Source organism: Chionomys nivalis, chromosome 7, assembly GCF_950005125.1.
Source record: "Chionomys nivalis chromosome 7, mChiNiv1.1, whole genome shotgun sequence".
Taxonomy (NCBI): Eukaryota; Metazoa; Chordata; class Mammalia; order Rodentia; family Cricetidae; genus Chionomys; species Chionomys nivalis.
Genome location: NC_080092.1, coordinates 63180386 through 63251219, shown reverse-complemented (window position 1 = coordinate 63251219; position 70834 = coordinate 63180386). Strand labels below are relative to the sequence as shown.

At 52.2% G+C, this 70834-nt stretch overlaps 1 protein-coding gene across 1 annotated transcript; it reads right to left on the bottom strand.

Annotated features, from left to right (window-relative positions):
• Positions 1-13885: 13885 nt before the first annotated feature.
• On the bottom strand, positions 13886-67990 carry Tmem132e (transmembrane protein 132E). Its single transcript, XM_057775473.1, has 9 exons — positions 66582-67990; positions 24908-25835; positions 23035-23181; positions 22627-22819; positions 21769-21912; positions 19649-19854; positions 17412-17700; positions 16538-16729; positions 13886-15874 (listed from the first exon to the last, which is right to left on the bottom strand). The coding sequence occupies exons 1-9, from the start codon at positions 66646-66648 to the stop codon at positions 14822-14824; spliced, it is 3219 nt and encodes a 1072-aa protein (XP_057631456.1). The 5' UTR covers positions 66649-67990; the 3' UTR covers positions 13886-14821.
• Positions 67991-70834: the final 2844 nt, after the last annotated feature.

Genomic DNA, 70834 nt, shown 5'->3' with positions numbered 1-70834 from the left:
AGCCTGGCCTCTGTGGAACTTGAAGGACAGTCCACCTGGGAGGGCTCAGTGAACCTGGGCAAGGACCAACGAAAGCTGTTTCCTGGGGTTTCTTGCCAACCTGTAGGCAGCTCCATGGCAGAATCTCCTCCACCCCAAGCAAATGTTCACTGCTTATGTGTCTTTGGAGAGAGGCCTTGGGAATCCTATGGGTGTCATTAGCTTCCTGGTTCCTGCGAACCCTGCTTCTTCCTCCAGAAGGGAGTGTTTTAATTGTGGAGTTGGCCTTCCTGTTCCCCAGAGCCTGCAGAGTTAGTTATGTTTGAAGAAGCAGGCTGAGAGCAGTGCGGAGATCCTGCCCCTAAGCTGGCCAATGTCTGATCTCTGCTCAGTCGCCTCAGGAATGACAGGATCAGATCAGAGGCAGGCTAGAGAGGGGCTGAAGTGGAGAAAGCCAGGCAGGGAGGCCAGGTAGGAGGTGTGGTTGTCCTGGTGATAAAGGAAACAGCAGGGGCCTCACGCTGGTGCTGGGGTTTCAAGGGGGCTGGGGAGGCGACATAGCTCAAGCATGAGGACTTGGATTGGGATTTCCTAAAACCTGTGTAAAGCCAGGTGAAGTCACGTGCTGGTAATCCTGGTGCACTTATGTGAGATGAGGTGGAGAATCTCCAAAGGTAACCAGGCGGGCCAGGCTGCTCTGTGTAGAAAAGGAGAACCTGCCTGAAGCAAGGTGGAAAGTGAAAACTAACCCCAGAGGTCGACCTCTGACCTCCACGCTAAAACTGTGGCACATGCTTGCCTATAGTCACACACATGTGCTCTCTCTCTCTCTCCCTCCTTCTCTCTCTCATACATACATACATACATACATACACACACACACACACACACACACACACACACACACACAGCTAAAATATTATGGGAAAGATTGCTTCTGAGATTTCGGAATGAGGGCAATCCTAGCCCCTGCTTTGAATTCTTGTTGGTCAGGGCCAGGATCATCTCTACATCAGATTCCCTCTGTGTTCAATGAGAAGAAACAGATGACAAATCTTATTAGTAAGCAAGGCCTAAGGATAAGACGGTGGGCACAAAAGCACACTGATAACTTGTAGACAACAAAGGGAAGAGCTAGTGGCAAGGATCTGAGAAAGGTTCTAGGGAGAAGAGACGGTGGTGGGGAGTAAAGCCAAAAGAGGGAGAAGTTAGCAAATGCAATTTGTAGGAGGCCATTGATTTGAACCAAACACCTATACTGGCCCAATAGACCAAACCAAAATGGAGCTGTTCAGGCTAAGCCAAGCTAATGAACTTAAAAATACAGTCATGTAACAACAGCCAGGTCTTGGTCAATTGTAGCAGCTGAGCAGCAGTTACTACTGGAAGGCCAGCCGGGAGGCCAGCCAATTCAACACCAAGTAAGCTTTGTATCTCACTCCTATTTCCATGCTCACTTCTGCTTTCCATCCCCAAATTCTTCCTGACCACTTGCAGTGTGGTGTTTTTTAAACTTGCTCTGGTTTTGAGGGCTACTCAATTCCAGAATCATGACTAGGAGATAAGAAACATCTTTGTGCTAAACTTGTTGACTTCAGATGAATCAAACCTCATAGGCTCTCGATAGATAGCCCACTACTTCTGGTGGTTTTGACTTCTTGATGGTGTAGATGAGGTACAGGTCTATTGGAAAGGCACTTTCCTTCCCTGCTCCCCTTCTCTCTCTGTCTCTGTCCCTTTCTGAAACAGGATCTCATGTATCCCAGGCTAGCCTTGAGCTTACTCTATAGCTGAGGCTGGCCCTAGGTTCTTGATCCTCCTACCCCACTGTAGAGGGAAGTTTATGCCCTGCTTGGCCCCACAGTCATACAATCCCAAAGAAACACACAGAGGTTTATATTAATTATAATCTCTTTGACCTATTAGTTCAGGCTTATTATTAACTAGCTCTTACAACTTAAATTACCCATAATTTTTATCTATGTTTAGCCATGTGACTTGACACCTTTTCTCAGACATTCTCATCTTGCTTCTTCTGTGTCTGACTGGTGACTGCTCTCTGCCTTTTCCCTTCCCAGAATTCTCTTAGTCTGGTCATCCTGCTTATACTTTCTGCCTGACTACTGGCCAGTCAGCATTTTATTAATCCAATATGAGTGACAAATCTTGACAGTGTACAAGAGCATTATCCTACAGCATCTCACCCTCGAGTGCTTAGACTATAGGCATGTGCTGTACCCTGACTTACGGGGGTCTGGGGAATCAATCTAGACCTTGTACATGCTAGGCAAGTATCAACTGAGCTACGACCCCAACCTGAAACTGTACTTCGAATTTTAATTTTAATCTTTGCCCAGTCCAGAGACACGAAGTGGGACATACTGTTAAGATGCAGGATAGAAGCAGTGAGCTGATGCTCACAGTTAGTCATGAGCTCATCAGGGGACACAAGGTGTTCTCCCCCGTGTGATACGCTGAAGTATGGCATTTGGTGGATTAAATGCATTTTCATTTGATGATGTTTTTAGGCTTAACAGGACATAACGCCTCTCTAAATGGAGGAACACCTGTGACTTAGTCACTTTCCTGGAAACACAATGCATTTGACACATGTATTTGACAGTAACTGCTGGGAGATAGTAAACTTTGATGAGGGAGCAAAATAGGAAGCTTTGTGTTTAGATATGTCCCAGTCCAGCCCTGATTGCTCTGGGTGCCTCATAGCTGTGCTACTGAGGGGATGGGGGTTCAGTGTGGCTAGGGACTGAGGAAATAGCTCAGTGGTTAAGTGTGCTTGCTGCTCTTTCACAGGGTCTGAGTTTGGTCTCTAGCATCCATGTCAGGCAGCTCACAACCACCCAGAACTCTAGAGAACCCTTTTCTGGCCTCCAAGGCCTATACACATGTGGCACACTGATGTACAAGCATGCGCTTAATTAGAAATAAATCTGAGAGAATACACAAGGAAATGATGGGTCTGGAGTAGACCAGTGGAATAAGCTGGTCTACATCCCAAAGCAGAATTCAGTTGTAAAGTAGATGCTGGAAAGTAGGACTGGAAGAGTCTAGAAGACTCACAGCTGAAGTGCTTCTGTAACTGGCTCCGGTGGGATTCCAGGCATGCTATAAAGGGGGAGAGCTGAGGTTCCTTCTGCGGGAGGGGCAGAATGGCAAGGCTCTGAGAACACTGGGGAAAACAGGTGTTTCTCTCCAGGATCTTCTCAGAGGTAAGAAAGATTATATTAGAAACCATGGACTGTGACTTTCTAACATTTAGTTCCTAAAGGCACAAGCAGCTGCACTGAAGGTCCTACATGCCAGTGCGCCCCCCCCCCCAGTCCTGTCCATCCTGGGCAGCCAGGGGAATGAGTCCTGGGCCGCCTCCCACCTCCCTGTTCTGAGACTGCTGAGCTGGGCTGGCTGGACTGTTCTCTGCAAGGCTGCTCTCCGGTTTGCCACTTTCCCACTGAGCAGATGGATGGCTCACAGGTCCCATTTTTCTCCCACAGCAGCGGGGAAAATGAATCTCGCCAAGTGTTGCCGACACCATCTTACCAGGTTGCACATCCATCGCAGACTGGGGCCACTGACAGAGCACAAGCCCATCCTTCAGCCCCATACTGAGGCCCAGGGGACAGACTGGTGAACATTTAGCATCTCTCCCTGCTGCCCTGGCCCTCCCCCATCCTTGCTGACTGCCTCTGTAGGCTGGGATGGCCATGATAATTTTGCAAAGAGCTCTTGCAACACAGGACAGGCGAAGCTAGATCTGGCAGAGATGGAGGGAAGCCAATGGCCCAGGCCTGCTCACCTCTGTAGACAGCATGGTGAAGGGTGACATCCACTGGCTTCTTGAAAGCCAGGTCTACAGAGGGTACTGGTCAGGAGCCCTATCTTTGAATCCTTGTGTCTTTATACTACACATTTAAGTACTAAGGGCTAGTCACTCCAGGCTCAGGGTCTTGCTTTCTTCCAGTACTGGAATGGTATCTTTCTATTGCTTATTCCAGACTAACAGTACATGAAGTATTTAAAGGCAGGACACAGATGGTCTTATTAAGGAAGGATTTATTGTGTCTGAGCTTGTCTGGAACTGACCACTGGCCTCCATAACCACAAGGGAAAAAAAGCAAAAATCAGTCCTGTTGTATAGTTTGTGTGACTTTAATACAGATCCAAAGTAATGTACAACAAATGGCAGTACCAGGTCTCAAAGTCCTTTCCTCCCGCATGGTGACACAGTCCTAGCCCTTGGGGAACCTTCCAAAGAGTAAAACACTGAAATGGGGGACTGGAGACTCTTGAGAGAACCCCTTAGCCTTCTGTTCCGGATTCAGTTAATACTAGTGTGGTCTGGTTTCTAATCCACCCCAATCCTCCATCTTCCCTCCCCACCAAGGCCAACATCCTGAAAAACAGTGGGATCCTCTGCTCAGGCATGTTTAACAGCCACTGCTGGTACACACTAGGTCAGCTTAACAACTATAGCCTTGATCCTTGCTGGTCTGGCCCGTATCCAGCTGTGTGGCTCTGGTTTTCTCACTGTTTAGTAGCAGAATCTTTGTCCCTGTCTGCAATTCCCAAGTTTCTTTTGCCTGTTTAATTTCCCCTCTGGGGTGTGAGTCTTCCTTCCCCTGCCTGCACGTTATCCACAGAAAGTCTGAGTCTTACAAATGCCTTTCCGACACATGCAGCCATTAGCTTTACTCCTTCCTGACCCGTATCCCTGAGAAGGGCTGCTGGAGAAAAGGGTTAGCCATAGACCAGGTGTGGTGACTTGTGCCTGCAACGCCAGCACTCTGGAAATGAGGCTGGAGGATGGAGTTTAAAGAGCCGGAATATACAATGAGTTCAAGATCAGCTTCAGATACATAGAAAGATCCTGACTCAAGAAAACACAGCAGGTTAATCTTTTCACAGGAGACAGATGTACAGGGTGTGAGTGGCTGTGAGCCAGCCAGGGCAGGATTGTGTGTGTGTGTGTGTGTGTGTGTGTGTTCACGTGTATGCAGGTGCTTGAGTGTAGGTAGGACAACCTAAGCTGTCATTCCTCAAATGCTACTTTGTTTTGCTTATTGTTTACTTTTGAGATAGAGTCTCTCATTTGCCTGGAACTTGCCAGGTAGTCTAGTTTGGCTGGTCATTGAGCCCCAGGGATCAGTCTTTCCTTCCCAGTGTGGGGATTACAAGTATGCACCACCATTCATGCCATTATACCTGACCTTATTTTTATTCACTTGTTTTCACGGGGCTAGAACTCAGTCCCTCACAGGGCGAGCACATCTCTCAGCCTAGGGCTCTTTTACTACCTCTACTGCCATGATGGCCACCTAGTGACGGGGCTCTAGGGTGCCAGGAGATCCAGTTCTCGTGTCAGAGAGGTGCCAGTCTGCACAGGCGCCCAGAGGAGGGGAACTAAAAGTGGGTGCTTTTCTAGCAGAAGGGTGGCATTAGGGCAGAGTCTCCCATAGACTCTCAGCACTGCACCCCACATTTCATTTTATTGGGAGTGCATTGTGGGCTAGTTAGGGTTTGATTTCATTTGGGTTGTAACTTCTACTCCAATCTGAGATGAGAAAGTGGCCTTATTTACTCTTAAAAGGATTTGTCATCTGCAGTGACTTGGGAGAGGAGGGGCCAAAAAGGGCCTGGGATGGGATTTAAATGCTGTCACCTCCTACCTCAAGTTGATCTTCATGCAGTTTGGGCCACTTTGAGAATGGGATGAAGTCCACATGCAAACACTGTACTCCCTTTACACACCATTTTGGGAAGTGGCGGACTTCTCAAAGATCATCCCCTGGGCTTGCCTCCCTTCTAGATGCTCCGACAGTGTGGGAGTCCCTGCATGTGAACCCTCATTCCTGTATCACCTTCTCCTGTTTTCCCTAGAGCTGACCATCATTGGGATTCTGGACTCCTATGGGCAGTGGGTGATGGGCTGTCCTTGGCCTGAGCAAGTCTCCAAGCTACCTCACAGACTCAGGGCTATGGGGGAGATGGTGGAGTGCTGGTGGAGGAGCATAGGACCCAAGATTTGCTGTGTTGTGTTCCCATTTAACACAGAGAGGGAGAATGCTCCTGATGCACACCCCGGCTGGAGGTAGAGCTGATCCCATGATCCCTGGGTGTGCATGTGAGAAGCAGGGCCTCGTCCCTGAGCCCCAGCCCCAGCCAATCCAATGTGGCCTTCTCCATAGCACACATATGAACCACCTCCTGTGTGCCAGGTCCCAAGCCAGGTGTGGGATGCATTACTGCATAAATAAAGTCAGTGTCTTCAGAGACCTGCACTCCAGTGTTGGGATGGGAGGATAGAGCATTAACTAAATAGAAGGCTGGGTGAGTGCAGGTGTGTTGAGGGACCCTAGGCGGCTGGAGGGTGAGTCATACGGAGGTCTTGGCGAAGGAGCCAAGAGAGGCCTCCGAGGTGCAACAGTGGGCAGAGGTCAAGTTACCCCTTTTCCTAGCGTTTTCCCAGGGCCCTAGAGCCGTTCAGCAGAAACTGGGTTCATGGCCTCATCTAGGTCTGGCGGAGACAAACAAGATAACTTCCTGACCTGTCTCAGGGACCTGAGAGGCTGTGTACAGCCTGTGCACATCAATAGCTAGGAACCACATCCCTCCAGAAGGTTCATCCTCAGGAGGAAGGGTCAGTGGGTAACACACATATCCTGGTCATGCCCTGTTTGAGGAAAAGAGCACACACACACACCCCCACACACACGCACATATCTGCCAGCTCCAGAGTTTTGGTTCCTGATGTCACTCCTCTCTTCTTTTGCCATAGCTCCTTCCCTCTGGAAAGGCCTCTTTAGGAGGACTAGGATGTAGGCTTTGGGAAAGGAGGACAGAGGGATAGAGTTGGAAGAGGTGGCAGCCAGCCAGCAAGCTGTATCCTCACCAGCCTGTGAATACAGTTGAGAAAAGCCAGAGAGAGAAGTTCCCTGGCTTGGGTTTGGCCTTATCTGCCCCTCACCCTGCAGATAGGCACTAGTGCCCTTAGCCCTGTGCTAGGCTGGGGAGGGGAAGGGCGCTGAGTGTGGTCCTGCATTGTAAACAGCAGCTGGCCTATTGTATCAGGGGACCCGGCTCTAAGCATCCCAGGCCTGTCCTCTCTAAACACTCTGTTCCCTGTGATAGAGCCTGACACACTGCCCCTGTTCTGAGTTTGGTCCCCTCATTTTAGAGTAATCCCAGGGATTGGGGAGCTCAGGTTAAGTATGTCTTAAGAAATGCTTTGAAAGTAGGCAATGTTACACCATCTCACAGCTACCCTCTTTTGAGTTGCCTACTATATTCATCACACACACACACACACACACACACACACACATGCACACACACAGCACCTCCTCACTTCAGTGTAGTAAATTAAAATATCAGTGTCTCTCTTTTAGAGACGTCCAAACTCTTCTCGGAACTGTTCAAGTTCCCCAAGAGATGACTCAGGTCAAGAAAGAAGACATGTCTTGAAATACCAAGAAAAAAAAAATCAGTGGCATTAGATGATCGCTGTGACCAGACCTGCACCTCACCTCACTTGAGAAATGTATCTTTCTTTGAATGATCATAAAATAGCTAAGGTGATCTAGAGGCTTAGCCAATGCCTGTTATTGCAGCAACAGTGGAGGACCCCTTTAACTCCCACGAGAACCCTCTGGAACGGGCATTTTATCCCGGCATCAAAGACAGGAAAACCAAAGCTCAGGGAAGAATCAGCCACGCTCCTTCCATGGCCCAGTGAATTGAACCATACCACACGGCTGCCTTTCCTTCTGCCAGCCTCACCCAGGGCTCCTCCCAGAATCCTTCCTGACTGTTGTACAAAGGACCAGGCACCCTAAATGAGGGCTTCTGTCCCCAGGTTCCACCTCACCAGGCACCAGCCCTGAGTGAATCATTTCATTAGAGTTAATAACACAGTCCCTTTAACTGCAGTGTTTCCAAATACAGGGCCCTCTAGTCACTTTAATGAACAGATAAGAATCTTTGTAATTAACTCAGTGATGGCTTGCATGTGAATGGCAGTCTTCTGAAACACGAGCAGAGCTTTTATTTACTGCTGTAAGTATGGGCTGCTTCCACAAGCTCAGCACACACTGGGGTCCCTGAAGGTTATTTATGAAGATGGGCTGCAGCCCCTGTCCACAGAGGAACCTCATGGGCACTGGAGCTTCAAATGCTGCCTCCTCCAATGGGCCCAGGCTTGGACTTACAACCCTTGTGGCCATCCTTGTAATCCGTATCTTCTCAACCTTAGCTCAGACCTGATAAAGTGGGAGATTAGCTGCTGTCTCTTAGTACTGCATGGGTGTGGTGAGGCTCCAGTTGCCTCTATGCACATGTGCAGTTAACAAGTGTGTGTAGCAATAGAGCCAATCCTGTTGGTGGAGGTGTGGGTGAACCAGCCCTACAGTTGTGAACATGGGATGGCTGTCCCCATTACCCATCTGTCATGTGGTGGCATGGGCAGGGAAAAGATGTCCTCCCTTTCCCATCAATGCCTGAAGCAGGTGGGAGAGCTGGCCCCAGGCTTCCAGTTGCCTCTATGCACATGTGCAGTTAACAAGTGTGTGTAGCAACTGACCAGGTGTGCAACACTTGGGAGAACAGGCCCTGCACCTTGCCTGGTCAGCAAATAGAGCCAACCCCATTGGCAGAGGTGTGGGTGAGCTAGTCCTGATATTGTAAGCATGGAAGAGCTGTTCCCATTACTCATCTGCCACGTGGTGGCATGGGCAGGAGAGAGATGCCCTGCCGCCCATCAATGCCTAAGGCAGGTGGGAGAGTTTCAATAGTGTCCAATGTGTGTTTGTGTGGGCAGAGGGCAAAGGGGGGAGAGTGGCATTCCAGAATCCCATCAGCTCTGATAAATGGCATCTCCTTCCCATCTCCATCTTCTGGAGAGTGTGCCCAGCAGGGGGTGGGGGCCGTAAATATACAGGAGGATCAGAGACAAAGAGGAAAGATGGAACCTTTGTCCTGCCCCTTCATCTTTACCTTCTAGGCTTCTCTGATTGTGGGATGTGTCACATGGAGTCAAACAACTTTCAAGGTAGGCGAGGAGCTGTCTGGCTCCTCTTACTGAGGAGTGTTAAGCTCCCAGAACTTGCATGCTCTCCTTTCTCTGTCCTGTCTCAAGTCTCTCCAGCTGGCAAGCCCTTCCTATAGAAACAGTCCTAGAGCCCCACCCAGCCAACCACCCCCAGGAAGCTCACTAAGAATATCTTTTAAAGCAGGAGAGTGGCAGTGCCTACCAGGAGGCCTTTCAGGGGCATCCTATCTTTCAGAGGTGGGCCAGAGACTGAGATACACAGGACAGTTAAGCCAGGTCCCTGGCCCACTTCAAGTCTCCTCCTAATGGGTCTTCCTCCAGCACCTTCTTCCTCCATTGGTTCCTCCTCTAGGCAAGAAGGGTTGGGGCCACAACCTCAAGTCTCTAAAGTGACATTTTAGCCATCTGTAGACCCCCAATGCTGTCTCCCACTCTGCTTCAGGCTGCCCTTCTGTATTAACTGCCTTGATGTGGGAGTGATTTCTTTCTAATCTGTTGCTTTCATTGGTTAATTAATAAAGAAACTGCCTAGGCCCATTTGATAGGCCAACCCTTAGGTGGATGGAGTAAACAGAACAGAATGCTGGGAGAAAGAAAGCTGAGTCAGGCAGTCGCCGTGATGCTCCCACTCCAGACAGACGCAGGTTAAGATCTTTCCTGGTAAGCTAGCTCGTGGTGCTACACAGAATATTAGAAATGGGTTAGATCAAAGATGTGAGAATTAGCCAATAAGAGGCTAGAACTAATGGGCCAGGCAATGTTTAAAAGAATACAGTTTCCGTGTAATTATTTCGGGTATAAAGCTAGCCGTGCGGGCAGCCAGGTGCCAGGAACTTAGCCTGCTGCCGCTCCTCACAACACTGCCTGCCTTCTGTATTTTTCCTCTTCCTTTGCCCTGGGTGTGGAGTATGCACAACCATCCCCATGCACCTTTGGATTCTCTGAAGGCAGGAGGCCATCTCCTTGGGATGGAGACAAGGGAACAGGGATGGGTGGGACCTGGGCTTCAAACCTTGGGACCTAAGGACCAACAAAGGCACCAGAGGTACATCTTACCCCCGGACTTTAGTGAAGGGTCTTGTCTCTTTGCACATGTGAGCAGCAACAGTCTCATAAGCACAAAGACATCAGTGAAGTAAGGATTCTCATCACACCTGAAGACTCCAGTCTGGTACTCTGGCCTCTGCCAAAACTACTGAGCTCACCATCTCTATCCAGGAGACCAACCATGTAAGCTCTCCAGGCCTCAGTTTGGTCATCCCTACGATGGATACAATAGCACTTACCTGACCTGGCAGCTTGAAGTCAGTGAGACGGCAGCTCTAATGCCATGAGCAGGGAGTGAACCCTCAGAAGTGTGATTTCTTACCTCCATTTCCTCCGTGCTTGCCTTGTATGAGAGATGTGGCAAGGTGTAATAGACACTCTGCAGCATCTGCACCATTGTGGCAGGGATGAAGGGCCTCAGAGATGCCTTCAACTTCAACCCGCCACCCAGGTTTTCTTGCCTTGCCCCAGCGCCCCAGCGCCCCAGCGAAAAGGCAAGTGCAAGATCGTTCTCAGTTACTTGACTCTGGCATCTGTGCTGTGCCATCAGCTCCCCAAATGGGGCACCTACTCAGGAAAGCCCCTGGGGTACTCTGCTCTGAGGGTTGCATGGCTGCTGGATGAGACAGTCAGCTGAGACTGGAGATCCCAGGGGAGAGGGAGTGTGGCCCTCACACAGTGGTTCCAACACTTAGGCTTCAAGTGAGGCGTTGCAGCCTCATCCCACGAATGGGTGCTTGGAGCCCTTATCCATCCCCCCCCACCTCCTCCACTGCAATCCTCTCCGATTTTAACCACTATACCTGTCACAGCTGCCTTCCAGGGAAGGGTTTCACAGCTCGCACAAGAGCACATCTAAGCTGGAGACCTTGCCCTTTCTGAGCCTGTGTCCTCACCTATGATGCAGGAGCAGGGGAGCTCTACTCCCCCAATAGTCTCGGTAGAAAGTCTGAGGATTAGAGTCATGGACCACTTCAGAAAGGCCAGCAGCTATTGTCTGCTTTCACAAACGGGGAAATGAGGGACCGGAGCTAGAGATACATTCGCTTAAGTTCACAGCGCAGCACAGCTGAGCTGCAGGTGCCAGACAGCTTGTTTTGGGAAGTTTGTCCCCTTTAAGAGTTTTGACTTCTCCATTTGGCTCCCAGACCAATCTCCTTGCTTCCAGAACAGTGTCTAAAAGGAGGCAGGGCGCCTGACACATCCTAATCCCATTTTGCTAGTAAACTGACTCCTGAGCCCAGGTCCCCAATATCCGAGGATCCCTCTGCCAATAACTATTCTGTACATGATGTTTCTATTCATTTGGGGGGTAGAAGACAGCTTTTTACAAAAAGAGAAGTTCAGAGCCTAGTTATTCCAGAGCTGCTGTTAACTTAAGGTCCTTGCCTCATTCCTGTCAAGCCTGCTCCAGTTTGAAGTCCTCCAGGGTCATGCGTAGTGATTTTCAGTGATTGCTTCTGAGTTCTCCAATGCGGACAGTGTGGGGGATGAGGAGAGAGGGTCACAAATTACAGGACAGAATGGCAGGCACAGCTTGGGACCCAGTTCTAAAGCCTGCTGTGTGGTTTCTGCCTACTTTGCTTCCACCATGGGTCCCAGTGTCTTGGCTGGAAATAGTGTGAGCTTGCGTGCAGCATCATCAGCTCTGGGGAGGTGGGGGAATGAGGTCTCTACAATTAAGCAGTTGCTCATTTTCCCCCCCAACATCTCTACCTGGGATGAAGCAGTTGGCAAATCCTGCTTCTGCACATTGCTGTATGCCTTGGCTCTATTCTTGCCTGACTCCGGGCTGTATCCTGTCTGCTGCACCTACTGCCTCATGGTCTGGTCACCTTGCTACTCAGGCAGAGGAAAACATCTAAACGTCAGGTGGGATCATGATGCCCAAGCCCTACAGCACTCCTTCCGCAACCCCCATCCTTTTCAAGAAGCTCTTCTTGTTTCCTTATTGGTGATGACTTAGGGCCAACAGGGGGAGGGACAAGGGCGCAATGCTGAGCAGCAGCCTGGGATTCCATCGACACTGGGAACTCTTGTCTTCCTTCACTTCCTCCTTTCACCCAAGGCAAAACTCGATGGCTATCCCAGGTGGCAATGGGACCCTTGAGGACTGCTCCATATTGCGGCCCAGACGTCTGGCAGAGACCAACACACAGTAGGAAATTAATATGCTTAACAGTGGTGACTTTTCACCCACAACTCTGGAATACTTCTGCAGATGCATCTGTGTTCCCCCATCTCTCTCCCTGGGAGCTCCAAGGGGATGCCTTGGACACCTGTGACTTCCTGTACTAAAAAAAGGTTTCATAGGAGATCCCAGACTGTTACAGCAATGCTGGATCTAACACCAGATACTCAGGAGGCTAACGGAGGAGGCTTGCAAGTTCAAGGCCTGATCAGGCTACAGAGTAAGTTGAAGATCATTCTGGGCCACTTAGTACTTAGTGAGGACCCTGCCTCAAACAATTAAACAAAAGTAAAAGGAGGATGAGTGAGTGGCTCAGTGGTAAAGGACTTGCCTAACTCGCGCAAAGACCTCGGTCCAGTCCCCAGTATGAAAATAAAATCAGGCCCAGGATGAAGAACCGTCACTGAACTGGCAATTGAACTTTTAGTCAGCAAGCACTGGCTGAGCACTTACCAACTCCAGGCACGTTAGGCACAAAGGGTTAAGAGAATGATTCCTCTCAGGGCACCCCACCAGCTAGGCAAGGTAGACCGGCCCAGCAAGTGTCTGTGTTCTGGGTTCTGAAGAACCCCTGACCTGAGATGGAGCCCTACCCTCTGCTCAGCTTTTGGGGTAGCTCTCTCTTGCCACTGCACATTGTTGTCAAACACATGGTGAGCAAGTAGAATGTCAGATTCCAGTCTCCCCATTCAGACTCAGCTTCCTCAGAAGTTAGACTCTAGTCCTGACAGAAATCCACTCACTGAGACTCTCAGCTTGTGATCTCTGCTAGGTGCAGTGACTTCCCCGGGCACTAGACAGAGCCCTGCCCAGGTTGTGGGACAGGTGGCCCCGGAAGCCAGCTGACTTGCTATGCTGCGCTGAAAAATGTTCTGGCTGTTAGTGCAACTTCAGCCTGCTGGCACAGGTCTTTGCCCTCCCCAAGATGATTTTACTATAGCCCTGTGCGTGAGGGGACCAGCTACCCCGCCCTGTGCATGAGCTGACCGGCTACCCCAGCAGGATCTTCTGAGTTGCAGTGTCTCTGCCTGACTTGTTTTCCTATGTTCTGATGTGGCCTTTCAGGGCCTGGAAAGACCCTGCAAATGTTCCCAAGCCCAGAAAGGCTCTGCCTATTCAATGTGAGAGCCACATTCAACAGGACTTTCCCATCTGACCTTCTATACTCCGGTCATAGTGGGTGCAAGGAGAGATTCTGCCACATAGACAAAGGAAACTGAAAATTTCTGGCAGGCATACCAAGTCACACACCTCTCCCTTTTGTCCCCTTCCACCCACAAGACCTTTCTCCTGAGCCAGTCTTGAGGCCAGCTTCCTCCAGAATCGATCACTGAGAACTCCTGGAGAAAACCCACTTTTTAAAGATCACCTTTTCAGGGCAGTGTTACACAATGTGGGTGTCTCCATGGTACTCAAGTGTCTTAAGAGACACAACACGTAGGGAAGGAAGAGCAGGTCACCAGCCTTGGGTAGCCAGTGTTGCCCCATGTCCTGTGGCGAACATGCAAGGATGAGACAGAGCCAGCCTCTGTGTACTGTCTGTTTGCAGGGAGCTGTTGTCCCCAAGCCAGACTGATGCCTTCCATTTATTTATGAAAAACAGACACAGTGGTGGGTAGAACCCAAGAGGTGAGGCTGGGGGACTGGGGAAGGCACAGAGCAATAGCCCCCTTCTGCCTTCACCCACCCAATGGACCCTTGCGATACTCCCGGTGGCCTCCTCCATCTCAGGGACGCTGGCTATGGCTGCCCGCCCTTTGGTGTGGAGGGAAGCAGGAGTGAGCAGAGCCCAGGCTAAGGCGCAGTAGTGTTGACCTTGCTGTGGGGACAGGCTGTCCATCACCCACTGCGCTTGTTGTGTGGGTATGGTTTGGCCAGAGAGATAAGAAAAGCCCTCTGACTTGGGCCTTTCCGCAGTCTAAAGAGCAGAGGGAGCCATGGGAAAGTGCCCACTTTGCACTGCCCCCCACCCCCGTAGTCAGCTCCAGGCTTGGGAGACACCCAGAAACCAGCAGACATCACAACTATCCCCCCAAATACCCCATGTTCTGTCTGCAGCAAGATCCTTGGCAAGGCAGGCAGCCGCCACTTCCCACCCTGCAGGACAGAAATCCCTGAATATTGGTTTAAGAAAAGTCTTTGTGCAGCCTGTGACACAAGACCCCACTCGGGTCCCCTGCACAGGGGGCACCACTGGGGACGTGAGAGGCATGGCAGGGCACAGTGTGGGTCCACCTGGCCCCAAGTTTGGCCTTGGAGCCTCAATCTTGGGGCAGTGGGGGATGTGTAAGATGGAATGAGGTTTGGAAAGGGCGAACAGGGCCGAACTGTCTCCCTGTTTCACGCTGGGTTTGGAAGGAGTCTTCCACCTGTAGGGGGCAGAAGATCATGGTGGATCTGGCCACATCCGGTCAGACCAAAGCTGCAATGGCAGGAACTATAAAATCCATTCAGCTGCCCCAAGTCCCTGTGAGCTGGGGGTCCTGGCTGACTCCCAGCCAGAGGCTACCGCGTGTGTGGGGATATCCTGCCAACTCAGGCCACCATTATGCAATGTCTTTGATTCTGCGCATGTAATTGTGCAAGTCCGGGGGTGGAGTGGGCCGCGTGGTTCCGGTCACATCTGGACAACCCCAACCCAGGTCCTCTTCGTCCTCCTCATCCTCTTCGCCAGCAGGCACCGAGTCATAGGCCAGCTCCTCTGAGGGAAGAGTGGTGAAGGTCGTGAACTTGACCCTCTTGCGCTTGGAGGTGGGCGAGCTAGCAGGGTCCTCTGTCTGGTCCCTGGCCGAGCCCCCAGAGGAGCCGTCCCCACGGCCATGCACTTGGCTCTGGACGCTGGTCTGCGAGCTGCCACTGCTGTGGTGATCACCGTGGCAGCAGGCAGGCACGGTTTCCAGGGCACTCCCTGCGGGCGGCGACAGCTCACCTTGCACCCGCAGTGGCTGCCCATTGCCCAGGAACACCCAGTGGTGCGAGTGGTCCATGCTGGTCTGGCCCTCGGGAGGAATGCGCTTGTGCCGGTATCGCAGCACGAACACGATGCAGTTGATGAGGAAGACAAGGATGGCGAGGCAGAAGACCCCCAGAAGTGCGTACATACCAATCTCTAGGTCCGTCAGCCCCCGGGGCATCTGCAGGAAGCCCGTGGGCAGCGGTAAGTAGTCCTCTGTGAGTGGCACCGGGCCAGAAGTGCCCAATCCAGGGATCTCACCAGCGGGGATGGCAGTGCCTGGTGGACCAGCTCCTCGGGTCTCATCCTCGCCCCCACCAGGCCCGGGCTGGCTGGGCCCCGGGTAGTCGTATGTGGGATCCTCCTCATCCCGCCCAAAGTGTACTCGCAGGCCCACGGGAGTAATAGCCAGCACACTCTTACGCTTGGTTTTCTGGCAGCTCTCTGAGATGGTGAGCTCTGCACGAAGCAGATCTCCTGAGCCCTCTGCCTCAGCCACCACCAGTGGGAAAGCCTTGTCTTGGGTCACAGTGGCCACCCGCTCATCCAGGCTGCTCACCAAAAGCCCGTAGTCCCGGGGGCTGTATAAAGAGAGTGGGGCTGTGGTTCCATCACTGTAGGAGAGCCACAGACTCAGCAGGGCTTCCTGAAAGTGGAGAGGGGACAAAAGCCAGTCTTAGCATCTTCTCTGATAGGTACCAGCTCTGCCTGGCTCAGCACCTGAAATGCTTTGTGCTAGGTAGGACTCAAGACCACTTCTGAGGTACAATGTGAGGCCCCTTGCACTGTGGGGACCGGGAACACAGGGTAGGATTTTCAGGTCTCATCGACCACCCTGAACATTCCCCCTTTTCTTGATCTGAAGGTAAGCTCCTGGCTGGGTTCCCTCATCAGCCTCCGAGGTAACCCCAGTTCTCTATGTCTGACCCTTGGCTACTGAAGCCCAGAGAAAAGAGAGGAATCTGGATCAAAGATTAGGGGACAAGGGACCCCTATGGCTTAACACCATCCATCATCTTTCCATCTTTATCCTATAGCCGATACCTATATTCCATAAGTCTTGGCTACAGACTCAACCAGAGAGGAGCTTGGAGGAGGAGAGGAGAGCGACTTCTGAGAATCCAGTAGAGGACCCTCGACAGGGACACTGGAGCCCTGCCCATCCCATAAAGGGCTGGATGATAAGGTGCAGAGCTCCCTATATATCTAAAGGCCTCGTCTGAAGATGGATGGATGGCCAGGGTGGTCCAGGTCCCATTCCACACCTCACATGGGTGGGGGGTGGGGGTGGTTTCAGAGAGTCAGTTACCTGCTTGGCGAAGCTGAGGGTGGGCTGCGCAGCTGTGGTTGCCAAGATGGTGTGGCTGCTCCCAGGGCTGGGTCGCAGGGACAAAGCGAGACTGGCCACCACCTGGGCCTGCAGCTGTGTGATACTGACCTTCTCCTCTGTCACTGTCAGTAGCGTCTCCCCCAACACAGCCTCGGTCAGGGGGGACACAACCTATGACAGAACAAACGGTGGTGGGGGATACCTGGGAAGCAGCTGCCTTGTTCAGGGTCCCCACCCCCGGGGAACTCCCAGCACTGCTGGGGAGAAGGGTCAGAGAGCACAGGACTCCTGCTCTCCTCTAGGTCTGTAAGGAGGAACACAGAGAGCCAGGGGCTCCCAAGGGCCAAGCAGAAATGCAGACGCAGGTGAGAGAGGCACGCAGTGGTAACAGGAACCGGTGGTTGAGCTGTAGGATCAGTTGTTTTATAAACAAAATACTTCTGTAAGCTGTGGTCATTTACAAGCTCCCGGACAGCTGATTTCTACTTGGCCACCCCACTGTCAGAGAGGAAGGCAAGAGCTGAATTCTTAGACCACCCGTAGTTTCCTTCTAGTGACTCAGCAGCGCGGTTTTCTTTCCATGCCTACAGTCCCCGATCCTGTTCTAATGTCGCCCCCCGCCCCCCAGAGGCTCTGAAGGCTGCTGAGGCTTGACTGAGAACTTCACCAACAGGTGAAGAAAGAGCTAGGTCTTAAAAGGTGCAACCGCAGGGAGAGGAAAGAAAAGAGTTTCTTGGGGGTCACTGCAGTGGCTTTCGGAAGTGAAGGTCCTGAGTTCACCTGAGTTCTCTACCTGTGGGTAACCCAGGTTCCCAGGTCTACCACTTTGTGCCTGGACAGAGCCCTTTCCTACCTTAAAGGGGGTGGTGCCTGGCTCCAGTCCTGCCAGTGTGCTGCTGTCCACCAAGTGGGCCACTCGGGGGTCACCCACCCGCATGAAGTCACTGACCAGGTCAGTGACCTCCACCAGCCAGTCAGGGCCCAGCATGGTGACCACCTGGTCGGTGCCCTCGGATGATGTCGTGTGAAACTGGGTGAAGACCTGCAGGGTGGCATGCTGGTATTGCAGAGTGCAGCCTCGGCTGGCACTCTGTCTCCGTTCTTCTTCTTCCTCCTCCTCATCTTCGCTCTCCCGAGCTGACCTGGGGAATGCCAACATCAGGACTGGGGGAAGCACTCTCTGGCTCAGACACATCTCTCCCCTTGTAATTGTGCTGCACCTCCTTCTCTCTGCCAGTCTTTGCATGTCCCATCTGTGACTGTGTATGGAGCCAGCTATCCCAGCCTCTCTCACCTGGAGAGGTTCCTTCTTTCGCTTTCCCAACCCATGGCTGCCAACAGCTGGTATCCCATCCATACAGTGACAAAGGCCTCTTCCTTAGCACTGAGCATGCACATGATACTGTGCTGAGCCTGAGACTCTAGCAAGGAGGGTTCCTTGTCACAAGCTCGGCTGACATGTCATATGGTCATGTGTGGAACATGAATGATAAGGGATGACATTTGACGTTTAACCGAGGAGACTTCAGAGCAGAGAGTAGAGGTGAAGCCAGTTTCTTCTTGGTGCTTTTATTTATTTGCTTTTTTGAAAGGTGAGGCCTCACAGCTCAGGCTAGCTCTCCCTTGAACTTCCTGATACTTCTGCCTCAACTCCCCCACCTGCTAGGATTGTGCAGGCATTCACTACCACACCTGGTTTTGTGTGGAGGGTTGAACCCAGGGCTTCACGTATGCTAAGCAAGCATTCTATTGCATGAATTACACACTCACTCTCACTGCTTAGACCAAGAGAATGAAAGAGAGAGAGAGAGACAGAGACAGACAGAGAGAGAGAGAGACAGAGAGAAAGTAGGGCATTAAGCAAAAGGAACCCGGACTTAGTGGCTTAAGGAAATCCTCAGCCTACACCATTGGAAAAGGATGCTAAAACCAGGAGATTCCCTGGCAGGGGGTATGCAGTAGAGAATAAGCTTGCTAATGTTTTGTTAGAAGTAACCAACTAAGACAACCATTCACATGGAAGTCTCTTTTTACCCGTGTTAATGAATTTAATCCTCACTGTTATCCAATCAATACTGCCCATTTCACGGAGGAGAAAAAATGAGTCAGAGACGTTGAATGAGTAGTGTAAGACGCACTGCTAGTAAATGACAAAACCAGGGTTTAAACCAAAGAGCTTCCTACAACCCGGCACTCAAAGAAAGCAGCATAGATAGTGCTCTGGTTGGCAACACAGAGTCCCAGGCTGTGTCCCAGCCCTGAAGCAGAGGCTGCATGCTAGCCAAAGCCCCTGCAATGGAAGGGCGCATTCTGGCTGGAGGAGCTCTGCTACTGTCCCTGCTGTTGGAGCCACCACAGCTCTAAACGTGGACCATAAACATGGACCAGCTCTCCCTTCCCTCCCTATTCCTCTCCATAGCCCTGGCTGCCCACAGAGGCCTGTTGGGCTCCATCCACTTGGGAAGCTCCGAATGGGTGGGTGAAGCATGGTAAATAAACACGTATGTTGCCCACAGGTGGGCACTGAGGTACTGTATCTTGGCCAGGGAGCTTGTCTAGACCTATGCATTGTGGTGAATCTGTCCCTATGGACCCAGGAGTCTGCCCTTGGTGCCCAGATGAGGTAGTGGATCTAGTGTGTGTGCTGCTATTTGTGTGGGTATCCCTGGCTGGGGGACACAGGTGCAGTTACGAGCCACTGTGTTCAAGGGTATATCCAGTCCCCTGGATCCTATGGATCCCCAGCTGACCCCTGTCCACTTGTCCTTTAAGACTTAGCTCAAGAATCAGCTTTTCCAGGAAGCCTGGCTTTATTTTTGGATAAAGAGGGACTCCCTCATTCACGCCCTTTCATTTCCTGCCCACAGTTTCCCACCATGCTCTGGGATGTCTTCACACCCCTATGGACCAAGAGCCTGGCTAATCACACTCTTTTCACATTTCAAATACCTGTCAGTGCCCAGTATACAGTGGCTGCTCAATACAAGCATGCTGTTTGTATCGCAGCCCGCAGACTGTGTCCACCAAAGGCCTTTTATGCGTGCAGATCGGACTACTGTCCCATGTTTACACTATGTGCTGGGGCTGTACCTTCGGCCGGAAAGGATAGGTACCCTCCATCCCTTCACTTGGCTGAGGCGAGCATCCGAGAGCTCGATGTGCAGAGGTAGCTTAGGAACCCAGACTGTCATTTCCAGGGGGGCACTGAGGACATCGTAGCGGAAGGTGACTCTGGCGTTCATGGACCCTCGAGACTCCTTCCCACTCACGAACACATAGTCACAGCTGCTGGACACCTGGGGAAGGGCAGGAACAAGCATGGGTATGGCTTGCCTTCCAGGTCCTGCTGGGCAGTTCGGGGTACTTGGGTCTGACTACAGGGCCAGCAAGGCTGCTGGAGAGAAGTAGAGAGGACTGCTAGGGGAGAGGCTTCCCAGGGGTGCTCTCTACCTCAGAATACCTAGGGCTCTGGGACTAGGTGTCTACCAGATGGTCTTCTGCACCCCGCAGTGGGTGTTTGACTAGGTAGAACGGAGAGCTGGAGTAAGGAACAGGTCCCTGCCTCCTCCATGCCACAGTAGCATGGCTTGCTAGGCGAGTGGGCAGCTCATTAATTTCAAATGAAGGGCTGTTCCTGGCAGGTATGTAGGAGCGGGATCAGAAACAGAGAGGAAAATTTGGGATGAGAGAAGCCTGAGTGCAGATGGGTGGATGGTGGCCACTGAATATGTATGTAGTGTTTATGCAAATTTCTGCCCACCAGGCTAGCTACACTATGCCCAGAGGCTCCCTCGTGGAACCCACATGCCTACTGAGGATATGTTGCTGGAAGCAGTGCTCAATCCATCCCAGGGGGCCACTGCCAGCTTCAGGGTAGGTGCAGGTATCCATGCAGACACCTGACACACCTTGAGTGGATCCCATGTACACATTCTCACACACACTCACACACACACACACACACACACACGGACATTCCTGCTGGAATATACTTTGGGGCACCTCCGTGAGTCTTGGAGAAGTTAGCATGTGACCGGTGAGCTGGCCACATCCCAAAGCCTCTGCAGTGATGGGGGTGCTGGAGTACACCTTATGGTGGTTTGAATGAGAGTGGCCCCTACAGGCTCATAGTCCCCAGTGGCACTGCTTGGGAAGGATTAGGAGGTTTGGTCTTGCTGGAGGAGGTGTGTCACTGCCACAGCATCATGACTGACTGCTTGTTTCCATACTTACAACTGTGGTGGCCACGGACTAACCTTCTGCAACTTTAACCCCTAATTAAATGCTTTCTTTTATAAGTTTTCTTGATTATTGTGTTTTGTCATGGCAATTAAAAACTAAGACATCTTCCAATAAACTTGTCTATAAGTTGCCTTGGTCATGGTTATGTTAGCACAACAATAGAACAGTAGCTAGAAAATGCCTCATCCATATATATGGATCTCTGGACCATGCCAAACCCTTGGCTGTTTGCTCCTTGTATCTTCTTAGAGATGGGGTGGAGGGAAGCAGGAAATCTCTCCCATCCTGGAAGGCAAGGGATTCCAACCATTGGTTGGCTCAGCCTCCATTAAAAAAAAAAAAAGCCACATTGTACAGAGACATATAGCAGTTCATTTAGAATCCTCTGAGTCCTGCTGGTGTCTCAGCCCTCACAGGATGGGGAAATGTGACTGAGAAAGCACTACATGTAGATTCTTGGGAGCAGGTGAATCTGGTGTCTGGAGAGCATCTGGGGGTAGGAGGGAACCACAGTTGGGAGGGTCATGGGAAGTTGTAGGTACTGGGGCATGTCGGATTCTCTATTCCCGAAGCTGCCCTCCCTAGCCCGAGTTTCTCCACCTTGTTCCCCTCCTGCCTAGGATGCAGGGCAAATCTTTCCACCTTTCTGCCTTATTTTAGTCTTATACAGAGCTCAATAGTGACTTGCAGGGTTGGAGTTATATTGTCAACACTAGTTGTCCCCTTTTGGGTACTGTCTTACTCTATTACTCTGCTAGGACAGTCACTAGGTCTGGACAGAGTGGTCCTTTGGACTAGGAGAGGGAATCTGAGTCTACGTGGGGATACCCACACATATGGCACTGAACTGGGGTGCTGCTTAGGATGGCAGAGAGAAGGGGCAGCAGCTGGTCCACAGCAGGGCAGAGGCATGCCATCTTCAAGGATGACCTGGAAGGGCTTGGGGGCTCTTCTCTCCAAAGACCCACCTTGATGATGTCCTCATTGTCAGACTGGCACTCCACCAGGGCAGAAACATCAAGGACAAGGCCAGACACCTCAATGGCGATGACCTTGACGGGAATGGCCACAGTCCGGCCTGTCAGTATGGCAGTGTTGATGATCTCTGTGTCCTGTAGGGAGGCAGGGGTGGGAGGAGCTCTGCTGAGTGCATTTCCCCAGAGACACGCCTGTCACCCAGTGCTGCCACGCCTCAGATATCCACTTCCTCTGGGGAAGTGGTACGTGAGGGCAAGGGTCTGCCTCTGTCCAGCCCCAGGCTCTCCTCAGATGATCAGCCCAGACAGACGGCTGCAGAAGCCGTCCCTGCTTTCTGGGAACATCCATACCGTCCCCTGAGCCAAAGCTCTCAGAGTGACATCAACACACCCTCCTGGCTGGTCACAGCACTCTGGGTAAGCCACTAGCCCTCCATCCCACTATGCTGGCTACCTCCACTGCCTCTCTAAACAAACCACCCATATTCCTCTCCATGTGCTTTATCCTACAGGAGCTGGGTCCTTCTGGAGCACGCTCCTCTCTTCATCTTAGGTGGGATGAGAGCTTCCTTTCTGATGACTTCCAAAACCTTACTGGGACAACCACTTTCTAGAAGAGCTCCCGTAAGCAGCCCCTTTTCAGAGAGTTCTTCTATGGTGATTTCACCAGGAACAGAGCTGTGCCTGCCTCCTGTGGATGGGCACATGCCCAGTTCCACAGGCATCGTCTCAGAAGTGAAGTGGTCCTTCTTCCCTCCATCCACATGTACACGTGCTCAGCCCTGCCTAGTCCCACTACACACATGGAACTCATGGGCCGGGCTAGGTGCTTGGTCGAGGCCTGCTTACCATGGCCAGGGGCAGGATGGCTTGCACATCCCTCTGGATAACCGTGAGCTCAGTGACAACCCGCTCCAGGTCGGGCAGGGCACTGTGGCCTCGATAATCAATGTGCCACATGATCCTCCGCTTCACAGACTGGCTGGTGAAGTTCTCCATCTCGAAATCCAGCTGCAAGATCTCCAGGGGTCCCTGACCCTCCCTGCAAGGCAGACAGGAGTGGGGGAGACAGAGGATGAACAGCAGGGCTCTGCAGCCCTTAGCTACTCCCCTCAGCCCACCGGAGTACCCCAACCCCAAAATCCCATTTCTGATTCTTGGAAATTGACTCCCACCAGCACTCTGCGACTCCATCTTTCTCCATGGAGATTAGTTACCCCAGTCCCCAGGTACCTGCTCTGCAGAAGTGAAACTCACCAGGGGGGAAGGGGTGTGCCCTGGGCCCAGGCCACATCCACAGTGGCTGTTGAATGCTTCGCCCCAGTCAGCAGCTCTGAGGTCACACGCCACTGGCCACTTCGAGACTTGGTGCCTAGGAGGGTTACACCCTTCTTGGCCTTCACCCTGGAACAAAAGTGAGGAAGAAGAGGCAGCGTGTCAGACTCGGATGCAAAGCTTGCTCACTTGGTTACCAGCCCTAGGCTGGAGCTGGGGACCGGGGAAGCAAGTAATCTGAATTACTATGGGATCTACATTTAACATTTGGGTGGTGATTGGTTCTGAAGTTGCAACTTTGGACACTGTCATCCCTTCTGTCTTGGCCCTGGCCTATCCCTTACTCGGTCTCTTCATACATTAATAACCCAACAACCTCTGTACACCCTATCCCTTACTCGGTCTCTCCATACATTAGTAACACAACAACCTCTGTACACTCTCAGGTTTTCTCAGGAAGCCAGTTAGAACCCAAAGCAGCTCAGAGAACACACCTCCCTGTCTTTTATAAAGACAGGACCTTATGTAGCCCAAGCTAATCCTCAACTTTCTACTTAGTTATGAGTGACTCTGAACTACTGAAAATTCTCCTTCCTCCACCTCTAGAACCCTAGGGTTAGGGTGTGCAATGTGTCACCCAGTTTATGGGTGCTGGGGATGAAACCCAGACTTCATGCATACTAGCCGAGCACTGAGCTACTTCCCCAGCCCTAGAACCACATTTTTATTGACATGAGACACAGCAGCCCTGAGTTCTGCTGGGGCAAGAAAGAACAACATCCCTCCATCTTCACCGTGACAACGCTTCAGAAAGCAAAGAGGTGGGGGTCTCCTCCGAGTCTACAGTTCCATTGCTTTTTACCATGGTTTTGGAGGGGCACGCAGCCTCATCACCCCCCCCCGGATGTGCGTGAGATGCATCCCGCAGTAAACAATTACTGCTCCTAAAAGCAGGCTGATGAACACCTCCCTACATGGACGTGCTCTACCACTGTTGACGCAGCCCAGGGTGGCTGGGAAAACTCATTCACACGCAAGTCTCTGCCACCGAATCAGGTAGACACTCCCTGGGAATCTGTGAGCTTTGTGGGTGTGTGCTCAGAGGAGGGAATCTGCAGTTGCAAGGCTGATGGGGAAATTCAGTTTCTGGACATGTGTGTTTGTGAAGAAGCATCTTGGTGGGACCTATCTAATGTTCTCATAATCCCCGCCCTGATTCAAACTGTGATTTCCTACTAAAAAAATAGATGTCAAGTTAGGGTGGGATATGATCAAGGCATCTGGAAGTGGGTATGCTCTGTGCAGAAAGGACCAAGCATCCTTACTTCTTCATGTCCTGGAGTCATCTGTGAAATTCGCGTGAGCTGCACCAGCTTGTGTCCGAACACCTTCCCAGCCCTGATCCTGCCAGTCTACATCTATGCTTGTAAAAAGGCTCACAGTCACACCCGTTGCAATTTTTCTTTTTTAACGAGACACAGAGAAAGAGAAAGAAGTTGTTGGAAACTGGGGATATGGCTCAGCAGGTAGAGGCCTTGATCACCAAGCCTGACTTGAGTTGGATCCCTGGAATCCACATGATGGACAGAGAAAACCAATTCCTGAGATTGCCCTCTAACCCCCACAAGAGGGCAATACCAGGCAGGCTTCACTCATACAAACGAAACAAAAAAATATATAACTTAAAAAAAAAAGAAATTGTGGTTGCATTGGACATAAGGACAAACAGGCTCAGAGAGGTAGCTGCTCTAGTGAGGTGAATCTGGAGCAGACAGGATGAAGATGTTGAGGTTCTGAAGGGTCAGAGATTACTTCACCTGAGCTAGGAAGCCCCTCTCATTCCCAGGTGCCTTACCTGAGTGTGAAGTGTTCCACACTGGGGCTGGCAGCAGAGGAGTTGGGTGCCAGGTAGAGGAGGATGCTGAGTACCTCGCCAGGCCTGAGTGGCCTGTCGGGCAGGCGGATCATCAAGTTGCTGTCCAGCCTATGCTCCTGAACGGCCCTACGCGGCGGTGGCCGGAACAAGCTGATGCTGCCAATGCGTAGCAACGGGTGCTGCGTGGGGGTTTCGGCACGCGCGGCTGCTCCCGGCCCGGGGCCGCGCCGCGCGCTCCCGCAGCCGCCCGCTGCATCGGGGGCGTGCAGCGTATAGTAGAGTTCTACCTGCTGGCTCTCGGCCGTGGCCTCGGGCTCCAGTCCGTCGGGGGATTTGCGGCGGGCACTGGGTGGCGCGGCCGGAGCTGGGGGTCCGAACCAGGCCAAGGGCAGTTCGGCGCGCACCAAGCAGGTGGCTAAGGCCCCGCCCAGGCGACACGAGCTCCGCACCTCACGTGCGTCCCGGAAGGCGTGCAGGCGGACACAGGGCAGCCGCTCGGTGACCCCGAAGTCGTCCCAGTCGCGACCGGCCACATAGAAAAGCACCTGTGCCACGGGCTGTGAGACGGGCACGCGGGCACGCACGATGAAAGCGCGTACTTTCCAATTGACCGTCAGGCGCTCGGGGATGTCCAGGGTGCTGGACGGCTGCAGAAGTTCTCGCACCACCACTTGGCTGGTGCTGAAGGGTCCCAGGGACACGTTGAGAACGGGCAGCTCCTTGGTCTGGAACACCACGAAGGGCTCTGAGCGCTGCAGGGAGCCGTTGATTGTGGCTGGCGGCGGGGGCCGCGCCTCCTTCAGGAAGAAGGCTAGTCGTGTGTGCGACAGGCGGTAGCTAACCGGTAGCACAGGGCTGGCTTGCGATCCTGGGGGACTGGGGCTGGCTGGGTGGGAGCGGCTGGCGGCTATGGACAGAAAGCACAGAGGTCCGGAATGATCAGAAGAGGCCTCTAGGGGGCTTCATGGCACTATTCCTCCCAGAACCTCCCACTAATTCACCCATCCCATCTCCCCAGAGAGCCTTCAGTGGGGTTGTATCCACTGGTGTCCTGAAAACCTACAAAATAATGGATTTCCATGTTGGCTCAGTGGGTAAAGGCACTTTCTGTCCAGTCTGACAACCTGCATTGCATCTTCTGAATCCATATGGTGGGAGGAGAGAACTGACTTCGACAAGTTGTCCTCTAACCCACCTCAAGATGTGGCATAAGCCCCTTTCCCACAACACTGCAAAATGAGTATATGGTTGCTGCCTCACCTGCCAAAATTCTGTGCACAGAGGATCACTGCTCATTCCCTGCTCCGGCACCAGAGGGTTGACTTAGGTGATCTTTGTCACTGTACACTGGGCTGGCATTTGGCACTTGGCACCTTTTAAAGTATTTGATCTCCACATCAATTTTAGGAGTGGCACCGTGATCTCTATATACTCAGTCACTTACATCTTACAGATGAAGGATTGAAGGTGAAGGGCACCTTTCACCGTCAATCTCTGGAGAAGATTCAAACCTGCCCTCCCAAATGGTGTAGGATCCCAGGAGCCCCTGTTATCTCAAGTCCCTTCGCCACACACTATGTAACTGGGGGACTTTGTCCTCAGTCTTCTAATCCTAAATGTGGCTCCTCCCTCGAGCCATAAGAAAGCTAACAGGTTCTGACAATTTTGTCTTGATCACTGCTGTGTCCTGAGCTGCACTCGCCTCACCCCTTCTGACTTTCCCCCTTTCTCCTGGGCACAGATGGGACTTCCCTGCTCAAGTCCTGGGACAAGGAAAGGCCTGTAGATAAGGGCCTGTGGTTGGAAGTCCATTTTGTGTTTTACTGTAAGCTTTCTGAACTTAACCCTTCAACCCGAATCAAAGTGGTGCTGATGCCCAGCCAGGTGCTGTATGCCATTTGTGTTTGCGAATTACATTTTTTAAATGGAATTTATGCAACACGATGCAAATCTTTTCAGGTATTGAAGATTCTCTTGCCTGCTCTCACAGTAAAACCCCAACCCATCGGATACCTTACTGTGAAATTCAAGGTCTTTGACGTGTGGCATCTGGGGCCCCTTGGTTCTAGTGCTCTTTCCTAGCCCCAGCTTGTAATGGGGCACCTCACTGTCACCCCTCTCCCTTACTGCCTCTCCTTGTTCATGTTCTGCTCTTCCCTCCAATTCTCTCCGTATACAAGCGGGCTGTAGCCTCAGTGCCACCTTCTCCAGGAATCCCTCCAGGATGCAGCCTCCACCCTGTGAAACTTCCTTCTCAGAGGGGTGCTCTCATCTCTGGCCTTATGGGGCCTAGCCTCCAGGGAGCCTTTAGCCAGTCCAAGCACTCTGCCATGAATGGCCGCAGACCCTCCATCCGTGTCAGGCAGTGGAGACCCCAGTCAGTACGTGACATTCCATACAGTTCACCGATACCCATGGTTTCATCAATGTCATTTAGACCTTGCCAGATTCAAAAACATACGTACTGATTCCTCACAAAAGCTGTGAAGTCCAAGTGCCCTGCTCTTGAGGCTCCAGTGTCTTTAACCTTCTTAAAACCTGCAGTTTAATTTCCCAATTCAAAGCTAAGGTAAGGCTAGGGAGGTGGCTCGGTGGCTAAAGTGCTTCCTATGCAACAATGAAGGCCAGAGTTCAAATCCTTAGAACCCATGCGAATGCTCAGTGGGCATACCAACCCACCTTGGAATTCCAACTTTAGCTTTGGAAGGTGAGGATGGGACCCTCAAAGCAAGCTTGCTAGTGAGACTAACCTTACAGGGGGAGTTGTGGGTTTGACTAAGAGACCCCACCTCAGTGAATAGGTGGATGAGTGATCAAGGTTGATTTCTAACATCAACCTTTGGCCTCTGCACATACGTGTACACGTGTGCAGGAGCATCTCTTACACATGTGCCTGTACAATGCAAGCATACATATATACACACATGGGTATCACATACAGACACACACACACATGAAAACGGAAAAAGTTAAGGTAACTAAATCTGATGTACTGGCTATAATCCCAGCACACAGGAAGTTGAAGCAGGAGGATGGCAAGTTTGAGGTTAGCTTGGATTACATAGGGACAACAACTCAAAACAAACTGGAAAACAAAACCCGAAAGCAATGGGCCCTTGCTAGGTCCCAGAATCCATTGTGGTATGAGGGGCACTTGATCTCACCTTACTGCCTTCTCTCCAGCAGCCCACAGGCTCACTCGGGGGTTCCACTGGTCCCTGGAAGCCAAGGATATCTCCACCAGGCTGCCCTCCTCTGCTCCCAGGGCTCCAACAGGCCTTAGCTATTCATCCCTGCTGCTCCCTACAAGTCCTGCCAAGCACTGGAATGGAGGAGAGCAAGCGGCTGAGATGGGCTCTGGGAGGTGTTTGTGGCGATGCAGAGAGCCCTTCTGCCTGGCCTGGTCCCCTCGAGCAGAGCGGCTTCAGGACTGGCCTCTAAGCCATGTGGAAACAAGGTGTCAGGGCACCAGCCAGCCAGCTCTGAGAGCAACAGGAGGCCAGTGAGCTGATACTGGCTCAGATTCTCGGCCAAGGCTTCTCCCTGCACAAATGGCTTCCTACTTCTAGCCTCTGTTGGCACCTAAAATCGCAGAGGTGACATCAGCCATAGTCCTCACAGGGATCCTGAGAGCGAGAAGAGTGGCCTCAGGAGAATGGGGGCTGTGAAGACTGTGGCTGAGGTGGAGTTGCACCATGTTTGCCCTCTGGCTTGGAGCAGCAGCAACAGTCAGTGGGCTGTGTTCTAAATGCAGACAGGGAGAGCCAGACAGGGTGGGAGGTCAAAACCCTGACCTGGCCCTGCCCTCGCCAACAGTCCCGTGAGCCTCCTGGAGGCTGCTAAGTGGCTCTTCGCCGCATTTGCCCCCTTTTCTCTCTTCATGGCTGACCATTCGGAGCCTTTGGAGGCAGCCTGGGAGTGGAGGCCACCCAAAAGGCACTGGACTCTAATGGAAGTGAAGGAAGAGATGGGGACAGTCCCTCTGTCTCCTGGGGTAAGGCCAGCCTGGCAGAGTCAAACTATCAAATCTTCCAAGTCACCTTCTGTGTCCCATGAATCTGAGGCACCCTTTGGGGCCTGCCTGGGGAGGGGGGTTGCAGGGCAAGAGCTGCCAGGGACCCTGGGCTTACATGGGCTGTTCTCTGGAGCCCTCTCCCCTGATAGCACACTTTCTGCCTCTTACAGACATTTGTGTAACAATTTGTCCTGAGATCAAAACATTCCATCCTGCAGGGGAGCTACTTAAGCAGGGAGGTAAACAACTTTAAAACAACCAGCTCCAAGAACTCCCTGAAACTGACCAGATTCTCTAGGTCCATCCTGGACAGAGTAAACAGTAAAAGTTGATAGTCCCTCTTGGGGGGGGGGGGGAAGCTGTGCTGTTAAGACTCAGACAAGCTGATCTGTCAAAGAAGATTCAAAAGAGCTACATAGTCTTAGACCAGAGCAGCTGCCTGGGAGAAGTTGGGACCAGCCAGCTGCCACAGAGCTGCCCTGAAGAGGTGTAGACCAGTCACCCAGGAAGGCCACTCTCCAACCTGCAGAGCTGCTTGCAGGCTGTGCACAGGCTCCAGGTTCCCAACCAGGTGAGCCGCCACCCATGCTGGGGTGAGTTCTGATAATGCAGCTGCCTTTGAGACATTCCTCTGCTCCTGTAAGTAACCCCTCACCCATATTCCTGCAGGTAACTCCAATAAAAGTCACTGGTTCACCAACTTGGACTCGGATGTTATCTATACGTTGGCCTGTCATGGGATCCCTGTATGGGGTCGAGGGAAAGTTTGTCACACAGCACCCATCCTGAGTGACCATCGAATCAGCTCCACCTCTGCAGACATCCTAGGCTCTTCCCTCCCTTCCTTTCTCTCCTCCCCTTCTTTGAAGGTGGGGTCTCAAGTAGCCCTGGATAGCCTCAAACTTGCCATGTAGCAGAAGATGACCTGAACTCTTGACCTTCCTGCCTCTACTTCCGGAGTGATGGGATTGCAGCAGACGTTTTTTTTTTTTTTTTTTTTTTTTTTTTTTGAGGTAGTGAGCATTGAATCCAAGGCTTCCTGCATGCTAAGCAGATGCTCACCAAGGAGTTACATCCTAAGCACAGAAAACTAGAGATCCTTTTTCGATTTAGTTCCCTCATAGGACTGCCACTCAACTAACTTGGTGGACTGTGCAGGAAGAAGCTGTGGTTGCTTCTGTCCACAAGAACTTTGCTCCCCCAGGACAATGACAGCAACAAGTGTCCTGTATTAGTTAAGCACTTAAGACATGGCTGACACACAGTAGACCCTCAGCCAATGTTCACTGAGAGGACGAATTTTCTCCTTGGTGAGGCCTCCAGAGGAGCCTGGATGTGTCCTGGATAGGGAAGGCTTCTGACTGGCTCTTAGTGGCTCTTAGCCTCTTTCCCTGACCTTATAGATAAGGACACTAAGCTTCTCAAAGGGAGTGCCTGCCATAAGCAAACAGCCAGCATTCGAGCTGATCAGAGCACTAACCCTTTTCCTGTTTGTGGCATGGTGACCCACAGCAGCCCCTGTCACCCGCATCCCCCACCCCTCAAGAGAGACTCTGAGTCACTGTATCCTGCTGACTGTCCTCTGCGGTGGAAGAGGGTTGGTTTCTGCCTTGGATCCTGTGTCTTCAGTCAAAAGTAAGCTGCCTGGCCTCTAGAGGCTCTGGCTTCCTTTGGGAAATAGGGGTGGCTTGGGTGGCTGCAAAGTACAGGAAGTAGGGCTGATGGAGTCAGTAGAGGTCACTCAGAGGCCATGGTTTCAGAGCTAGTGAACATGTGCCTCCTGAGTGTAAGTACACACACACACACACACAAACACACACACACACACACACGGTGTCCTGAGACTTAGCAGAGAATTGTAAACATTGGACTTCGTGGAGCAAGACCTTCTAGAGAGAAGAAACACCTGGAAGTCTCAGTTTCTCTCTTTGTCTCCCTTGCCTCTCTCTGGTCTATTTAAGACAGGGTCTCACCATGTAACCCAGTCTGACTTTGAACTTGTGATCATTCTGTCTCAGATTCCCAAGTTCTGGGATTACATACATTTGCACCCCTGAATCTGCTTTGGAAGGTTGCTAAAGACAGACAGATGTGGGGTAGTGTCTGGAGATCCACACAAAGATGGAGGTAGGTCAGGACATGTCAGTGGCAGGAGAGTGAGAGGCGCCTGACGGGTAAGACGGTGGTAAGGACAGCTGGGATCAGCTTTGGCAGACTCACACACAGCAGCTGCCGATGACCTGCAGGACAACCTGCAGACTGGCCTGGAAGCCTACATGCATGCACATGATAATCTCACCCGTGCCTGCTCAGTTCCCCCTACCCCCTCAAGCAAGCTGCCCACTGCACTTCACTGGCATGACCCTAGGCTCCAAGGTCACCTGGCTCTTCTGTTTCAGCTACAGTGCCTGCTCTGCCTTTGTGCCTCTGGGCCACATTTTGGTGCCTGGGTCTCTTTTTCTTGTTAGCATCTCCTGCACAAGAGAATTCTGTCTCTTTTGTCTTCTGATGTGTGTCAGGAACTGGACTATGTCCTCCTAGTTCAGACAACCAAGATCTCAGCATGCAGTTGTTTGCAGATAAGGTCTCTAAAGAGGCCCGGCAGGTATTGGGAAGCTGTGGGCCCAGTGTGACAAGATGTCTTCATAAGGGGACAGCAAACAGGTATACCCAGAGGCAAGATGACACGAGACACAAGGGACCAGTAGGAAGAGGCTCTCGCTGCAATAGATTCCACCCACACCACCTCTGTTGTCTGCTCTTAGAACTGCAAGATGACATGTCTCAGGTGCCCAAGCCACCCACCTGCTACACCTTATCCTGGTTTTCCTGGAAAATCATTACTTGAGAACAGGCTGCTCCTGCCCCTTCACAGCCTCTGTTTCCTCCAGTACGTGATTGCGTAAGTGTGATAGAGGAAGAAAACTTGCTGGTACTGTCCATCTTTTGCACATGGGATAGTGATGGACATTCAGGGGACCATCCCAATGCCTTCCAGGTTATGCCTAGCCAGGGACCCTTCCTGGTGAGGGCGGGACCAGGTCAATCCTTCCAACCATTGGAAAGACAAAGGAATGAGCAGTGTCCTGCAGGAAGGGCATCCAATCTACCAGGACACACGGGATGGCTTGCCCATGGGATGGGCAGCGGGGGATGCGGGATTTCTCTCAGGTGTTGGCAATCCCCAGCCCCTGAAGCTCTTCTGCCTCTGGTCTCTCTGTGTACCTCCAGTATCTGGAGCCAGTATCAAGCAGAGCATCAAAGAGCTCCCACATTAGTTACTCAGTGATTATTGTCCTGGGACCAGAGGATGCTGGATCACCTCAGTTGGTCTGTATGGAGGCCCCTCAAAACCACTTCTGCCATTAGACCTGCAAACCTGCGTTTTGTTGTATCTGCCTTTGCATCTGAGCTGGGATATGACAGCCAGGGGCCAGACTGGCTTTATGCAGTACAGTGAGGCTCCCAGTAGATGCTGGACAAATGGCAGTCATATGCCTTTATGATGCTGGGGACACATGCAAGGAGGAGGCGGGTGGACAGAGTTCCGGCCCTCGGCATTTCAGACGGGCCTTAGGCATATGGTCGATGACTGGGTGCAGGGGCTAGTCCTCTCCTCTTTCTTTATTGAATGCAGAAATAAATCTCCCTGGAGGCTCAGGGCTGGGGGTACTGGCCACCTCCCTGCATCTAATCACAATCAGATGCCTCCTGCCTCTACCTCTAATTGTCCCTAAATTAAAACTAATCACTTTCAAATTAAAAAAAAAAAAGTGTCATTAGCTTTGGTGAGTTTGAGGCAATGGAGCCCAGCTGTGCTCATGGGTGTTGGTCTGTGTGCTAGGAGATGGCTTTGACGTGTGTGTGTGTGTGTGTGTGTGTGTGTGTGTGTATACAGGCATGTGGGTCACAGAGAAGGTTGGTGTCTGGGGACCCTTCAGTTCCTGCTTTGAAGCTGGAATGAAGAAGAGCCAATAGGCCTTGAGACCCAGGCAGGCTGACACAGTTGGTATCCCACAGGAGTTAGTTCCAGATTTCTGTGTCCACCTGAGCCCTGGATACATGTAGAAGTTTAATTGGAAGAGGGTGAGGGCACCAAAGGGGCAGATTCTCATGGCCGAAGGGCAGCAATGATGACATTTTATGATGACAAACACCCAGAGCCCATGGCAGTGCCTGGGCTACCAGTGCCAGAGGAAGCCTGTTCATCGGACCTGTGGGTGGGTACAGGCATGGGTGGATGAACAAACGAGGGGAAAGGCAGGTGATGGGGTTCCTAGGGGCCATGTCATCCACGTTCAGGGGGTATCCTGCCACCAACTATCCAACCCTACGCGGTGGAGGAAGTTAAAGCTGGCATGGAAGAGGGCTCTGCCCCAGGAAGGAGTGAGCCCAGGCCTGCTCTCCTTGAGCTGAGCAGTGGGTCTGGCTTAGAACGCTGTTTTCTGCCCTCCGTGACCTATATCCCAGCAGGCAAAAGGAAATTGAATAATATGGCAACCAGTGTCCCTGTGGGGCAGACTGCCATGGGGGAAACCTTGCTTCGGAGAAAGCTCATTTAGATAATAAACAAACGACATCCACTGTTAGCGAGTATTAAAGACGCAGGGTGTTCCCTGGCCCCACAGCAGCAGCGCCAACCACACAAACTGTCTAGGAAGCAAGTTCACACTGTGTGCACTGTCCCTGCTGCCACCAGGGCTCAGGATCAAACAAAGGGCCTGGGCCTGGTGAGTGTCAGACAACTGCCTACTGCCGAGCAAACACTCCAGCCTCCAAGGTGTCATCAAGGGACTGGGGATGCCACTCACAGTGCAGCTTGGCACACGCAAGGCCCTGGGTTCAATCCTCCATATCACACACACACAGACACACACACACACACACAATTTTAAAGGATTTGAAACCCTTCACAACTTTTCCTCAGCAAACCCTCCCTTGGGAGACTCATAAGCAGGAACACGATGGAGGATTAGTACAGAAATTGGCTTTGCAGTCATGAGCCGAGTAAACAAGAGACAACTTAAAATGTCTGAAAGGAGAACTGGGTTAAACATGCAAATATATGCAAATGAAGACCTGATCGGGTGCTGATGACGTGTGCAAAGGGGAGGGACTCGGAGAAGGTGCGCTGGCTGAGAAGGGCTGCCAAGCACCAGGGAACAATGTGTGCAGATCCAGACCAGCCGGGGAGAGGATGCATCAGGATGCTAATGGTGTTATCTTGGGCTGGGGAGAGTTTGGGTGACTGTCAATTTTTTATTTCATCCTTTTATGTATTTCTCAGTTGTCTACAATGAACATGTACGGCTTATAAAACTGAAAACAATAAATGCCTTTTTAAAGGAAGAAAAGTGGTAGAAGCTGTTCTGAGAATAAAAATAAAGGACTGTTGAAAAGGAAGAAAACCTGCGGGGCTTTGCTGTTGCACAAACTCATATTTAAGTGACAGCTCTGACATCTCTAGCTGGGTGACCTTTCGCAGGTTGCTTAACTTCTCTGAGCCTCCATTTCTTACACCTGTAAAATCAGTGTCATGGTCTAGTTCACAAAGTCATTGTAGGTAAATTGGTGTCCTCAGGGATGGAGTTGGTGTCACACGTTCATATCTTCCTGTGTTTCTTTACCAACACTCATCCGTCATGTAGCTCAAGGGAAGGGAAACACTGACATGGTTTCCTCAGTACTTAGAGCACAGTTCGGCCAATGGGAAGTGTCCTGTCAATTTCTCTTAGGTTAAATGGGAGAAGTTAAGAGGTGACAGGTGCATAATGCAGGGTCCCAAGAAGCACAGAGACTGGGAGGAGTATGAGTTCTTGGAGCCCGAGAAGCCAGCCGGGAGGTCCTACCGGTGGCCTGCTGTGTGACCCATGTCAGGGCCCCTGTGCTCTCTGGGGCTCAACCTCCTAGCACGGGCGAAGCCAATCCCTGCCCTATGCCACATGGGTGAGCCAGGGAGGTCTGTTCTGGACAAAATGCATCTCAAAGGGACAAATCATTGGTAGCTGGGCCTCCTCCTCTTCCTCGCAGGCAGGGTCTCCCTGTGTCTTGGGAGCTCCAAGTAGCTCCAGCTTTGCTGACCCACCCAGTGACTAGCATGGGGTTGCTTCTGGATGTTTCTAAGTGCTCAAGGATGCTTCTAATCAGCTACAGGCTGGTTCCCACAGAAGAGTGGAGAAGCTTCCAGCAGCCCGGAGTTCCCAGATGCTTCAGTAGCCTTCCTGTACCCCTAGATCCTGAAGCAGCCCCGAAGACTGGCACCCCCTGTTCCCCTACCCTATGCTGGACAGAAGCCAAGGCTTCAGTGAATGCCCTGTGGGTGGGACACAGGCCCGATTCCCGTCTCTGTTGTTCTAACCTTTTCAGGGGCTCCACATCCGCATCTGTCTGGGCGCTTCCATCTCTTCACTGAAAGGGCATCAAGGGCCATGGAGGCTGTGGTCAGCAGGCTCAGCCATTATCCGCTGTGTGGCCCTGAGTAGGGGGCTCTGCACTCCACCTCGGGTCCCCTCCCACCAGTAAAATGGAATGAGAACAGCACCTTCTTCCAGGGAATGCCTCTAAGAGTCTAATGAAGGAACTGCCCACAGGATGTCCCCAGCCCGGCTGAAGTCTAAATGTGATTATCAGCACCGTTAACTGCATCCCCACATGGCCTCAAGGGTCAGTGCCCCGGGGTCCTCCAAGACCCAGCTACTCAATGTCCTCCCTCCTATGTGGAACCCCAATATTAGTTCTCCTTTGCTGACAGTGGGGTTTGTTTCCTGCTTTGGGTAGGCCCAGCTGTTCTCTTGATTCCTGGCACCCAGCACACAGTCTGGTGCCAGTTTCCTGCTGAATGGAGAAACCTGTATGAATGAGTGAATGAATGAATGAGTGAGGTGGTCTTAGGAGGCTGTGTCTGCTAACATGTATGTGCACAGTCTCAGGACCTCTGCCAGGCTCCCTGCATCCCCTCTTGGCTCACCCATCCTGAACTAGCTACTCCTTTTGCTTGCTATCCACAACCCTCCACCAGCGAGACAGCTGCAGCTCCTTAGAGAGAAGGCCACTGGAGCAGCCCAGACAGAGCAGGGGGACTGCATCTGAGAGTCAGGAAGAGCAGAAGGTACCCCAGGGCAGGTGACCAGGGGCCCACAAAGCTTCTGCAGCGACATCAGCTAGCTGATGCTGATTCAGGGAATCTGAGGCCCTGTGAGTACAGCCTGCTCACAATACACAGCAACCACAGTATCAGAACCAGAGCTCCCTGGGTCTCTGCCTGCCAGCCCAGAACCTCACTACCAGGCTGGTCCTGGGAGTTGGCTAGTCCCTGCCGGTCTCCGCTATAGTGGGATTCTGGGAGAAACTTTCATGAAGGGGTGGAGACACGGAAGGCCAAGAAGACAAAGCTGCGGTGGGGTGTGAGTACCCGTGACTTAGAGGAGGTACAACCCAGGCTGCTGTCCCTGGGCTACAGGCAGCCCAGGGGTTCAGGCCCAGGGGAGAGAAGTCTGAGCAGGGGTCGAGATGAGTTGCAGGGAGACAGCCTTCCCTTGCCAGTTCAGCGACTCTCTCTCCCTATGCCTGTCTGTGTCGAGAGCCTCTGTCTGCTGGTCCATCTGCATCTGTGACCCCAGGGTTGCCTCCAGAGACCTGTGAAGACCAAGAGGCTTTGTGCTTCCAGCTCAGCAACTCATGCCCTGGAGCTGTTAATGTGGAAGGCCCTGTAGTCATGACCTCCCATGTGAGGACTCTTCTGTGATGGGGGTGGGTGGGCAGGGATGGAGGAAGTGGGATCAAGAGCCTGGGGTCAGTTAGTGGGTATACACTGAGAGATGAAAGGGATCCTTGAGACTCTGGTGCTAGCCCTTTGTCCCTAACTGCAGCCCCTGTCCAGGCCAGCACCCACGGCATGGAAAGCTCCCTGTTCAACTATCATTATGTGAGACCCCATCATGACCTCCATAGATAGAGCCTCTTGCAGGGCAAGGTTTCTAGGGTTTGAAGTGAGCATAAGTGACTGGGGAAGATGGTGAATGTCTTAGCTTGGGTGCCTATGGCTCTAATAAAATATCATGACCAAAAGCAGCTTGGGGAGGAAAAGGTTCATTTTGCCTCCATCATCAGAGGAAACCAAGGCAGAAACCTGGAGGCAGGGACTGAAGCAGAGGCCATGGGAAAACACTACTTACTGGCTTGCTCAGCCAGCTACAGGACCCACCCATCCAGGGACATCACTGGACCCCCTACATCAATCATTAGTCAAGAAAATGCCCCCCCCAAATGTGCCTACAGGCCAATCTGATGGAGATAATTCCTCAACCCCTTCTTCCTAGATAGGTCTAGGCTTGTGCCAAGCGGACAAAAGGCAAGGAGCACAGGGATGAAAACAACCACAGGGACAGAGCACTAAAGGGCCCTGGAGACAAAGACCTGCCTTCGCCAGCCAGGAAGGGGCTGCATACAGCAGCGAGGAGGGCAGTGTGGGAGGGACAGGCCCAGGGAGGGCTTGAGACTATCCCCTGCAGAATTCTGACTTGCTCTGGAATCCACCTACCTAACCCAGCGGGCGAGGCAGGGTCTGGGGAGGGAAAGAGAGCTGAACTAAGACAGACTGAGAGGAGGCTCGAGGGAAGGCCTGGGGGAGGGAGGGAGGGTGAGCACAGTTGCTGCTGTGAGGAGAGGGAGGAGGGAGCCAGGGCAGGAGGAGGGCTGGGGAGGACTGAGAAGGAGGCCAGTACCTGTGCAAAGTTGCAGGCCTAGGCTGGAACGGAGTCTGCGGGGGAGGGCGGGGGAGGGCGCAGCGCCGAGTTACACTAAATGACTAATGTGCATTATCCTAATTATAGCGGAGCAAGCTGAGCCCCCCCACCAGCGTGGGCCGCCTGCATGCATCCTCTAATAAACAATTAGCCCCAAACAACAGCAAAGGAAAGGAAAGGAGTGTGTGTGTGTGTGTGTGTGTGTGTGTAGAGACACAGAGAGAGACAGAGAGAGAGACAGAGAGATGGCATGTTAGCATACCTGCTGGGTATGGGGCAGGGCTTGGTAGAGAAGCTCTAGGGAGAGATGGGGAGACAAGTCATCCCCCAGTCTGTTAGTGAGGGTTGAGCAGAGACGAGGACTACAGCAAGCAGCAGGGCCCTACCTGTTTAGGGGTAGGGTGCATGAGGATCTAACTATCCTTCAAGAGCTGCATCTGAAGTGCAAGGCATTGGGCCATGTCACTGGGACACACCATAACCCCTGGGGAGAACAATGGTGTCCTTAGTTTTGTCAATGAAGGAAATTAACCAACCCTAGGCAAAGATGGGTCCGGAGAAGAAAAAAATCCCTCACGGCAGCTCTGTCCTCTCAGCCAAGGTGCTTTCTGTGCCCTGATAACACTCCCAAACGCCCCCTTAGTCTCTCAGCACCATGAGTATCGGTCCCTACCCTCTCCTGTCCGCTCTTTCTGTAACCTTGCCTTTCCCAACCCACACCCCAGAGCAACCCCAGCCATCTTTCCCAGATCTGTGCCTCACACTTGCTAGCTCGTCCGTCTGCTAAGCTGTGTTCCACACATTCCGCCTCCCGGGCTTCACTGGTGCTCGGCTTCCTACAGACGGGCCTTTCCTTTCTTCCTCTCTACTCTGCCAAGGCTGGTTTGCTGTCTCTAATTTCTCATAGACAGTGGCCTTGCTACGGACAGGGAGTGGCTGAGATTCCATGGAGCAGCTGGCCTCGAGTGCCTTGTGAAATAGTAGGGTTTGGAGCCAACTCTCACAGACATTCACCAAATAAATATTTATCCAGCTCAGCTCTTCAGAGACCCTGCTGGGAACCGCTGGGAGAGAGGGCTGCAGAAGGTAGAGTCCGCCCGTAAGGAATTTGCTGGCTAACAGGGAGGCCAGACAAGTACATAAATAACGTGCTAAAGGGTGGGAAGTGTTGTGAGCCTTCACGGGAGTGCCTGGCTCTGGCACCAGCAACCCACACAGAGAACCAGAAACATGACATAGCAGAGACATTGGGTTGGGGACTTCTGTGTGCTGAGGAACTGGGTGAGGTCAGAGACATTGCAGGAAGGGAGAACAAGAGTCAGGACTAAAAGGCAGTTTCGAAGGCGGAGCATGTGGTAGAGTGCTGTGAATGGACTAGGCGGCCTGACACCAAGAGGGCCAAGCCCTTGAATGTCAGGCTGAGGAGCTGAGACGGATTCTGAAGGTTCTCCAACATTCCCTGGAGCCCTGGGGCTCTACAGAGCAGCCTCACTCCCAGCGGCAGCTTCATTGTAGATTTTCATGCAGGTTCTACCTGTCTTATAGGTTCTAGCCCCTTAATAATGTTTATCCGTTGAGCAGAGGAATGGTACTTTGTTCTCGAGCACGCTCCTGCCCATAGATGCCAACAGCAACCAGAAGAAGCGAAAGAACAGAGGCTACTGATCCCAGGGGCCACCGGGAACTAGAAGCAACAGATATCCAAAGCTCATCACCCATGAGGTTAGCTGGGCAAGGAGGGCAAGGCTCCCTAACTAGGGCTCTGTTGGCATGGGGTACAGGGTGCCTCTCACTGTCCTCTGGGTAGAGATGTACTCCATCTGTCTCACTCCCACATTCCTGCCCCTACCTACTTCTACTATAGGGTCCTGGAAGCCCAGCATGGAGGCGCAGGTGGGAACAGGCAGTCTTGCATGGAACTGAACCCAGAACCTTCCCAGACATCCCCCAAACTCCTAGAATATACTTCCTCATTACTGCTTCTTACAATTCACACCATTTGGATAGATTTAGAGGTACGTTTGCCTCCAGGAAGCCTGTCATGACTACACAGCTGGGCTGGTTCACTGCATATCCAGGCTGGTTCACAGGTTGTTTTTTTTCTCTTCATTCCAAGAAGCCTGAGATGACGGCAATTCAGGTCCGATCCCACCCTGGGGTCTTGCTGTGCGGGCCATGTGGGAATGAGGCCAGATCAGTCATACCTTTTACTGCCCTCACCCTCCAGACTCCAAATGTTGGATGGAACATTCAACTAGGCATTTTTGAGGTCATCTGAAGTCCACAGCTTCTGCAAAGGCCACGTAAAGCACCTACATCCTCTTCATCGCTAAGGCCACCTGCTCCCCAGGCCTAACAAGATAACCCCTGTGTTCTGTGTGTTTGAAGTGCCTGCAGTTGGTGCGGGTTGCCAAGCACCAGGTCCTCCATTGTGGGAAGAAACAGAGGGCAGAGAAGTTGGTAGTCAACACTTTCAGCATAGGGGCAAGAGAAAGGTCCTACTCAGAAGGTTACAGTTGGGCTGGGATGTATCTGGGTGGCAGATTGCTTGCTTAGCCTGCACATGGCTCTTACAGCAAGGTTAAAAAATAGAAGGTCAAAGTTGACCCTCAGGAGTACAACTGTGCCGAGAAAGCTCCACCCTGGGACCTTGTTAACAGTGATAAGACAGCAGCATCAAGCCAAGAAGGCCCTCATGACCTCTGCCCTACATCCCTTCTGATCACAGCCATGATCTCAACCTTGGGACAGAGGTCACAGCAGCTCAGCTGCATCCTGATCTGGGCTCCAGATCTGGGACTCCGGTCCAGCTCTTCTGTCCTGGGGGAAGGGTGATTCTGTGATTTAAGATCTGTGTACTTAGTCTTGTCCTCTGTTCCCTCAGGGACCGCCCAGACTCTGGAATTCCCCTAGAAAGTGTGAGAGGAGCAGGCTTTGACAACCACAGGAAGCCCCCCGCAAACACACTTGAGCAAATTATGCCAATGTTCTGATATGGGGGGGCACCTTGATTGGCAGAAGAACCAACCACAGGGCTGGAAAACTAAAACTTTTAGTCCCACCCATTGGTCCTAGGCACTTGGGACTAGGAGTCCAGGCTGAACACCTACACCTCAGGGATTTTACCCGCTGTGTCTACTTAGGGAATCCTCTTTAGAAGCCTACAGTGAGGGGCATGGGAAGCTGCTGGCTTGGCAAACACACGTGACAGGACAGTGGTGTGCCCCAGACTCAAAGGGGCGGATCTCTTTCTGCACACCTCTCCATGGGGCCTTGGCAGTGCTCTTTATCAATTTTCACAGGAGTTGGGACAGTGAGTAGCTGCCCTGAGTTCTTTGAGTGGCTATGTCAGGAAGCCGCTAAAGCTGAGGATGGGTCGTGGCACCCTGGCGGCCCACAAGTGCGGGAAACTTGGGCACACTTGCAATTAGAATACAGAATTGGGAGTGATTTTGTGGCACAAAGTCCTTAACCTGCATGCCTCAAGAAGACAGTGATGACCTAACTGTGTTGGAGGACATCTTTTTGGTGTCTTCAGAAAACTGTAGTATTACTCACTTGAGCGCTCACTCTCTCTGTCTCTCTGTATCTGTGTGTGTGTGTATAATGTACACATTTGATGCGTGAGTGTATAATGCATACATTTGGTCTGTGGGTGTGTATGTAATCTACACGTTTGTGTGTAATGTACACATTTGGTGTGCATTATCTACAAATTTGGGTGTGTGTGTAACGTGCACATTTCTTGTATATATGTGTATAATCTACACATTTGGGTGTGAATGTAACACACATTTGGTATGTACAATGTATGTATTTGATGTATAAGTAATGTACACATTTGGGTGTGCATGTAATGTAGACATTTGGTGTGTACGAGGTACATATTTGGTGCGTAAGTAATGTACACACTTGATGTGTGTGTAATGTACACATTTGGTGTGTGTGTGTGATGTACACATCTGGGATCCAGGTATTATAAACAGAGTAACAGACTTTCCCTTAGGAAAAGAGGTGTCTGCTGCTCACCCAAGATAACAGGTCCTCCTCTTCAGGACAACCACGGGCCCATCTTTCTCTCATCTAAACACCTTCCACCTCACACCATGTTGCTACATCAATCTGCTTCCCTGTAGTCTGCGGGTCACAGGGATCCTTATCTCTCTCCAGCTCTAGCTGGTATGTTCCCCACACCACTGGTATGTCTTAGGATCCCCCTAAATCCTACTTGAACTGGCCAGAGAACACGACATTGGAGTAGTTGTCTCGGGTCAGAAATGCCTAGCAATAAATATCAAGGGCTGCCTCACAGTGACCTCCCCATCCCCAGGAGGATCCCAGACATGAGAAGCCTGAGTGTTCACTGGAGAAGTTTCACAGCCTGCATGATCTATGTGGCTGCCACTCAGAGTACTCTGCTTTATCTGAGTGTGGGATACAACTGGAGAGAAGGAGGAAATTGAACCATTGAAGTCTCTGCTCGTTAAGAGGTTCATGGGATCTAGGGTGGATATGATTAGGGTCTGGTGGTAATTTCAAAGGCTCAGCCTGCTACTAGGAGGTTATGGGGCCTTTAGGAGGTGTGGCTTAGCAGGGTCTTCGGCTCATGGGGAAGGGTTCTTGAAACACTTAATGGGACTCCAGCCCCTTTCACTTTCTGACTTGAAAAGAGAGGGTTTAAGGGGAGGATGGGAGGAGCTTGGGGGAATGGGATGGTTGGGATATAGGAAGGGTGGATACGGAAGCAGCGAAGTATATATCCTAACTAAGGGAGTCATCTTAGGGTTGGCAAGAGACTTGACTCTAGAGGGGCTCGCAGGTGTCCAGGGAGATGTCCCCAGCTGGTACCTTGGGCAACTGAGGAGAGGGAACCTGAAATGACCCTATCCTATACTGATGAATATCTTGCATATCACCTTAGAACCTTCATCTGGCGATGGATCGAGATAGAGACAGAGACCCAATTTGGAGCAACGGACTGAGCTCTTAAGGTCCAAATGAGGAGCAGAAGGAGGGAGAACATGAGCAAGGAAGTCAGGACCACGAGGGGTGCACCCACCCACTGTGACAGTGGAACTGATCTATTGGGAGCCCACCAAGGCCAGCTGGACTCTCTGAACATGGCGGACAATGAAGGCTGATGAGAAGCCAAGGACAATGGCACTAGGTGAACTGGCTTTGTGGGAGCTTAGCCTGTTTGGATGCTCACCTTCCTGGACCTAGATAGAAGTGGGAGGACCTTGGTCTTCCCGCAGGGCAGGGAATTTAGACTGCTCTTCAGTATTGAGAGGGAGGGGGAATGGAGTGGGGGGAAGAGAAGAGGAGCGGGAATAGGGGGAGGGGAGTGGGGGAGGGGGCAATATGTGGGAGGAGGGGGAGGGAAATGGGAAACGGGGAGCAGGTGGAAATTTTAATTAAAAAAGAATAAAAATAAATAAATAAATAAGTAAATTTAAAAAAGGGAGGGTTTTAGTGTGCCATGCACTTCCACCAGAAGCCTAAAGGCTACAGATTTACTCCACCCCACCAGAGGCCTACAGGCAATAGATTTACTCCACCATACCAGAAGCCAAAAGGCAATGGATTTACTCCACCCCACCAGAGGCCTACAGGCAATGGATTTATTCCACTGGGGTCTGGGGCCAGCAAAGCCACGACTGAAAAGCAGCCTTTTCCCTTCTGAAGATGATGATGTTGGCTACTCATATCTGCTAGGGAACAGGAAAGATGGACGGAGGCACTGCTATCATATTCTCTGCTGCTATCAGTTTCTGCCGTACAGACACACTTGTGCCCCACAGAGAGTGTCATGTACACACTGTGAACGGTTTGTTTCTCTCTTATTCCCCACTCACACCAGCACACACACTCCTGAAGGAGTATAAGGTTAAGTCAGCGGGTAGTAACTAGCGAGATGTGACGCTTTTGAACTGTATGAACCCAGACATGCAGAGGAGAGGAGAGCATTAGGGGTGACAGTGAGACGGCCACTGTCTTAGTTAGGGTTTCTACTGCTCCAAAGAGACACCATGACCAAGGCAACACTTATAAGGAACACATTTAATTACAGTTTCAGAGGTTCCGTCCATTATCATCATGGTGGGGAACATGGCAGCACGCACAGACATGGTGCTGGAGGAGTAGCTGAGGGTCCTGCATCTTGCAAGCAACAGGAAGTTGACTGAGACACTGAGCGATATCTTAAGCACAGGAAACCTCAAAGCCCACCCCCACAGTGACACATTTCCTCCAACAAGGCCATACCCACTCCAACAAAGCCATACCTACAGTGCCACTCCCTATGAGATTATGGGAGCCAATTACACTCCAGCTACCACAGGCACATATATTAGGCTTCAGAAACGTGTCTAACCGCCTTCCCAGAGTAGCGAGGCTGAATTCTAGAATGACCTTTATTCAGCTCCCTCCTAGTTCTCTCTAAAGCCTGTTGGCAAAGACGTTAATCCGCTGCTTTCTCTGGTTGCAGGCTCTCTGAATAACAGTACAACTTACAGGTCCATTTCCTACCCCTGCTCACTGCCTCCGCAGGACAGGGAGCACAGCACAAATGGTGGCATTCTAGCTACTAGTAACCGATGACCGACACACTGGTCGGACCTGGTTCTAGGCTTGGCACCTCTTTTGCAGCAGTCTGGGAGGCAGCAAACGGCAGAGCACATGGTGCACACCAAATCCAGGGCAGACAGGTGGAACCTTGGGCACATCAGATCCAGGACCAGGCTGGTGGTTCTTCTGTCCTATCCAGTCCTGCTGCAGGACTCAGGCAGGACATATCTTTCCGATCCCTGGATTTCAGTTCCTTTTGCAGATGGCTGTTTGAGCTTTTTCCAGTTCTAACCTCTGGTGTGCTCTGCTGCTGGGCAATAGAGACCCTACTGGTCCCATTTCTTTAGGCTCTAACACAGCAAGACAAGCTACAGCCTGCTCTTAGCCTGCAGGAAAGAACACCATCCTCTCTGGACTTGGCGAGTGTCTGGCTTGTGATAGCTGATAATATTTTCACCCACAGGACACCTACCCATAGAGGCTCGCAAGACAGTATTGTCAGTAAGGGCAGAATATACCATACTGCAAGTTGGACCAGGTATATAAAGGGTGGCAAAGCCAGGTGTGGCAGTACGGGATTGTCACTTCAGCATTTGAGAGGCTGAGGCAGAAGGATACAGATACATAGCTGGTGTACGATACACTGCAGGTTCACGGTCAGCCTGGGCTATACAAGATACTGTCTCACAAAACAAGATCAAAGAAGTGGCCATTAGAAGTAACCTACAGACAGCCCAGTGTGGTGGCATAAGCCTTTAATCCCAGCTGCTCAGGAGACTGAGGCAGGGGGATCATAAGTTAAAGACCTGCCTGGAATGTCAAAGTTCAAGAAAATCTTGGTAACTTACTGAGACCCTGTTTCAAAATAACTAAAGAGAGGGCTGGGAGACTTGCAAGATGGGTCAGCAGATACACAAGCTTGCTGCATGAGTCCAGCAAATGGAGTTCAACCACCAGAGCCCGGGATGAAGGGAGAGAACTAACTCCCGAAAGTGGTCTTCTGACTTCCACACATATGCAGTGGCATGTAAGTGTGAGAGCACACTCACACACAAACAAAATATTTTTTATGTAATTTTAAAAAGAACCTGGGGAGGTGGCTCAGCAGTAGAGAGCTTGATTCGCTTGTAGAGGACCTTCAGCTCATTCCCTAGCAACACCCCCCAATACACACTCACACGCATACACAAGTACACACAGATATGCACATACACACAGACACATACTCACATAGACAAAGACACACACACACAGTGGGAGAAACATAGCCAGACAATTCTCAGTCCAGCAGAAAAAGCCCACGTCCAGACAGCCAAGCTTTGGGTACCTGCTGACTTTCCTCGCTTCAGATCATGAGATTTCTTGAGTGTGTATGTATTAAGGGTATGTGTTATGTGCGCTTCTGTGACAATATCTGATGAAAAAACCTTTCACAGATGTGTGGAGGGGGCCTCTGAATGCCACCCCACCCTCCATCTGTCCCATACGCAAGGCCTCAGCTTAGGGTTGTGCCTTACTTAGCACAGGGCTCTTTCATCTTCTGCTTGTATGGGACATGGTTCCCATCTGGGTAGTCACAAGGCTGGGGTGGGTTAGCTTCAGCAGAGGGAGGCCATCAAGAGGTGTTGACATTAAAATTCTCCTTACATGACCACATCCCCTGCAGAGGGTGCACTGAGGGTGTCTAGTCTGTTCCTAAGGCTTTGTTGTGCCCAGCTTTGACTCACAACACGGTTCCTGAGCTGGACCCAGCCTTACCTGTCATACTGTTCATGCTCTGAGGGTCTCAATTGACCATGCAATAGTCAAGAGTAACAGACCTGTGTCTGTTCACTTACAACGTCACAGCTGATTACATAAGGAAATACAAGTGCCTTCCAGGATGTAAAAGACCAGCACAGTCTGCTTTTGCACCTTCCAAATGTTCTGCTTCTTCCCGGGCTACCTGGTTCCCCGAACCACACAGGACAGCTGGGTTCAGGCCCCAGGAGCCGCAAGTCTCCCTTCTGCACCCAGAGAAGGTAGTTTCAAATCCTAGTCCAGCCTCTTTCCTGCTGTATGACTTTGAGTAATCTGCTTAACCTCCTGTGGCTTAGTCACAGGTCCTTTACAGAGTCGGCCACCTTCCCACCTTCCTCTTGGGCCGGCAGAGGGACAGGCGGGCGAGGGCTTCCAAAGCCTGGTCCAGAATTGCCTTGGTAATGAATGCTGGCAGCTGCTATAAATAGCAATCTTTTACCCAAGCCACGGGCTCTCTCTCCTCAGAGTGTATCTACTCTTTGGTTCCTTCCTTCCAGGCCCCGATGAGTGCCGGGGGAGGGGGGGTTCATAGGGAGGTCACAACTGGTCTCTCAGGGGACAAAACTGCAAACAACTAACAGAGTTTCTGGGGGCATAGCGCAGGGGTGAGGATCCCCATCCGGGAGGCCTGCGCAGAGCCCGCAGTGAGGAGAACAGCTAGGGATTAGCTAGGATGCCAGGTTTGATAGTGTCAAGCCAGCACTCTGGGATGGATGCAGGAGGACTGTAGTGAGTTCTAGGCCATCCTAGGTTATACACTGAGGTCCTGTCTCAAAACACAAAACCAGCAACAGAAATACAGGCAGGTGGTGTCAGAGAGAGAACTGGGGTCCCACAGGATGCTAAGTTCTGATGATCACTGGTCATTTGTATGGGGTGAGGCTCATGTGTTTGGGGAAGAGAGTAAGGGAATGCGTGATGCACAGAAGACACGGTAAGGTCAAAAACAGGGCAATAGGAGTCACTACTTGGATCTGGGGCATCTCCTCTCCTGATGTGGGGACAGAAGGTGTTGGAGATAAGTTGGCTGACTATGTGAGAAGGAACTCGGAGAGCAGGCTGCAGGGGGCGCTCTAAGGATGCGATTGCCCAGGTCTAGCTGAGTGACAGTTCCTGAGCATCAAGAGTGACAGGAAGGACCCTTCCTGAGAGCTCTCTGAGGAGCACAGACTATCTGCTGAGGCCTGGCTGCTCCACACTGACAAGGGCTATCTGGACAAGTTCTGGCCACCCCTGGGCCAGTAATTTCTTCTTCCTCCTCCTCCTCCTTCTCCTCCTCCTCCTCCTCCTGCTGCTGCTGCTGCTACTGCTACTGGTGGTGTGTGTATGGTGTTTATAAATGAAAAGCCCCCAGTGATGATCTCCTCCTGCTGCTGCTGGGGTGTGTGTGTGTGTGTGTGTGTGTGTGGCTTATAAATTAAAAGCCCCCAGGTCAGGGCCCAGGACCATCTGGGCACATGATGTTTACTGTCAGTTTAGGTGTGACTTTCTGGTAACAAAGTCCAGACACCAGGTGGGCTCGGGCCGGGTGTGGAGGGAAGGGTGGGGAGGAAGGATATGAGGACAACAGTTATGGCTCCTATTTGATATCTGAGTAAAGGGAGGGACAATATGGGGTCCAGCCTAGGGGAGGGGCAGGGTTGAGGACCTACACAGACCATTCAAAGGGTGTCTGTCTGCTGGATTGTGAGGCACTCAGCAGAGATGGGGTACCCAGGAAGGCACACCAGCTAGGGGACAGGCACTATAGAGGAGACTTAGAAAGGTGGGAAGACATAGCCTGAGAGCCCAGAAACACCCCCAGGAAAAGGCTGACTGGTGGGGCACCTTGTCAAGATCATACCCGGGGAAGGAGAAGTGGGAGGGACCTTCCATGATTTAAGCCAATGTGCCCTCAGCTTCTTTATATGTACCCATCTGTCAGGCCCCCATGAAGGCAAACTACCACACACTTCCCCTTCTCCCTGGGTACCCAGACAGCATGGGTGACAATTCAACATGAATAAGGAGGCCACTGGACCTGAGAACCATGGACTGCCCCCATGGCATGCACCTGCACAGCTTTCTGGCTGGGAACCATCTGGGTCTCCATGACTACACCAACAGTAAGAGAAGGGACTGAGCCGTTCCCTCGGGTCCCTGTGGGACTCTGAGTTGTCACTGAGCCCCTTATCAGCCTTTAGCGTCACACCCTCAGTACTGACACCTAGGCAGGTGAGCAGGTCACACGTGACACATCTCATGGGCTTAGTCTTGAGGAGGGCACTTGGTGGAGGGAGGGGACACAGATCTCTTGCACTGCCTTAGCACCTTAGCCCCTCACTTAGTCTCTCTTCTATTCACTAGGTTCGTCCACTCAGATAACCACCTAGGACTCAGGCATGGAGAGCACTGGGCCCACACAAAAGAGCTCAGGCCAAGGGCCACAGCTTATGGGAAGGTGTCCTTGATGCTACACAGGGCAAGTCCAGTGAGCTGTATTTAGAGAGAAAGCACTCCAAGTGATGACTCACACCTCAACTTATTTCTGTCCCCCTCTGACCTGTTCCCATCTTCACAGGGTGGGCTCAGGAAGCCATCCTATGAGTGTGCATGGCTGATCCATGCGTGCATGGTTGGGACTGATCCTGCCTAACTCTGTTCCCCAGAGACTGCTGCCCTTCCCCCTTGACCCACTGACCTGGGTAGTACCTCCCTCCAATGAGTCTGTGGAGATGATGCAACTTCTTTGGGAAACACAAGGAAGCTTTGTGTCTTCTTAGTCCCCACATGTCCCTATATATGACAACAGTTCCCTACTCACTTGTCCAGAGTGGAGAAAGAAGTAAGGCGACATTTCCGAGGCAGGAACAAGAGAAAACTGCCCATCATACCACACTATCTCTAGGCCAGCCCCTCCAATATGAGAGCTACAGGAGCCCAGCCCAACCATCGCCCCGCACCTCCAGGGCTAGGTATAGGTAAACTGAGGTCCAGGAAATGAAGAGGCATGCAGGGCTCACAGCAAGAGAAAACAGGGCTGTGTGGCAGTCTGACCTCTGCTTACCCAGGCCAACAGTGGGGAGGCCAGACTTGGTGGGTATAGGTTCATTATAATCCCACAGCCAGAAACACTCTCAGGAGCATGCCCAGTGCCAGACAGCACTCTTCCCTCTGAAGCCATCAGTTTTTGAGCCTTCTTCCCTTTCTTTTGAACAAGGTAGAACCTGATTACCTCAGAAGTGAGTTTCCAAGGAAACCTGGGGAGGGGATTTCATAGCAGCAGGACCAGCCCAAAGCAAGCCTCTTGTGGAAAGGGCAGAGGTCAAAAGGTACCGACAGAGTAATCCTGGGCCTCAAGTCCCACGGCTGGGTTCAGCTCCCATCTGAGCAGACTCTGAACAGTTCACTCTGCTGTGAGATGAGGTGAAGTCTGGGGCAGCTGCCGGATGAGGCTGCTGACAACACCCTCAGGACAATGCGAAGGTCACAAGGGTCCGGAAGCCCCCTGAGCCCAGGGCTTTAGGGTGTCGTGGGGGGAGGAGAAGAGCCTTGTAGTCAGGAGACTCCTCCTCCATATTTTTTCTTCCCTGGTCCCAGAGGGGCCAAAGCCATTACAGAGAGGGGACATCCAGTCAACAAAGACAAATTGGCTTAATTGACCCAAATTAGCAGCAGGGAGGGCCCAATGGCCCAGCTGCTGGTGCATTTAATCACTGTCACCCTGTGTGGTCAGGGACAGCCCCTCCCCCAAGGCCACCAGGGTCATCTCCCCTGTGAATGGCTGCCTCTCTGAGTCCACCATCCTCAGGAAGCAGGGCTGGGGCTTTGGGGACAAAATGGCCTCTGGGTAAAGACCTCACTCCCCCTAGGGCTGACCGAATAGCTTCAGTGGAGACCCCAATTCCCTTATTCCGAGGACAACCCCTGGGATCAGCAGAAGGGGGGCTCCAAAGACACTCTGCATGGGATCTTTGGCAGTTTGGGTCTCCCAGGGGGCAGCAGCTCCTCCCAGGCTGGGTGCCACTGTGTCCCTCTCTTAGAAGCTTCCTGTCTCCTCAGCAAAGAAGGGGCAAGTTAACTGCCCGTCCCCGTGCCTGTCTATCGGCAAGAACTCCTTGAGTAACTTAGTCCACAGAATGTCTGTTGGCTATATTTGCCAGAATTTTATACTTCAAGAAGGCAGATAGGATGCCAGGAGTTGGTGAGACATGACACATGCCTTTAATCCCAGTCCTAGTGAGGCAGGGGCTGGTGGATTTTTGAGTTCAAGGTCAGGCTGGTCTAGAGAAGGGGGATCCAGGACAGCTAGGGTTACACAGACAAACCCTGTTTCAAAACAAAAACAAATCCAAATGGAAACAAAAAACAAGAGGAGGCAGAAGGACAAGAAATGAGGCAGAGGCGGCAGACAGACCATTTGTCCATCGATCCCCATTATCCAAGTTGGAGATCTTTTCTCTGCCACAGTGAATGTCAGTGGGAGTCCATGTAGACCTAGGGCTTATGTACCCCGGCTCCCACAGATCCCCTCACTTGGCCTCACAGTCCCCCTCCCCCGTCTGCATATTTCCTTTTCTTGACTGGAATCTGATTTATGGGAGCTGTTTTCTTGGTCTCCCCCTTCAGGCCCCTAGAAAAACCCCATGCTCTATGCATTCCCAGCTCTACTGTTGGCTCAGGGCCAGGCCTGTCCCACACCTGTCAGCTCTTCTCTGGTCTCAGCTGCTTCTCCTTGGCTCCAAGTCCTATGTCCACCAGTCTGCTAACGAAACACCTCAGAAAGGACCCTCAAGAGACTCCTGCTAGGGCGGGTCAAACAGGCTATGTCTGCCCAACCCTGCCCCCCATTAATGTTCCACTCAGACTTTTTAATTTTAAGTGCACTGCTTATGAACAGTTGATTAGATTGGCAGGTGGAGCCTGGAAACACTTCTCAGGGTTAAAAAGGTATTGAGTTTCAGATTCTTTTCAGTTGGAGACATTTTAGGGATGGGACCCAAGAGTAAACACGAAATTCATTTATGTCTTGTTCAAATACGTACCCTGATGGATATTTCATATATATTATTTCTAATGCATCTGCATTTTGACTGTGGGCATGTTTAATAAGGTGGGGTGTGGAATTTTCCACCTGGAGGATGTCACATCTGTGCTCAAAACGTCTCTGAATTTGGAGCATTCTGGACTTCAGATCTGGAATGCTAAGTGTGTGGTAACTGTGCTAGCGTTCCAAGGCTAGCCCACCAAACACGTTATTCAAGATTCATGCTGTAAATAGCCCCATCTTCATAAACAGAGAGACTCAAAAGCGGCTCTAGGAGGCTGGCCTTGAGCACCTAGACCCAGAACAGAGAACCAAGTGAGAAAGGCAACCACAGATGCAGATAGAAAACGAAAATAGGTTTCCTCCGAATCATTCAAAGATCGATCTGAGAACTGATCAGAGATGGTTCTGTTGGTTAAGTGATTGCTGTGCAAATATGGAGACCCATATAAGAATCTAGGTGTGGTGGCAGGTACCTGTAACCTAGCACTAGGGAGGTAGAGGTAAAGAGTCCCTGAGGCTTCCTGGCCAGTCAGCCTAGCCAATTCAGTGAGCTCCAAAGTTAGTGAGAGACCATGTCTCAAACAATAAATCAGAGTGGAAGCGGAAAACATGTAACATGGACCTTTGGATTTTACATGCATATGTACATACATATGTGCACACACATATACCAATAACACACGCCCATGTCTAATATACTTTCTCCTCTCCTCCTGTCCTCTGATCCCTGAGATCCTTCCAGATCTCCCACCCACCAGGTCTCTCAGCATTGGGGAATCTCCCTGGACCAATCTCAATGCCAGGAGCCTTATGCAATGCTAGCTTCTGGGTCCCAGCTATTCTCTACTCCCTGCCTTGCTTTAGCATTGGGTTAGTCCAAGAATTAACTAGGAGCAAATTCAGATGCTAAGCTGGATGACAGACTCTACTGAGTGGCCAAGATCTTCATTCTCTGACTGAGCACTTCTGAACCCAGACAACCCCAATTCAATCCAAGTCCTCGTCACACAGTTGCAAAGGGATTTGCCATCCACTTTGTCTCTGTCACTAATAAAGTCTTCCTGCCCTAAAAGCCCGTGTGCAGAATCTTACATCAAATAAACCATCCCACAATGGTTCCACTGCCCAGAGCACAGTAGGTATAAAGTGATGTCATCAAATGCCTCTGGGGGTGGGGCACTCACTGCATGGGCTTCTAGGACACTCCCTAAAGTGAGCCATTTGTCTTCCATGCTCTGATTCTCTGTATACCTGTCCTCGCTCCCTCTGTCAGGAAAGACAGACCGTGGACAGTCCCGGGAGCACATCTCCTTCCTTAGAAAGCTTTTGCCTAAGGCTTCTGATGTTCCAGCTGGATTCCTCTCACTGTCCTTGGTGGCACCCATCTCTCTGCCTTGATTTACTTCCTATGCATGTTTGCCACTTATGAGGGGCAAGCAGGTATGCGTGGGCTCAGGGTTAGTGAGCCATGCCTAGCACAGAGACAATCTAGCAGGGTGTGAGTGTCTGAGCAGAGGCTGAAGCCTGGATGGACTACTCTGCTCAACAGCCATGAGTTGGGGTGGTGGCTGACTGAGTTTTATGGTAACTAGGGGAGAGGAAGAGTGTGGAGCTCTGGGTCAACACACCCCACTGTGGGGATCCAAGCGCTAGGTCAAGTCTGTCTCTAAGAGGCCTGCGGCTCATGCTGTGAGCAGGCCACATCCCCAAGCTGTGGAAGGTGATTTCACATTTGTAACAATTATTCACTTAATTGGGTTCCAATTAAGTGGGAGAGGGAGCGGAGGCTGTGTCTGTGTTCATCCTCCTTCCTTCTCGGCACATCAAAGGGAGCACAAGAAGATGACGAATGGTGGTTCTATGTCATCTGAACAGTTTGCCCGCGGGAAGGTGGACAGGACTGGTACAGGTTCCTGTCTGCTATCACCCAAGCCTTTCCTGTGCCTGTGGCTCTAATCCCACATCTAGTGTCCATGGGTGCTGGAGCCAGTCCATCTCCCTGGGGTGAACCTCTATTGGGAAACTGAGGTCTCAGGGAAAGGGAGCGTGGAGGTCCGCCGATGCTTCTATTAGCAATGCCCTGTGGGCTCTCAGTGGCACGGTGACAGCGGACTTAGTGCCTGTCTGCTGGCTTCATGGATGTGTTTGAGGGCAGCCATGGTGTCATGGGGAAAATGGGACTCGTGAGTCCTCACTTCCCTTCATCCACCTGCTGTCTTTCATCTGTGACACCTATCATCCGTACGTGTATGTGGTATGAAGATGTTACGACGTACTGTGTTATCATGTGTGGCATACATTTCTGTGCTTAAAATTATTGGAGAAAAATCACTGATTTCATCCAATTTTATTATGTTTCACACAGAGAAACTGGCCTGGGCAAGGCAAAAGGTCTTACGGCTACATGATGATGTCATGGCTGGCAATGCCAGGCAACAGTAACACTTCACAGTAGTAAGCACGGTGAGCACACAGGAGAGAAGCAGGAGAGAGTAGGCCAACTGTCCCAGAGCTGCATGCCCCTACCTCGGCCCTCCTGCCACAACAGAACAGTGGTCACGATGGCATGGGGGTGGTCTGAACTGGAGCCTAGATCTAAGACTATAGGGGTGGCTTCCATGCTGAGCTTCAAGTGTAGGTCCTGCCCCAGGAGAGCCAGGCCACGTCTAGGGCCTGGTTCTAGATCTCCTCTAAGTGGCTGTGCTTGCAGGAAGAAGTAACCAACCACTTTCTTATTGGGTTTAAGGTCTTCTTCACAAGATGGAATTCGTGCATGGTCCAGTTAACAGAAACAATAACCCATGCCAGATAGGTCATCAGCCTCAGGGGTGAGCCTGCTACCCTTCTTTTGCTATAGACACAGTATCACACTGCCTCTATATAGGTATCTTTATGCCCAAAGATTAATGCAGTGCTCAGACCGCATCAGGAAAGCTTCATCCTGAAGGCTCTGGCACACAGCAGGTGCTGGGGAAAGCTGTGCAGGGTTACAGATGATCAAACCAATCAGCATGTGCCTGAGGTCTCAGTCTGGGAACCAGCCTGTGCTGTCTGAATGATGGTGGAAGAAACCAGGCTCTAGGGGGGATCCCAATGTTCCCACCCAATCCTCGCCTAGAGGGAATCCGGATCCCTCTGATGGGCAGGCCCTCCCTGCCTTTTCCAGGGAGCCCCTACACTGACAAGGAAGGTGCATGTCCCCGAGGAGATTTGGAGTGGCAGGGCAGGTTGAGAGAACAGCTTCCTGTCTGATGGCCACCTCCTGCCTAACGGAGGAGGCACAGTTTGGACTTGTGGGAAGGAATAGGTGCAGGCAGGAGATTCATCAACATTCTGGTCAGGCAGCTGGCACTGACATTATTATTTCTTTTTCTCCTTCTCTTTTCCTTCTTCCTTTTTTTTTTCCTACTTAGAGCAATTTGCAGAAATCATTTACGGGCTGTTTAGAGAAAAGACAAAGACTTTTAAAGGCAAGGCCTAGGGATAGTTTTATGCAAACCAACTTATACAGTCTTAAAGCAGGAGTGTGATTCTTGGGGATGGGGCTATAGGGCTGTGGTACCCTATGACAGAGCAGGGGTTTCCCCTTTTGCGTTGACATGCCCACAAGGCACCTACCTACCATCTGCTTCTGGAACCTCTGCTCCCACTGGCTTGCTGACTCCCAGGATTCCCCCTTCACAGATAAGAAGGTTGACACCAGGAAAAAGTGTATCCCCCAGTGGGATGTAGAGCTGAGACACCTTTGACCCCGCCTCACTGCATACTATATGGACCAGTGAGCAGGCTCCAGAAAAAACTGTCACACATTCAGGCGTGCATGTGCGCACGCACACACACACACACACACTGCCATGGCACTGCTGTGATTCAACATGTTCCTGCTTAGCACAGAGTTTGGCAGCCACCTCTAGCCCTCTCCAAAGCCCAAGTGAGACCAGGTACTCTGCAGGCACCTCTGCCACCTGGCATCAACTGCATTGCACCAAACCTGCTTGCACACTTGCTCCGTGCCAGCCTGTGGCTGCCATATACACGTCCAGTGTGTGCTACATGCTCGGTATAGAGAAAGCCTTCAACGGCATTAAGTTAACAATAGCTGCCATTTACTGAGCAAGTACCATAAGCTGAACCTTCCTCTGGGCCCACATTATCTCCTTCGTTCCTTGTACTGATCTCATGAGGATCATACTACTAGTACTCCATTATGTAAATGAGGAAACCAAGCACAGAGAAGGTAAGCCATTTCTCTAAGATTGCACAGTTAGGATTTGACAGATGAACGGTGAATTAGTTAAGTGCGGGAAGGGATAAGTTCTCTACCGCTGGCTCCTGTCACTGTCACCTATTTAAGAACTAGTTTGTTTACCCAGCAGCTCAGGAGGGGGCCACACCTACCACTGACTCCTTCCTTTCATGTTACAGACCAAGAATCCCTGTGCTGGGCCCTGGTCCAGGTGCTGGGTACAACACCCAACAAAACAAATGTGTTCTCTGCCGGCTGGGGCTTCCCTTCAGCTGGGGACCCAACCTCTTAGCAAGTAGACACAGCTCTGGACTATGTCACAGGAGAAGTCCCAGGGATGTGGGAGTGGACAGAGGTAGCCAGGGAAGTCTGCACTGGTAAGAGGCATTTGAGAGACCAAAGGACAGAGGGGCCTGAAGACCAAGCCTCTGAGTCACCTCACTCAGCATGCTGAGGAGAGCTGGGAAGCCAGTGTGGTGTGAGCTGAGAGGTCAGAGGCAGGATGGGGAGAAATGACAGTCCCAGTAGGCTCGGGAGCTGCTGCAAGGGTCTGGCTCTCTCTCCTGGTGAGGGGAGGGGACACTGAGCAGAAGAGTGAGTGACTGCATTTGACCTTGACGGTCAGAATCCAGCAGTGGGTGGGGGTGAGGTACAGAAGCTCACTGGGGTCACCATCATCATTAGCATGAATCACCGCAGCTGGGAAAGGCAGGGCCAGCTCTAAGTTGGCAGGGAACTTTCAAGAATCAAGAGAAGCCGGTCAGGACTAGTGGGATCCCCTAAAAGTAGGCCTTGGAAGTGCCTCTGAGGGGAAGAGTCCTGGGTGCCCTCAGCCCCCAGGGTGAGACATGTGTGGTTTGGAGCTGGTGTGCCTGGGGGGTGGGGTTCAAAAAGGAACTCAGCCTGCTGCTGGCAGAGTGGAAGGCCAGAGTTCTGAGACTGTGACCCCGACAGAAGGAAACAGGAACTCCAAACATCCACTCACAGCTTCCTATGGGCTTCCATGAGGAAACAACCATCTTTTGCACAGATTGATCGGAATATATTGTTAAAATTACTTTGTGGCAGACACATGGTTTCTGCTATATGACTGTTGGGCAATAAAGTCGGGGACCCTAACCCCTATCCCCAAGCCCTGGGAGGATAGGTGTGATCATCCATGCCATCACTGTGGGGGAGGGGCAGGTGGGGAAAGAAAACAGCAGAGGAAGAGGAAAAATGCAGGGTGGGGTCAGGAGTGGGCGTGAGGGCCACTGAGACAGGCCTGTGGAAATCCATTCATGAGGGTTCCCTGGTGCCAATAACACCGCTAACAGCGGCTCCACGACTTTTGTCACAAGATTTGTAGGTGCCATATGGGGCATGTTGCTCTAACGACCCACTTTTTTTTGAGGACTCTATAGGATGGGTAAGATTTTCTTCCCATGGTAGACATGCAGGGATAGATACATAGAAGTGTAACGAGGCCTTGGAGAATCATTCTGTGTAGTCCCTGTGAGCTTCCAGGCTGCAGGGGCAGGGAGACCAGGGTTCTGAGTCAGAACCCTGCCCTGGGACCCTACACGTGGACCCTGACTATGGGGGTAGCGGTCATCCTCTGTCCACCTTGAGGATTGCTTGATAGGGATGTGAATCTCAGGAGGTAAAGACCCCTCCAGGCAAGTGCCATGCTTGTGCTAGGGACCTGGGCTGCTGCAGAGACCTGGGTAGCAGCAGGGCGCGGGGGGTGGGAGTGGGGGGGTGGGGGGTGGGTTACTGAGATGGCTACTGTGGTCCTAAAACTCAACAGTGTGTTGCTAGGAGGCATTAAGGCTTAAAATAAAAGATTCCAACAGAACAAAACAAAACCCCCAATCACCAGACAACTGCTCTCCGGGAAGTCTTTGGCACAATCTTGAATGTGCTTCCTGGCAGGCAGAGGCCTGACTCTGGGCAAGGGAGAAAAGAAGAAACCTGTGTTTACTAAGCCCTGTGGCAGGTGCCTGCTGTTTGTTCCCAGTGCTTCCACAGCTGGCTTTAGCCCTGCACATCTTCCTGAGAGAAGGCTCCAATGCTCCCAGGCTGCAGGTGGGGAAGCTAAGGCTCTGGGGACCAATCTTCTGAAGTCCCTGGCTCTCAGGTCATCTGGCTTCACTGTAGTGGTTGTGGTTAAGGGTAGCACAGGCTGGGGTGCCGTGGAATTCCCCCAACACCCCCCATCAATGTGACTGGGCTCCTGAGGCCTCCCTGCAGACCGCAGGCTCGTAGAAGCCTTTGGCTGAGGGATGAAATGTGAAATGAGGCTGGCTGGGCCTCCATCACACAGAGAGGGGAGTTGGGGGGTCTCTGGGCTTGGGCTCTGATGAGTAGTCCAAGAGTCCATAATGCAAGTGACTCCAGGAACTCTGGGCCTTGACAGTTCCATGTCTTGAGCCTTGGGTCACAGGCTCCCCACTTTCCATTTGCACATCTGCAGACCAAAATTTGTAGGTAGAGAATCCAGCCCTTTCAGCTCCTCAGCCAGCCACAGAGGCGTACTTGCCACCAAACCTGGTTCTGAACGTGGGCTTTTCACTGCCCAAGGGGGTACATGAGATGGCAGTTAATGGCCACTTCCCATGCCAAGACCCACAATTCCAGATGGTAGCACTACAACTTCCTTCCACTCTGGACAGATCTGCAATTTTTTCCCTGACCTGGTCGCTGTTAAGAATGCCGCCTGTACGGTATCAACCTCAACTCTCAATAGCTTCTGAACACTTTGTGGAACATGGGGTCACAGCTTTGAGAGGTCTCTAGACAGAACATCTCAGAAAGGAATGGCTACGCACACGCCTGGCATTTCGCTTGCCATACTTCTCCCCAGCATGCAGCCTCAGTTTACCTGTTCACCTCACCCCTAGGTGCTGAGCACCAGGCCAGCAGTCACCTTGCCCTGGTTTTGTCTCCCCCGGGGAAGACAACATTGACTACCTTACCTGCAGAACAGCATCCTGGAACCTGACCAGGGCTCCTGAGCCACCTCTTCCTAGATGTGTCCCATGCTCTCTCTAAGTCACCAATTCTCCCTTCCTTCCCCCCTCGGACCTCCCCCCCCGCCCCCCCCCACAGCATTCCCAGTCCCTTCCATGGTGGCTCCAGTTGTTCAGTGACAAGTCTCCTCTCTCTAAGACATTGCATTAGAAACCTCTATAAGAACAGATTATCAGAGACAGATAGCTTCGTCTTCACACTCAACATGGCTCCTGGCACACACTAATAACATTAGTAATGATAATATTGACAACCGTCATTTTTACGCGTTTGTTCTGTGCTGGGTGCTATCTGCTGAAATATTTGGCATAAAATAACTCATTGAATCATCAAACACGCCCCGCAAGCAGAGTGCTTTGACCATTATCCTTTGCAGAAGAGGAGCTTAAGCAGAGAGTGGTTAAGAAACTTGGCCCAAATCACCACGAAAGGGGCAACGGAGTCAGGGAGTTTAATGCCCAGTGCAGGGAAAGGGTGGGTGGAGGAGGAAAGCATTGAATGTCAGAGCCAGGTGGAAACAGAACAGGGTCCTCTGCTGGCTCCAGGGATGATTCAGTGCCCAACACCACAGGGCACAGTGTTCAGCAGACAGAGCAATGGTTGCCCAACACAGGTGTGCGGTCAACAGAGGCCAAGGTTAGGAAGAATGTCCTGCGAAGGGCTGTCTGTGCCCCAGGGCAGGGGAACTAAGCCCCATCACCACCTGTCCTCTCTACCCTCTCAGCTCTCTCATCCATGGACTGGTTACTGACAGATTTTACCTCTCTGAGAACAGTCACAGAAAATTGAGATTTTTTTTTTCCTGTATTGGCAGCAGAGAAAATGGCCATTTTTCCTATTTCCAAAGGAAGAGCTTCTTCCCATTAGACGAAGGCCTCAAACAGCTACGGAACCAGAGGAAGAACAAGGTGAGAGATGAATGGACCCCTGGCTGAGATGTGGGCACCAGGGAAGATCAGTAGCTAGTGTCTGACCGTGGGAGGCTAGGCCAACACCAAGACACTTGCAGGTCAAGGACGAGGGAGGCAGAGAGGTCCCAGAGCAGGTGACCTGGAACCACTGCAGGTTGCTCAGAGACTTACAGGAAGCAGGCTCTGTGGTCTCTGAATGCTGGCAGAGCCTCCACCTCTTGATCACAACATCCCAAATTCCCAAATCTAAGCGATATAAAATCAGGCCAAGTGAGAACATGTTATACACAGGTCCCAGTGAGCAGGATTTTTGCAAGCTTAGATAATTAGTCCAAAGATGAGACTGCAGAGAAGGAGAAGAATGCTGTATGGTCCTGTGAGGTGACCACACTGGCATTTGACCTCCTAGGGAGGTCAGGAGGCTCCTCTCTCTCTCTCTCTCTCTTTCTCTCTCTCTCTCTCTCTCAGACCCCAGTCCTGCCAACCTCCCACCTTCTCAAGTGACCACACCTACCCAGGTCTCTTCACCATGCTTCCTCTGTGAAGGCTTGTAGATACTGAAGGGTCTCTTTCATCCCCTCTCTCCTTGGAGTTCATACTTATGATGCCCCTTTCATCGGGAGCTCCCTTTGCTATGACAAACTGTCAGTTCAGTGGCTCTAGAACTCCCCACTCTCCTTACAGGACTTTTGTCCCTGACAGCATAGCATACCCAATAAATGTGTGTACTCCTGACTATTGCCCCCCTGAGTGCATCCAAGGACAGTTAGCCAGCAGCCTGAGGAGTTTTATTCTAAGACTATCTGGGATGATAGCTGGCCCCGTGCAGTAAGTAAGCACCAACTGAATATTTTCTGAGGGCTGAAGATGGTGTCTATGTATACTTCGATATACGCAAGGTTTGTGCACTGGTTTATTTAGACAATCAACACATACACAATACGTCAGCATGCCTCTGGGGACACGAGGATGGCATTGGCAGGGAAGGGTCACATGGCATCCAGGCACATTTACGATCACGGCCAGGAGGGAAAGCCAGGCAATGTGTCATTCAAATGGGGGAAAACCAAAATGGGTGGTAATGTTAGTGAGTCCTCTGTTGTCTGAGAACCGTAGTGGGGGTCCTGGCTAGTTTTATGTCAACCTGACAGAAGCTAGAGGTATCAGAGAGGGAGCCTCAATTCAGAAAATGGTTCCATAGGCAAGCCTGTGGGGGCTCAGGATGTGGGAATGCTCAGGCCATGGGGGGGGGGGCACCCCTGGGCTGGTTGTCATAAGTTCTATAAGAAAGCATGTTGAACAAGCCATGTGGAGCAAGCCAGTGAGCAGCACCCCTCCATGGCCTCTGCATGAGCCCCTGCCTCCAGACTCCTTCCCCATTTAGGTCCCTGTCCTGACTTCCTTTGTTGATGAACAGCAACATAAAAGTATAAGTCAAATAAACCCTTTCCTCTTCAGCTTGCTGTTTGGTCAAGGTGTTCCATCATGGCAGTAGAAACCCTAAGACCGTGGCTTTCTGGATGGAAGGAGTGAATTGCTCTCTTGAAGACTAGGTTGGTGAGAAGATGGGGAGAAAGGGGGGGGGAAGCCATTAAAAGATTGGACACACCTAAGAGATCAAGGGAGAGAGGGAATCTGAAGCAGTCTACTGGATTCACTGGCCCCCACTTTCTCTGCCCATGCTAGTGCTGTCCCTGATGGCAAGAGAGCCCCAGGTACAGGGTTAGAAAGCCTGGATTTAGGGCTGGCATGGCCAGAACTGCTCGCTGGGAAGTGGTTTCCCGTGATGGCCACCTGGGGCCACAGTGGGATCTCTGGTCTCAATTGCAGACAGGTAGGAAGGAGTCTTGTGCCCCTGCCCTTAAGGGTCCCACATTGCTCATGCTCGAGACTGGTGATAGAGATGTCTCTGAGAATCTGGACCATTGTGAGAGCTAGTCATCCATCCTGATGTCCCTAAACATGTCATTCTCCCAGGTACAAAGATAGGGCCAGGGAAATAAAGACAGGCTGACAGGCTCTACAAGCCAAGTATGTAATTGCCAGCTGTTTGATGGACTGAACTGCAAACGCCATTTGAGTGAAGAAAGCAAACTACTCGCCGATTCTCACAGACCAAAAAGTCTGGGGAGAGAATACAACAGGAAGGACTTATGTTTGATACACAGGGGAACTTTCTAAAAACAGATTATTTCCTAAATAATTTAGTAAAAAAAAAAAACCCAAAACAAAGGACTTTCTTCAATTACCTTTTCTACTCTTGCCTCTTTTATTGCAGTGAATTATTCATTTTTTGCATCCATTCATTCATGCAGCAAGCATTGAATTATCTAGGTAATTGCTTCTATTTCCCACTCATCCTGCTGGGTGCTGAGAGCCAACAAGGCCTGGTTGTTCGTTTTTTCTGTGTGTGTGTGTGTACTGAGAGGTGGCAAGGAAGGAAGCAGAGCCAAAGGGACAAAGGGCAAGACACAGCAGTGACTCATGGACGCCAAGGCCATGAGTGATGGCTACCCTGAATGCTGGCTTGTCTCTGTTACCCTACTGGCCTCACCTGTCCCCTCTCTAAAGTTCCATTTATCCTCCATTGACAGCGTTTGGCTGGCTGAGCACTGGCGCTGGCTTTGGTGGCCCAACCGTGGGGACAGCTAGGCAGAGCACCACCAGCTTGAACTGATGGCAAGGCATGCCCACTTTGTTTTTCTGCTAAAGGGACAGAGAAGGGAAATAGAAAAGAACATTTGTTTTCTCAAAAATACACATGTACACACCTGACTCATTAATTTCTTATTAAAATTCTGTGTTGAGCTCAAGCAGGGAAGAAGGGAGGATTGCCAGGGATGGGGCAAAGGAGCAGGGAGGGCAACTGGAGCCATGTGTTGGCATTTGCTGCAGGTGGAAGGGGGGCAGAGAACTTCGAGTTTAAGAATGGCAGAGGTGGAAAGCAGACTCAGGAGAAAGGGACTTCCTGGGGCTAAGGCATGCTGCGTGTCCTGCAATCTGAGGACTCTGAGTCCCAACTGCCTTACAGAATTGCTTTTGGGCTACTGAAGGGAATCAAACCCACGGCCTTGCACAGGGCAGACAAGCACTGTGCCATTGGGATATGACCTGGATTTCTCTTTCCCCTTTTGAGACAGTTGTCCAGGCTGGCCTTGAACTTGATCTGTAGCCTAAACAGGTCTTGGGTTTGGGTTTCTCCAGTGCCAGTTCTCTGAGAAGCTGGGCTCATAACCCTGGATACAAAATGCCTTGACATGGGGACAAGTTGGGGAATCTTTGGTCTCTGTGGCTGGGCTGGGAGGACCAGCAGTGAGTGAGGCTCAGCCCTAAAGTTCTATCAGCTGTGGTGTGTGACCAGGGGTGCTAGGGAAGGCTAAATAGGACTATCAGGATGGCTGGCCACTGTGGGCTAGCTTGGGACTTGCAGAATATCTTGGGAAGTCAGGGTACCCTGCCCTTTCTTAGGACTGGAGGGGGAGAGCGGGAGGGAAATGGGAGGAGGTGGAAATTTTGAATGGTATTATTTATAAAGCAATAAAAAAAATCTTAAAAAAAAAAAAAACCTGCCCAAGTGCTTTGGGCCAAACCAGGAACTCCCTTTAGGCTTCCGGGTTGGTGTAATTTTCAGCATTATCTTGCTATTTGAGTTCCAGGCCTTTTCCTGCATGTCTGCTTCCTCATTTGTGCCTACTAGAAGGCTGGGTTTGGTTGTCCTCGGGTCTCCTCTTTCAGTATTCGAAGCTGACAGGGCCAGACCTTGCTTAGGTGGGTGGGCTATATCTTGATGGATGGAGGCTGGGCCTGTAGCCCTGCTCCCCCAAACTCATGGGTGCTTTTGCAGGGCCCAGTTCCAGTCCTGGCCTTCAACAGAGCCTCCTATAGCTGGAACCCTGCACTCAGCCATTCTCAGGATCCATTTCAGCAAAGCTCCTTCTCTGCCACCAAGTTTAGAACACACCCCCACCTACTGGCCTCACACGTTAACAGAGCTGAGCTCCACAACCACCACAGGCCTTCCGGCCTGGCCTGCTGCTTGCCCAATCCTCCAGAAAGACACAGTAGGGGGGGTGGGAGACACAACCTCCAGGAGAAAGTCGTGGGGTGTGTCAGATGGCCTGTAGCTTCCTAAGAACAAAGCCCAATGTGCCACCTGGGGTGTAAAGTCTGAAGGAGTCACTAGTATGGTCTGGGCCTGCTCCCCCTTCTTCCTCTCCAAGAGACCCACCTGTCTCTTTCCCTGCCCTCTTCAGTCCTTATCCCAGCGACTCAGCTTCCCCTCATCTCTTTCTTCTGACCCACTGCTGTGTGTGTGCACTGGGGATGGGACTGACGGGAGAGTGTGTGCTGGGCTAGGGGACTTGATGCATGTGGTTTCCAGCTCAAAAGGTAGCCATCCGGAAGTGGCAGGAGAACATTCAGGAGTCTTGAGGAGCTGGGGGTGGCCTGTGAGAGTCCCTGCTGGAGGTGCTACTGGATCTGGGCTTTAAAGGCTGGGGTAGGGGTTTCGGAGGCAAGGTGCTGGTATGGAAGGCTGGGAAGTGAGACAGGGCATCTAAGGCACCAGGAAGGACAGAGGTCAGGAACACCGTGGGCAAGACACACACTGGAACAAGATCAGGAAGGACCCTGATACCAGGGCAAAGAATGGGTCTTTGGTCCCATAGGCAATGGGGAGCCAACAAACGTTACTGTGTAAGAGAACAGATCAAGTCAGCTCCCCAACAGGCTCAGTCACACCCTGACCCCCAGACTCCTGTTGAAACTGAAAATTAAGGATCATCTCCCAAAAGACAGATACTAGAAAACAACCTTCTTAGCTTTTTTCAGAGGTAGTCTCAAGACTGGAAACGCCAAGAGATAGCCAAACACCCCACTCTGAACACCCTGCAGGGCTCAGCTGGGCCCACAAAGAGTGTGGTACTCTGTCCACACAAGGGCTCTGCCCAACAGTCTAGTGGAACCTGAATTGGAACTTGTGGGCCAGAGACCACATGTTGTGGCTGGGAGGAGGGGGACACTAGGGAGGCAGTCCAAGGTCACCCTGCCCAATGGCGTCATAGTGAGACAGAAGCCCAGGCTGCCTGGCCTCCAGTCCGACTGTGTGACCAGAACCCTGTGGCCTCTGTTGCCTGTCAGGCATTGTATACTGCAGCAGCACCCCCATGCCAATCTTAGAATAGTCTAGAAAACCTATTGAAAGTTGGCCTAAGTGACAGTAAGTCCGTGTACCTTCTTCAAACCGAGAGGAGGTGGCAGGAGGGTCCTAGGCAGTCCTGCGGGATGAAGGCCTGGGGCTCAGATCCTCTTAATTTTCACAAGACATCATTTCTTTCATTTTGTTCTTGCTTACTGTGGGTATGTCGGAGTTTTAAAAGTAAAACTGAGGTGTGGGTTGACAAAGCGACATTCAAGCTTAGAGAAGGACTTAGAAAGGAGCCAGAAGTAGGAACAATAGGGCACTGGTCCTCCTCCTCCACTATCTTCTTCCAAGTCAGTCCTTAGTCCTAACCACGCAAGTACTGTGCTAGCATTGTGTGTGCACAGGTTAAGGACAGCAGTACCTGTGAGCTGTGGGACACCCTGGGCCCAGAGATAGCCACATCATGAAGCCCTAGCTAAGGCTCATAGCAGGCAGGACACTCCAGAAGGCCTGCCTAGGGCAGGGGCTTAGGAATCAAACCACTCTGACAGGCCAGGAAGGGAAACAGATTTCCTACAGCCAGGCCAGAGAACATGCAGGGGGGTAGCAAGATCTATGGATAGCAACTGAGCTGCCCAGGGGCCAACGTTGAGTTGGTAATGGAACTCAAGCACGGGTAGGAGCCACTCCTAGACAGAGGCCTGCTAGCTCCGGGTCACGCAACTGTCTTAACCTTACCCACAGTCAGTCTTTCCAAGGGATGAAGATTCTTCTCTGGATGCACCCCTAAGTGCCCTCCGTACCCTATTCCCGCTAGCCATTGCTTGCAAATTTCTGAGGAAATAGGGGACGAGCAATTCCCACTGAATCAAAGGCAAAACAGCTCACCCCACAGCTGGAAGAACCCAGCCACCCAAAGGTGGGGGGGTGTTTAGCTGGTTCCCTTCTACCTCAGTCTTTGGATCCTACAATTCCTAGAAGTCATTCTTTCTTATTCTTTCAGCCTTGAAAACGAACAGTTGGGGTGAGCAATGCCCCTGGTTAAAGACCTTAGATGGGTTCACAGCAGGCTCAACCAGGCTCCTAGGGGCTTCACAGATTGGGGCAAAAGCTGACCACCACACGTGGAGGGTTCTAAAACCTCCAGATGGCCTGCTCCACAAAACCCCTCTCCTATTCTATCCTTGGCTCACCCCTCGAAGTGGGACATCAGATTCCCTCACCCCTAGTTCGGCCCTTTGTTGGTTAGAGACATGTCCCAGGTCAGCTGCGTCCACGTTGGGCGCAGCAGAGAGCTATACTCTCACTGGCTTCCACAGCTCTCTCCCTCCCGCCTAGGTCAGCGCCCCTCGCCTCTTGGAGCATCTCCAGCTTGCGGAAGCTGCCACAGCATCCTCCTGGCTCAAAAATCTGAGTTCCCACTCTGGGTGGGGAAGGCTGTCCTAAGACTGCCCCCCCCCGCGCCCCTGCTTCCTCGCTGTCTCACTGCACAGGCACACTACCCCAGACCCCTCCCTCCGTCATCTCTTTCCCGCGGAGCCCGGAGCCCCGGGCGAGCCTGGGGAGCAGACGCAACAGATTGCAGAACGCGGGAGCGCGGCCCCGTTTCCTCCGCGCGCCACCAGCCTCCCGGCCCGTGCCCGCTGCCCAGACCCCCGCCCGCCTTGCTCCGCGAGCCGGCCGGCCATTGAGATGCAGCTCACAAGCCTCCCGGGCCCCTACCGTGCGCGTCCCTGCCCGAGGCCCGCTGCAGGAAGCCAGGCAGCGGGCCGCACGACTCGGAACCCGCTTGCGCGCCGGGATCGGGAAGCCGGGATCCTGTGGGTCCCAGTACTTCCCAGCCTCGCGGGCTGCACGGGGCAACGCGGCCGGGTGCCGGGGACCCAATCTAGTTCATCTCTAGCATCCCTCTAGATCTTCGTGGGCAGACACGCCCCCAGGGTCTCAGGTTGGACCCTGCATTCTAACTCGGAGACTACAGGAAAGATCCCCTTCTCCAATCTCCCCTGGACCGACCTAGGTCCCTTTAGCAGGCTCTCGAGGCAGGCGGGGACGCCGTGCTGGTAGCGCCGGCGGAGAGTCCAGGGGAGCAATAGGAAGAGGGTGCTCCTTTCTCCGATTCTCCCTCCGCCCCCTCCAGGGGCGCCCGCCGCATCTTCACCCCGAGTCTGCGCCGCGACACTTACCGTGGGCGAGCAGCGCGGAGAGGCAGAGCAGGGCGGCGCCGTGGCGGCCCGACATTCCTGGGGCCATGGCAGAGGCGGGGGCGGGAGGGGTCCTAGAGGGCAGCAGTCCGCGGCGACTTGGTCTCAGGCTAGGATCGGTCTCCTCACACTCACTGTGGAGCCCAACTGTCTCTGTTGAGGTTTCAAGGGCCAGAGAGCGCAATTTGGGGACACTCTGAGGAGAGGGGGCGTCCCAGGCACCACTGGCTACACCCTTGGAGCCAGCGGGGGCGCAGCTCCGGGCCGGAGGAGTCTCCACCTCCCAGGGTTGGTGCCCCCTGCAGGATCTGAGAAGCGAGGGGGGAGCCGCACGTGCGGTCCCGGGGTCCTGTGGCCACCCACCTCTCGGAGGTTGTCGAGAGCTGCGTGCCAAAGCCCTTGGCCTCTCCGCGCCTCTCCTATCCGTACTCGTTTCAAGGTGCAGATCCCCAACGGGAGCCCGGATCGCTTTGGTTTCGGTGGTAACCCCACACACACAGCGCGGCTTTCTTCTTCCTCCAAGCGCCCTGCAGCAGCCCGGAAAATCCCAGGTCGGGAGCAAACGAATGTTTTCTTTTGCAAAGAGGGAGAAAATCCAGGCAACTTTAATCCAAACGGGGAAGGAAAAGTTTCCTTGCAGGGATGAGACAGGCGACGCAGGTCGCCACCCCCCTAGGCGACGCCCAGATGGAACGCCTGAGGTGGGTGACCAGATGTTTGTCCCTTCGCAGTGTTCGGTCTTGGACTCCAGCGTGCTCTCTCCAGTCTCGACTCAAGTCTGCGCTAGCACAGGCCCACTCGGCGCCGCCTGGCCGGTCTGGGGCTTGATGGCTGGAGCAAGGGTGGAGCTCTAGGCACCCGCTGCCCCATGGAGATGGATGGGGCTTGGAGTAGCGAGGGAGCGGGAAAGCCAGCTAAGGCGCCCCGGCTCGAGCCATTTCTTCCCGGAGCGTCTACTCCAGTATCCAGCCCGTGAGCGTCGTAGAATGGGAAAGGGGATAGTCAGCCCACGGCAGCACTGGGCTACCACCCTCTCTTCTCTCGGGTGGGGTGTCGCTGTATCAGTAGAGGTGCCCTGCCCCGCCTCGCATCGCTCCTCGCCTTCCCTGGGGGAACCTGCACAAACCTTGAACTTTTCCGGGGTTCAGAGTCTCCGACGCCTTGTCCTCCCCATCACCCCCGCCTTTCCCCTAGACACCCGCTTTCCCGTTGCCTTGGTGCGGCAGGGAATAAGCTGTAGCTCTTTCGGAGTCAGTTTGGGCGAGCGGATCACCGCTCCAGTCCCGGCTGCGGATGGAGAGAAGCGGGAGTGCGGCCAAGGGGCTAAGGCATCCGCACCTGCGCAGCCCCTGGCCGAGGAAGCATCTGGTGCTTAGGAGGCCCAGCGAAGAGAATGATGCCGGCAGGGGGGCCAGCTCTCCTTGGACGTGTGGGGGGGGAGAAGAATCAAGGAGCGGGGGGGGGGCCGGGAAGAGGCGGGGGGGGGGAGCCACAGTTGCTCGAAGCAGTCGTCGCCACCTCCACGGCGCTCCTCCGTAAATGATTCCAGAAAGAGAGAAACACACAGTGATGCTCGCCACCCTCTTCCTCGGTCCGGCATCCAGCGCCCACCAGGACCGTAGCGGGCGGGCGCCCAGCTTGGCGCGCTCGCTCCCTTCTCCCTCCCCCTCCCAGATTCCCCGTGATCACGTGGCGCCGGAGCGCGCGGCCCACGGCTCGCGCGCCACGGAGACTCCCCCCTCCCCCGGCTCCCCTGTCTGTCCACGTGTCCATTCCGCATTCCCAGCCTGGGGGCGCGCGCGGCTCCTTAATGAGAGTCAGCCCAGGGCTGGCCTCGCCGTTCAGTTCTCTTCGGCTTTACATTAATTTTTTTTTTTTTCTCAGCGGTTCAGGTTGGTGCTGGGATCCGAGTGGAGCCGGCTGGTTGCTGCGACTGCGGTTCTCCCGTGTAGACGCCACCGCAGACGCCGCCAATGTCCCTTTTCAAAGGATGCCAGCTCCCCGCCGGGTGCCGGAGATGTTTTCAGCGGTTCCACCCGAGGCGCGGGTAGGGGGCAGCCTCCCACAGCCTCTGAGTCCGCGTGGGTCTCTGCAGGGCACCCGCTGGGAATCAGCCTTGCTGCCGCGCCCAGCTCCTCTGGTTGGAGCTCCTCGGTCAGGGATGGGCAAGGGGCGCCGCTGGGGGCAGAGGAGGGATTTGCCACTGCCTACAGGTTGTTTTGCAAGCCTCAGGAGGGCCTGGGAGGATATGAGAAACTGTCTCTCTGTACTCCACCTAGTCATTGGCTGAAGAGGGAGTGATATGGGGCGGACATTCGCTCCCACCATCACACCTCGTCCATTAGAACCGAACTCAAATCAAACCCGACAATCAACCGTCAGACGTGGGAATCAATGGCAGTGATTTGACAGCGTTATTAGATGTCATGAGGGAAAATCCTGAAAGGTTTGATCTTAATCGGCCCTTTTCCGGAGGGGCAGACTCGGTCCCATGAGAGGATGGAACTTGTGTGTCACCCTTCTATACTGGATAGAGTGTGGGGCTTTGAGGTCAGAACAAAGGTTGATGGGCGCCCTGTCTACACCTGACTGCCCTTCAGCTGTGATGTAGCTTGGTCAGTAGAATGCTTGCCTAGCATGCCCAGTAAAAAGCTGGCATAGTGGTGCATGCTTGTAATTCTAGCACTGGGCAGGTGGGGTCAGGAGGATCAGGAGTCCAAGGCCAGCCTGTGCTACACAGAGTTCCAGACCAGCCTGAGCTACATGAGACCCCAGCTCAACAAGAAAGGCAGCCGTGACAAGCCTCAGGCTGTTTCCCTTCTGAGCCGCCTTCGGCAAATCATGATTTTCACGACCCCTCCCTTGCCGTTTCCTGTGAGTTACCTTTTCCTCCAGAAAGGGTCACTTTGGGGAAAACGGGCTTGCATGGCTATGGGAACCCTTTCCCTCCTAGCCGCTGATTGTTCCTGCTTGGGTTTCATATTAGAACCTGCCTAGCTCTTCTTGCACCTCCCCCATGGCTGGCTGACTGGAACTCAGAGGTCCACTGGGGAGGACTATCAGGCTCATAGGAGACCCTGGGGACAGACTTTGCTGGGGTAGTCACAGAAGGTAATTCTCATTAGGTCCCTAATGCCTGGTGGCAATTAATGTCACCTAAGGACTTAATAACCATCCCAAGGAGAGGCAAGCCAGCACTCAGCTGCATGTTCCTGTCCCCCCCCACCCCTCCCCGTGTGTGTGTGTGGGGGGGGGGGGTTGTTGGGGTGAAGAGTGCAGATCCACTCCTGAGGTAGGGATGATTCTGTGCGAAGAGGAATACAAGCTGGTCCTTCTGTTCTGCCCGCCCTTGCAGTGGGGACGCAGAACTTGGAGGTGGCCAGAGGAAAGAGACACACTTCCCCCAAGATTCTGCCCAGATGTTCTTCTCCACAGCTTCTGTCTCTGACTCAGGAGTCAACGAGGCTGAGGGCTCACCCTCTTCTCCTGGCTCTAGCTAGAAATAGCGTAGTGTGCTGGGCAGCTTGCTAGTGACATGGGCTTCATGGGTTTCTCTTTACCTCGACTCAATTTCCCCTTCTTCCACCCCAACTTTCACGACAGTACTGTGACTCTCTAACCCATAGGTGTCATGGGTCTAACCATGAGGAAGGGAGGATCAGCTCTTATTCCCATAGACCTTCTGTTCTGGAAGGAAAGGTGGTTGCTAAGCTCATGAGCCAGGCAGTGGGGTTACCTGGCCATGCTTGCTTTACTCCTTGAGAAGATGCAGGCTATCTCAGGAAGGCTGAGGGGCCTCACCATCATTTTTTTTAATATTTATTTATTTTATTTATTATGTATACAGTTTCTGTCTGTATGTATGCCTGCAGGCCAGAAGAGGGCACCAGACCTCATTACAGATGGTTGTGAGCCACCATATGGTTGCTGGGAATTGAACTCAGGACCTTTGGAAGAGCAGGCAATGCTCTTAGTCCTCACCATCATTTTTGTATGTGTACATTTTGTATGTGTATGTATGTGGGTGTACATGTGCCTGTGGAAACCAGAAGTCAATGTGAAGTCTCTTCCTCAGTATCTCTCCATCATCACCATCATCAGTCTCTCATTAAACATGGAGCTCACTGTTGGGGCTACACTGACTGGCCAGAGAGCACCAAGGGCCTATCTCCCTGTCTCTGCCTCAACATGGGAGTTACTAGACTTGCTTCACTATATCTGACTTCTACACATTT

Excerpts from the sequence above, each read along its gene's own strand:
- Tmem132e (XM_057775473.1), bottom strand. The coding sequence starts at position 66,648 with ATGGCCCCAGGAATGTCGGGCCGCCACGGCGCCGCCCTGCTCTGCCTC. Across the intron at positions 23,182-24,907 it reads GTGGAACACTTCACACTCAG|GGTGAAGGCCAAGAAGGGTG; the intron begins GTAAGGCACCTG and ends CTTTTGTTCCAG. Across the intron at positions 15,875-16,537 it reads CCCTCAGCTTCGCCAAGCAG|GAAGCCCTGCTGAGTCTGTG; the intron begins GTAACTGACTCT and ends CTCCACTTTCAG.